This window comes from Amblyraja radiata, chromosome 38, assembly GCF_010909765.2.
Source record: "Amblyraja radiata isolate CabotCenter1 chromosome 38, sAmbRad1.1.pri, whole genome shotgun sequence".
Lineage (NCBI taxonomy): Eukaryota > Metazoa > Chordata > Chondrichthyes > Rajiformes > Rajidae > Amblyraja > Amblyraja radiata.
The window spans coordinates 12508340-12578956 of record NC_045993.1 but is presented as its reverse complement, the minus strand read 5'-3'; the positions used below and the strand labels follow the sequence as shown (position 1 = coordinate 12578956).

Sequence of the window (70617 nt, the reverse complement as noted above, 5' to 3'; positions counted from 1 at the left end):
GGGGTGGGAAAAAGAAAGGAAGAGGCGGAGATAGTGGGCTATGTGGGAGAGTTGGGAAGGGGGAGGGAGGGGGAAGGAGGGAGAAAGCAAGCACTACCTGAAATTAGAGAAGTCAATGTTCATACCGCTGGTGTGTAAACTACCCAAGCGAAATAATGAGGTGCTGTTCCTCCAATTTACAGTGGTCCTCACTCTGGTAATGGAGGAGGCCCAGGACAGAAAGGTCAGATTTAGAATGGGAGGGGGAGTTGAGGTACTGAGCCACCGGGAGATCAGGTTGGTTATTGCGAACCGAGCGGAGGTGTTGGGCGAGCCTACGCTTGGTCTCACCGATGTAGAGCAGCTGACATCTAGAGCAGCGGATGCAATAGATGAGGTTGGAGGAGCTGCAGGTGAACCTCTGCCTCAACTGGAAAGACTGCTTGGGTCCTTGGATGGAGTCGAGGGGGGAGATAAAGCGACAGCTGTAGCATTTCCATTCTTCAGACTGAAGAAGGGTTCTGACCCGAAAAGTCACCTGTCCAAATGTCTTTTAAATGTTGTTATAGTACCTGTCTCAACTACCTCCTCGGCAGCTCTTTCCGTACACACACCACCCTCTGTTTGGAAAAGTTGCTTCTCAGGTTCCTATTAAATGTTTTCCCCTCTCATCTTAAAGTTATGACCTCTGGTTCTTGATTCCGCTTCTCTGGGTAAAAGACTGTGCATTCACTCTAACTATCCCCCTCACGATTTTATACACCTCTATAAAAATACCCCTCAGCCCCTCCACTCCAAATAAAGTCCTAGCCTGCCCAACCTCCTCTTATAGCTCAGGCCTTTAAGTCCTGGCAATATCAACGTAAATCTTCTTGCACTCATGCTTGCTTAATGACATCCCTCCTATAGCTAGCTTGACGACATCCTTACTGTAGCATAAGTTTAAAATCAGTGGGGATAAATAAAATTTAACACAATTTATTGAATTCAAGAAACATGAACATTAAACCACTGGCAAAAAATCTGGATTGGGTACACTCCTGTACTGGAAATGTACTGGAAACTACTTCTGCAAACAGTTTTAAACAGGACATAGACACAAAATGCTGGAGTAACTCAGCGGGTCAGGCAGCATCTCTTGAGAAACGAAATAGGTGACGTTTCAGGTCGAAACCCTTATTCAGACACGGGTCTGACACGACCTAAGGTTCTGACCGGAAACATCACCTGTTCCTTTTCTCCAGAGATGCTGTCTGACCCGCTGATTTACTCCAGCATTTTGTGTCTAACTTCGGTATAAACCAGCATCTGCAGTTCCTTCCTACTAATTTTAAGCAGGAGTGGGAGAAGTGGTTGAGGAACTTTACAGGGCTATAAATGTAAAGTAGGGCTATGGCATCAAGCACAGCTCCTCTTGAAACGAAGTAGAACAGGCAGTGTTGTTTTAATTCTACCTTTGTGAAACGTGCACAGAAAGAGTAGCACTAAGCCAGGGTAATAGAGAGAAGTATATATATAAATGGAAAGAGGAAACAGAGCTGCCTACAGACATAGACACAAAATGCTGGAGTAATTCAGCGGGACAGGCAGCATCTCTGGACAGAAGGAATGGGTGACGTTTCGAGTCGAGACCCTTCTTCAGACTGGTTAGGGATAAGGGAAACGAGAGATATAGATGATGATGTAGAGAGATAAAGAACAATGAATGAAAGATATGCAAAAAAAAGAAATTATGATAAAGGAAACAGGCTGTTTGTGGCATGAAAACGAGAAGCTGGTGCAAATTGGGTGGGGAAGGGATGGAGAGAGAAGGAATGCCAGGGTTACGTGAAGTTAGAGAAATCAATTCTCATACCACTGGGCTGTAAGCTGCTCAAGTGAAATGTGAGATGCTGTTCCTCCGATTTGCATTTAGCCTCACTCTGACAATGGAGGAGATCTAGAACACTAAGGTCTGTGTGGGAATGGGAAGGAGAATTAAAGTGTTTCGCAACCAGGAGATCAGGTAGGTTCGGGCAGACTGAGCGAAGGTGTTCTCCAGGCATATTGTGTACATCTTCTACTGCTGTTCCAGGATTCCTGCTCTTAGTGCCTGACTCTTCTCATCTGTCTTCTTGCAGAGATGATGCATGAATCCAAACTGAATAAGTTCCAGCTGAGGCAGCTTAACAGGAGGCTCCAGGGTCAGTATTTTCACTCTTGCTTCTCACTTGGTATTTAGCAGTAAATGCATTCTCATGTTGTACCTGACCTCTGCGAGTGTTTTTTATGGAACAGCGTGCAGAAAGTTGCACTCTGTTTCTCAGCTACGACCGGCTTACCCTAACCATGTTAATGGAACAAGGTAAATGGAACTTCATTCTTTATTAAACCTATCCTCTCAGACTGAAGAAGGGCCTCGACCCGAAACGTTGCCTTTTTCCTTCGCTCCATAGACTGTAGAAGGGTCTCGACCCGAAACGTTGCCTTTTTCCTTCACTCCATAGACTGAAGAAGGGTCTCGACCCGAAACGTTGCCTTTTTCCTTCGCTCCATAGACTGAAGTAGGGTCTCGACCCGAAACGTTGCCTTTTTCCTTCACCCCATAGACGCTGCCTCACCCGCTGAGTTTCTCCAGCATTTTTGTCTCCCTCTAGAAATATTTGATGCTGACTCAACATGCAAAGTGGTAAAGCTGTTTCATTCTTCGCCATGCCTTCTTCATGCAACGCAGACTAATTTTTATAATTAACAGGCATTTGGCTGTGAGAAATTTTTATGGAAAGAATGACGTAAGGAATATAAACTGATTAGCACATCTTTAAAGGGAGTGCAAGAACAGGCAAGGTGGCTGGAGGTTGTTATGTACGAGAAACTATTGTTCAAAATGTGTAAATGAAGGCAGAGAAAACTAACAAAGTTGTGTGGTGCCTTCAGTTCTGTGCACCACACATTAGGAAGAAGGGCAAGGATTACTGAGAATATAAAGGTTTTCTGAAATGATAACTAGGATAAAAGATAAGTAGACAAACATTGAGAAACCAAGTTGATGCCCCTCAGATTAGATAAAGTTATGAGTACATTCAAGATCTTGAAGGATTTCAGGATAATTAGCAACTATTTCCAAGTAGGCAGAATAATAAACCAGAAGATGTGTATTTAGATAATTGAATGTAGAGCATTAGATGAGAACTACTTCTACACAGGTTATTGGTATAATCTGTTAATTTACAAAATGAAGTGTTCGGCACAAACATTGTGAGCCGAAGAGCCTAGTACCGTGCTGTATGAAATGATATGAGGAGAAAATTGTCAGGCTTTGAGGAAAAACAGATAAACCTGACTAACAAAATAGCTTTCACATAACAGGTAGAGGAATGATGGGCCAAATGGTCTCCTGTGCTGTTTTAATCTGTCCTCTTCTTTGTTGAAAGTCCTGCTAAAGACTGTGTTTATTGTCTTCCTATTTCTGTTTTATTTACAGAGGGTGATTCATTACCTGTGAGTTGCAATCCCAATTCTAGCCTGGTTTTAGACTCCGCTCCACTGCCACCAGCCACCCCTGTCCGAGCCCAGCTACCCACCAAGCCACAACTACGCACTGCAGAAAGCTGCCGTGCTGGTGATGCATACCAGCGGGAAAGATTTCGGCCTCGACCAACAAGTAGGTGATCAGATACATTCAAGACGTATAGGTTTGTAGGCAGACACAAAATGCTGGAGTAACTCAGCGGGACAGGCAGCATCTCTGGAGAGAAGGAATGCGTGATGTTTCGGGTCAAGACCCTTCTGCAGACTAGTCAGAGGAAAGTGAAACGCAGAGAGATATAGAACAAATGAATGAAAGATATGCAAAAAAGTTACAATGATAAAGGAACCAGGTAATTGGCATTAGTAAAATTGTTCCCAGTTTGTAGGATAGTGTAAGTGTACAGGGTTGGTGCGGACTTGGTGGGCCGAAGGGCCTGTTTCCGTGCTATATCTCTGAACTAAAGTCTAAAGTAAAGTCCAAAGACACAAGGCGGATACTATAACAACATTTAAAAGATAGTTGGATAGGTGCATGAATAGGAAAGCTTTAGAGGAATATGGGCCAAACACAGGCAGATGGGACTAGCATAGATGGGGCACCTTGGTCAGCATGGGCAAGTTGAACCGAAGGGCGTGTTTCTGTGCTGTATCTCTATGAGCAAGAATTTAGTAATTTATCTTCAAAAACAATTTTGAACAAGTTTATTCAACTTCATCCTTACCATAGCACCTTCACCATAACCATAGACTCTGCTTCTCACTTTCAGCACTTTTTACAAGATCAGATTCAGATTCAACTTTAATTGTCATTGTCAGTGTACAGTACAGAGACAACGAAATGCAGTTAGCATCTCCCTGGAAGAGCGACATAGATACGAGCAATAAATAAATCTATTTACATGCATACAGTCATAGTGTTTTTCCTGTGGGAGGAGTGTCCGGGGGGGGGGGGGGGGGGGGTGATTGGCAGTCACCGAGGTACAGTGTTGAGTAGTGTGACAGCCGCAGGAAAGAAGCTGTTCCTGGACCTGCTGGTCCGGCAACGGAGAGACCTGTAGCGCCTCCCGGATGGCAGGAGGGTAAACAGTCCGTGGTTGGGGTGAGAGCAGTCCTTGGCGATGCTGAGCGCCCTCCGCAGACATCCTATTTCCATGCATGCTTCCTGAAACAAATAATAATCAAGCTATGCTAAGAATTTCCCACAAATGCTTTTAGAAAATATTGTTATTAACCAAGTCTTCTTCAGGTACAGAAACATTTGAGGAGGCCCAGAATAAAAATGTAAACACATTTTAAAACCTTAAATGATTAATTCTTTCAAAATTACTGATTTAAAATGTATCCATTTGTAAATTGCAACCTTTTCAGGCCTTTGCTGAAATCTTCAACATTTGTCCAAAGCCTGGGCTTCGGACTCACTGCTTTTCCTCAGAGCTGTGACTGTATTGTCCGGATCTTTGCAGTGACAGAATGTGACCTTCCTGGTGATGGCGCTCTTGGCTACATAACAAATCAGCCAAAATCAACCCCTGTTTCACATACTCTTGTGCTCCTGTCCTGAACCCCTAGGCCGATCAAAGTGCCAGAGTAACCCTGCGGGTCAGGCAACATCCCTGGACTTTCGATTTTGGAGACACAGCATGGAAACAGGCCCTTCCGCCCACCATCCACACCGACCAGTGATCACTAGCACTATCCTGCACACTAGGGACAATTTTTTTTCCAAACCAGTTAATGCACAAACCTACATGTCTTTGGAGTGCGGGAAGAAACCGGCGCATCCGGAGAAAACCTATGAGGTGTCAGGGAGAACGTACAAACTCCATACCAACAGCACTCATAGCCAGGATCGAACCTGGGTCTCTGGTGCTATAGGGCGACAACTCTACCGCTGCCCCATGGTGCCGCCCCTGAAGAACATGGATAGATAACGTTTTGGGTCAGGACACTTCGTCAGGCTGTTTGTAGAGGGAGGAAGACAGCTAGAAAAGTAGAGGGGAAGATCATCGCGTTGAGGCTCACGGGTATCGTGGGACCGCAATACGTCTGCGCGCGTACACGCTACATCACGCCGGAGGCGCGCAAAGATTTTGTTTCCCTACAAAATCCCGGAGCGCCGCGCGATACCGCGCACAACTCCATGCCACCGTCCCGCGTGGCCCGCACGATACCCGTGCACCTCAACGCGACGACAAGGTCGCGTAATTAGCGTGCGAAGGACACGTGTGGGACAGGGACTTTACTTACTTACTTTTTATTACAGACTCAAGGTCCAGATAAAAGACAAGTCATTACATAGAATAAATTGCATACAAAAGCACAATAAATTACATATAAGAGCACAATACATGACTATCTATATCACCGCCAATTTTCAAGCTATTTGCAAACTTACTAATTACAACTTACTTGGGGGAGTCCAGAACCAGGGGCCACAGTTTAAGAATAAGAGGTAAGCCATTTAGAACAGAGAAGAGGAAACACTTTTTCACACAGAGAGTTGTGAGTCTGTGGAATTCTCTGCCTCAGAGGTCGGTGGGGGCCAGTTCTCTGGATACTTTCAAGAGAGAGCTAGATAGGGCTCTTAAAGATAGCGGAGTCAGGGGATATGGGGACATTGAATGGCGGTGCTGGCTTGAAGGGCCGAATGGCCTACTCTTGCACCTATTGTCTATTCTACCTTGTCCTGGTGCTTATTCTCTCACTTGTTCACCATGACAATGTATGGTTACACTCCAGGAAACTTGGAGAGAGAAAAGCAGCGGCTGCAAAACATTATGGCGACTGGGAAGGACGGTCCAACGCCAGACACAAAACAAAAACACAAAGAGGAGGAAGAAGAAGAGAAGCCAGAAATTGACCGGTTCGACGAGTGTAAGTACATCTGTTGGCTCGGCTGGTGGAGCTGCTGCCTCACAGCTCCAGACATCCGGGTTCAATCCTGACCTTGGACGTTGTGTGTGTGGAGTTTACATCTTCTCCTTGTGACTGCGTGGGTTTCATCCAGGTGCTCTGGTTGGAAGAAACTGGAGCACCCAGGGGAAGCCCACACACCTAACTGAGACCCGGAACAGAATGCGTGGGAAGGAACTGACCTGATGAAACCCAAGTCCCTGGAACTATGAAGCAGTCGCACTAACTGTTGCACCAACATGCTGCCCAGTATCCACTCTCGCCACCACCCCACACCCCCACCTCTCTTCCCCTCCATTTCACACAATGTGGTGATGGATGTTACATGTGTGTGTGGGAATGAAGGTGGGGAGAATGCTCTGCTGGAGGTTTGGAGTGGGCAGTTGGTGGGGGAAAATGAGTAAGGGTGAGGAAAGTGTACTGTAGCATGGTTAGATAGATGTTGGCCAGTAGGGAGGTGGATGGGTGTACAGTGAGCAGGAGACAAGGCTATAGGGGTAACGACTCTGGAGGGGGAATCTGGTTCGGGTGAGGGGATCGTGCCTTAGGATAGTGAAGGAGATTATAGGTAAGAGGGTGGGTCAGGATTATGCGTTGGCATGGTGTGGGTGGGGATAGTGCATTGAGGTGGTGAAGGTGGGTGAGGGTCAGTGGGCATTGTGTATTGCAATGGCGGGAGTGGTTGGGGCTTGTACATTGGGAGAGGTGCATGGGGCAGTGGGGGTGAGTGGAGATCTTAGGTTTGGGTGGTAGGGTGGGTGTGGATTGTGCATAGGGATGGTGAGGGTGGATGGGCATTGTGTGTGGTGGTGGTGAGGGTGGATGGGCATTGTGTGTTGTGGTGGTGAGGGTAGGTGGGTGGGAAAAGTGCAAGGGTGGTGAGGACAGATGGAGATCGTACATGGGTGGTGAGGGTGGATGGGCTTGTTACTTTGCAGCGTTGAGGGTGGTTGGGGATTGTCCATTGGGGGAGTGAGAGTGGGTGGGCATTGTGCATGGGATGGCAAGGGTGGGAGGAGATCATGGCTTGGGGTAATGCATGTGGATGAAACATTGAAGTGGTGGTTTCTGGGTGGGTGGTGAGGGAGGGGTAATTGAGGGACTGGGGATGTACAATATCTGAAATGGAGGTCAGCTGCTGCCGCCAGGCAAGCGCCTCCACTGTCACACAGCAAAAACAAAGAGGCTGAGACGGAGTTTCTTCCCACAGGACTGTAAACTCTGATCTCACCAGGGGCGTAAATACTGTTGCATCTTCTTTTTTTTTAATGTAAATACTGGTTCTGTGCTGTTCTGCTGTTTTGCACAATCCCGCAAGCATTGCCACTTTCATTTCACTGCACATCTTGTATGTGTATGTGACAAATAAAGTTGACTTGAGAATGTACTGAGGGTTGCCAAGTGTTGTCGGGGATGGGTTGGCCGTTACCATTCTTGTCCTTCTCTTCCCTCCTGCCCAGTGTGCGATGAGATTGAAGAGAGACGGCAGTTCCTGGAGCAAATGGAATCTTTTGGTCGAGGGAAAGAATTCCGCGGAATCATTCACACTGAAATTTCCCAGGTACTGTGGGGTGAACATAGTGGAGCAAGCAGCCATCTCCTAACATTTCCCTCTGCTGTACTTGCAGTCTACTTCATCATAGGTACAACCGTGAGTGAATCTAGTGCTAGGTTTGGTTCCTGGCCAGACCCAGGAGAGAGCGTACAGTCAGATCATGACAGAGCTGGACCTACTCCCATCATGGGACTTACTCCCCAAAATACTCTCCATTTAGAGCGGCACGGTGGCGCAGCGGTAGAGCTGCTGCCTTACAGCGCCAGAGATCCAGCCGATTCTGACTCCAGGTGCTGTCTGTATGGAGTTTGTACGTTCTCTCTGTGACCACGTGGGTTTTCTCCGGGTGCTCTGGTTTCTTCCCACATTTCAAAGACGTACAGGTTTATCGGTTAATTGGCTTCAGTAAAAAAGTTGCAAATTGTCCCTAAAGGGTAGGATAGTGTTAACGTCCGGGATGATCGCTGGTTGACGCCGACTCGGTGGGCCGAAGGGCCTGTTTCTGCGCTGTATGTCTAAAGGCTGTAAAGTCTTTAAAAAGTCCTCTTGACTTTTTAAATGAAAACCTCCTCCTCCTCCTCTGGAAGGCTTGACCTAAGTTCAAGGGGACACAGATGAGTAAAGGGCCTGTCCCACTTTCCCGAGTCCTCTGCCGAGTTGAAAGGACCTTAAAAAAAAAATCAAGATTTTTGTGATCTACGAACTCCTCCCGACTATCTTTTTACTCATGGACTTTTTTGTCATGCTGGAAAAAACGTGCCTTAACTAGGTTGGTGGCATATCTGCAGGACATGGGGCAAGGTCACTACCTGTCTCCTGGCAGGTACATGTAAGAGTGGGTTGCTTGTCTCCAGATCTTGGTGAGTGTGGAATTAAAGTGAAACCGAATTTGAGTGAAGTCACAGAAGATTGACAAGGATGTTGCCAGGACTCGAGGGCCTGAGCTATTGGGAGTGGTTGAGCAGGCTAGGACTCTATTCCTTGGAGTGCAGGAGGATGAGGGGTGATTTATAGTGTACAAAATCATCAAAGGAATAAACGCATAGTCACTTGCCCAGAGTGGGGGAATCGAGAACCAGTATTAAGGTGAATACTTAAAACACTCTTTGTTCCCAGTGGACCCCTCACCCCTTCTCATTCCCAGTCTGAAGAAGGGCCCCGACTTGCAACATCTCCTGTCCATTCCTTCCGCAGATGCTGTCAGACCTGCTGAGTTCCTCTGGCACTTTGCGTTTTGGTCAGGATTGCAGCATCTGCAGTTTCTTGTATCTCATTCTCATTCCCTGCATACCTTCTCTCTCTCTCTCTCACTCACTCCGACCTCTCTCCGTCCACTTCTTCAGCCCCTATTGCCATGAACTATTGAATGACCCAGACAGGAATATCCAGTGGTTCATCGTATTAACAGTGTGCATCAATCAGTGAGGTTTAGTCAAGGGAGAATAATCTTCACGGGCTACTTGGCTCTTGTCGAATAACATGTGTGTCCGTTGTAGAAACTGCGGGAGATGGAGGAGATCGACAGAAGGAGGAGCAGTGAGTTGAAGCAACAAATGGAGATGGACAAGATGAAGAAAGAATATGCATGCTCATAGCTTTACACCAGATATCAAAATAAAAATAATTAAAACTTACCTGAGGAACTCATATAATAGAAACAATCACAGCTCGCTCCACATTTCTCAGCTAGGTCTGGACCCGCTGCAGAAGCTGTCCACTCATATCACATGAGAGTGAGAGAGAGAGAAGTGAGTGCATTGTTCTTTTCCCATCTGGAATCAGTTGTAAAATAGCAAACAAAACGTTAAGTAACGATGAACATTGAGAGGTTGTCTGTGTTTTTTCTCTATTCCAGGTATTAAAGGTACTCTGGTCAGTCAGCAGGCAGCAGAAACCACCCCAGAATCATTCCTGGACCAAGACCAGCGAATGACCTCCATTAACCAACCTCCTGTTCAAGAAAGAACTGCAGATGCTGGAAAAATGGAAGGTGGACAAAAATGCTGGAGAAACTCAGCAGGTGACACATCATCTATGGAGAGCTGTGGAGACCCTTGGGTCTCGACCCAAAACGTCGCCTGTTCCTTCTCTCCATAGATGCTGTCTGACCCGCCGAGTTTCTCCAGCATTTTTGCCCACCTTCCATTAACCTCCAGCTCACTCCATTAAACACTGTCTCATCCTTCCCTCTCTCACTGACCGGTTTAAGGGCTACACTGCTCCACTCCTACAAATCTATCAATTCAAAGTCACTCTCCTCATGAGCTATTTTTAAACCCCAATCCCCTTACAGGAAAGGCCATGTTTCCAAACTCCTTTCTAACTAGTCAACCCATTAATCACGGTGGTGCAGCAGTAGAGCTGCTGCCTCACAACGTTAGAGATCAGGGTTCCATCCTGACCTGTCTGTGCAGAGTTTGCACCGTCTCCCTGTGACCACATGGATTTTCTCCAAGTGCTCCAGTTTCCTCCCACATTCCAAAGACGTGCAAGTTTGTAGGTTAATTGGTTTCAGTAAATTGTCCCTAGTGTGTAGGTATCCAAAGTGAAAGTGGGATAATATAGAATGGGTGTGATCAATGAACCTACTGGGCTGAAGGGCCTGCTTAGTTTAGATTAGAGATACAGCATGGAAATAGGGCCTTTGGCCCACCGAGTCTATGCCAACCAGTGATCAGTGGGAGGAAACCGGAGCATCTGGAGATAACCCAAGTGATCTCAGGGAGAACATGCAAACTCCATATTGACAGCACCTGTAGTCAGGATCAAACCCAGGTCTCTAGCATTGCACCATTGTGCCGTCTCATGCTGTATCTCTCAACTAAACTCTCTATAAACTACTTGTTGCAGCCACTGGTTAACCTTTCATGGACAGTGAAGAAGGACATCTAGATCGTTCAAGTATTGCATTCATTTGCAATCTAGTGCTTATGGCAGCACAGCACGGGAATAGGTCCATCGGCCCACAATGTCTTTGCCGAAGTCTCTTGGCAGGAACGGGGTACTGATTGGGGATGATCAGCCATGATCACATTGAATGGCGGTGCTGGCTCGAAGGGCCGAATGGCCTACTCCTGCACCTATTGTCTATTGAATATGGTGACAAGACCAACATTTTTATCTGCCTGAACGTAATCCATATTCCTTCATTCCCTGCATATCCATAAGCCCGAAGTCGCTGGTACAATCAAGCTAGTTCATAGCTCAGAATTTAGTTGAAGTTCGTAGTGTTCAATAGTCTGATGATAGACACAAAATGCTGGAGTAACTCAGCAGGATAGGCATTAATACCTGAGCCCAAGAAGAGTAATGCCCCTGTCCCACTTAGGAAACCTGAACGGAAACCTCTGGAGACTTTGCGCCCCACCCAAGGTTTCCGTGTGGGTCCCGGAGGTTTTTGTCAGCCTCCCTACCTGCTTCCACTACCTGCAACCTCCGGGAACCGCACGGAAACCTTGGGTGGGGCGCAAAGTCTCCAGAGGTTTCCGTTCAGGTTTCCTAAGTGGGACAGAGGCATTAATTGACATGCCTCAATGACCACCGAGACATGTCACCTTACTCTTCTTGGGCACAGGAATTAATGATGACATTTAAAAGCAGGTTGGAACCTCGGACCTCAGTAATGTGAGGTTGAAAATGTCCACAAAAACTCCATCCGATGGTCCACGTAGGTTATGAGAACACGACCAAGTACACCATTGAGTCCAGAGGCTTTCCGAGGGTTCACTCAGCTGAAGGATCTTTTGATGTTGAACTCGGTGACTGAGATTGCAATATGGGGGCTATGGTATCCACCTATCGCATTGAGTTCTTCCAGGAGTGATGCCTCGCTGTCATTTGAGCTGCCACCGGATTTTGCCTTGTAGGAAGTGATGGCGTGCAAGCCCTGTCACAGCTGGTGAATGCCCATCTTGTCTTCTGGTTTAGAGCGGTCCCTTTTTAGGTTTTTTTCTTGGCCATATTGAGATCATATCTGGACATTATGTTAATCTGCATCGCCAGACTTCAATGCCTGAGATCTGGTCCTCAGAAGATTGTGGGCCACCTGGTTCATCCAAGGCTTCAGGTAGGGGATCATTCGGATGGTTTTCATGGGAACACACTCTTCCACACAATGCACTGACCAATGAAGGCAAGCATACCATATGCTTCCTCACAAGTGTACCTCTCTCCATCTAGAATATAGTCTGCCTTTTGACTTCTTTTACTGGATTGCATGATCTCACACTTTCCCACTTTAAGCTCCATTTGTCAAATGTTCATTCATTCACTCAATCTATCCATATCTTCTTCGAGACCTCATCACAACGTGCTCTCCCACATATTTGAGTGTCTACAGCAAACTTAAATATATTAAGGGCTGTCCCACTGCGGCAACCTAATCTATGCGTTGGACCCAGGTTCGACCCTGACTACGGGTGCTGTCTGTACGGAGTTTGTACGTTCTCCCTGTGACTGCGTGGGTTTTCTCCGGGTACTTCGGTTTCCACCCACATTCCAAAGACTTACAGGATTGTATGTTAATTGGTTTTGTTAAAATTGTAAATTGTCCCTGGATAGTACTGGTGGACAGGGATCGCTGGTCGGCGCAGACTCAGTAGGCCGAAGTGCTATACCTCTAAAATTAAAACTAAAAAAACTAATCATTTAATTTCACTATTAGTTTTCTTAACCTTTTTTTATTTGCAGTGATACATAAAAACGATAGGAGCAGAAGTAGGCCATTCAGCCCTTCGTACCCGTCCCATCATTCAAGTTGGTGCTCCATCTCCGTATTATGTTGCGACTCTCTCTCCCCCCTTGATCCCTCTGTGTCTAAACATCTACTGACAGTATTAGTGATTGACTTTCACTAGCCTCTGCAATAACAAACTCCACGTTCATACCCTCTGAGTAAAATTTAATCTCATCTTTCTAACATCTTAGCCCAAATTCTGAGACCATGGCCAGGGCCGGATTTACGTTTAAACTAGACGAGTTTAAGTTTAGGGCCTCGAGATCTAGGGGCGCCTACTGACCTCACTGCCCCACCGGACCCGTCGAACCTCGCCGCCCCACCGACCATTCGCACACCGGGACCTCCTACTCTTTGCCCGCTGACCCTGTAGTCATAGTCCTCTAGTCGTGGGGGTGGGGGATTGAGAGGGGGGGGGGGCTCACAAGTAAAATAGCTTAGGGCCTCTCTTCATCTAAATCCGCCCCTGAGTGGCACGCTGTGTGTGTGAAGTGTGTGTGTGTGTGAAGTGTGTGTGTGTGTGAGTGTGTGTTTGGGTGTGTGTGTGAGTGTGTGTACAGGGCAGTGAGCAATGGACAGTGTGTTCACTAGTGTGTGCTCAGTGTGTTTATCAGTGAGCAGGGTGGGGAGCAGTGCACTATGCTTACTTGTGAATAAGGCCAGTTGTCGTGTTCACCGGTGAGATGGCGAGTGTTTAGTAGTGAGCAGGGCAGCAAACTGCGTGTGCTCAATTGTGAACGGGGCTGTGAGGGGTGTGTTATGTTCACCAGTGAATGTGGAGTCAGCGAGGGGCAGTGTGTGTGTGTGATTCAGTGAGTGTGCATTTAGTGAGCGGTAGTGTGTGTGGATTCAGTTGGAGACAGGGTGCTGATTTGTGAACAGTGCTGTGATGAGTGTGTGTAGTGTTCACTCGTGAGCTGGGCCGTGCGTGTGATTCAGTGAGGGGATCACTACTTGTGAACGGGGCAAATTAACTGTGGTGGCTGAAGAATGGAGATGAAGCAGGGGGTGACGGAGGGAGTGAAGGTGGTGAGCGGGCTGAGGGAAGGAGAGAGGGAGGGAAAGAGAGAGGGAAGGAAGGAGGGAGAGAGAGAGGAGGGAGGCTTCTCTCCAGAGATGCTGCCTGTCCCGCTGAGTTACTCAAGCTTTTTGTGTCTATTACGTGTGGCTCTCCTCAGAAGAACATGACTCCTTAGTTTAGATGGAGGGAGATAAACGCAGGAAAGTACAGTACAGGCCAGTTTAGCATCCGTCATGAGAACGTTACTGCTAAAGCTGTTATAGCAGAGTACTTTGAAAAATTCAAGGTGACCAGGCAAAGTCAATATAGTGCAGAAACGAGAGATGCAGACGCGGGAATCTTGAACAAAAATCAGAGAGTAGAGTGGAAGAATTGAGTGGTTCAGGCAGCGTCTGTGGAGGAATGGACCGACGGCTTTTCAACTCGGGACCCTTCTTCAGACTTGATTTGGGTCTGAAGAAACGTCATCAATTCAATCCCTCCAATCTATGCTTAGCTGCCTGACGCTAAGTTCCTTCAACTTTGTTTTTTGCTAAAGCCAATATAAATTAAAATCAATTTATTGTCCTTCTTTAACTTTAATGCGGTCGAGTTGATGCCTTCCAGCGCCAGAGACCATCGAGTCCGCACCGACCAGCGACCCTCACACACTTACACTCGGGGGCAATCACAGGTGAACGGACAGACAGCGCCCGGAGTCAGGATCGAACCCGGTTCTCTGGCGCTGTGTCACCGTGACTCTACCGCTGTGCCACGGTGCCGCACTTCTCGCAGTTGTTCTGCTCGTCATGTCTTTGCTGTGAATCACTGCGTGTGAACGGGGCAAATTAACTGTTGTGGCAGAAGGTTGGAGATGAAGCGTGGGGTGGCGGGTGGTGAGCGGGCTGAGAGAGGGAGGGAGGGAGTGGGGGGGTGGAGGTGAGCGGGCTGAGGGGTTGATTGAGGGGGGATTCTCTGTCCCCGGGCTGCAGCTCCTTGTCATCCACTGTGTTCTGCCTAGGCTCCGCTCTCCGCTGCCCTTCAGTCCCGGGGCTGGACAGCCGCTCCCGGGACCCGTTGTCCGGGCCGCCTGCCTCCGCTGTCCCCACGGTCACCTCCCCCTAGAGCCACGGCCTCCTCCTCCTCCTCCTCCGCCTTCCCGTCCCCGGCCGCGGGCTGCTCCCGCTTCAGCTCCCGGCAGGATGAGGGCCGCCAGCACCAGCTCCGAGCCCCGCCAGCCATGTGTCAGATCAGCTGTTACACTTCTGCTACACTGTCTGTCTGCATGTGCGTGTGTCGGGCCTGTCCCACTTGGGCGACATCTTCGGCGACAGCCTGAAAAGAGGTTGTCGCGGCGTGACGCCGGGTGACGCAAGGTCGTGACCCATGCAGATGTATTTTGCGTCATCATGCCTTACTGTGCGTCCAGACGCATCGCGCACGTCACGACGCGTCATCTGAGCGACGCACCACGTGATCGCACGGATATATCGAGCGCCGACTTTCTAAACTTCTTTCAGTTGCAACGGAGACGATCGGAAAATGGCGCTCAAGAGAAGCAGGGCTCATCAGCAGAGCAGGGCACAACGAAAAGCAGCCAGGGACAAGATCCAGGTTCTGCAGGTTAAGGTCAAGGAGGAGGAGGCTGTAGATTGGGATTATGATTATGCTGAGTTTAGTGATGTCTCATTTGAGATCAAGAAGAAGAGGCTAATGGTAACCGAGCCATATGAATTTAGCTGGGAACAAGAGGGGGAACTGGTAGATTGGTATCAGGCCAAACCTGAGCTGTACGACAAATACCACAGGCAGTTTAGGAATACGAAGCGAAGGTTCATGATGCTTGAGGACAAGGCAAAGGAGTTCCCTGGCTGCACTTGTATGTACACACTTACTTTGTTGTTTGTCGGCATTTCAGTCATTATAATTACAATCACAAATTACAATTCGTTCCACACTGATCTTCATTCATTCTATGTTTTCACAGGCGACCAACTGTGCCAATTCTATAAGAGCCAGAGGACAATGTACGGCAGGCTGACGCGCAGTTTGCACAAGTCTGGCTCGGGCCGTAAAAGTATGACTGAGAGGCAGCAGTGGATAGTGGAAAAATGGGGTTTTATAAATGACCATATCGTTCGAGTGGAGCCGAACCAGAGCACCAGGAAGGTGATTAGTATAAAATAATATTTTGACATTGATAATTTGATTGTCATCTTGCTTGCCACGTCCTGAAGGTCTTGAAAATTTGTGATACATAGAAAATAGGTGCAGGAGTAGGCCATTCGGCCCTTCGAGCCTGCACCGCCATTTGATACGATCATGGCTGATCATCCAACTCTGTATCCCATCCCTGCCTTCTCTCCATACCCCCTGATCCCTTTAGCCACAAGGGCCACATCTAACTCCCTCTTAAAATACAATGAACTGGCCTCAACTACCTTCTGTGGCAGAGAATTGTGTAAAAAATGATTTTCTCATCTCGGTCCTAAAAGACTTCCCTCTTATCCTTAAACTGTGACCCCCTAGTTCTGGACTTCCCCAACATTGGGAATAATCGTCCTGCATCTAGCCTGTCCAACCCCTTAAGAATTTTGTAAGTTTCTATAAGATCCCCCCTCAATCTTCTAAATTCTAGCGTGTACAAGCCGAGTCTATCCAGTCTTTCTTCATATGAAAGTCCTGCCATCCCAGGAATCAGTCTGGTGAACCTTCTCTGTACTCCCTCTATGGCAAGAATGTCTTTCCTCAGATTTGGAGACCAAAACTGTACAGTTGCATCTCCCCTTTTCGGCCACCATTCAGATAATAATCTACTTTCCTGTTTTTGCCACCAAAGTGGATAACCTCACATTTATCCACATTATACTGCATCTGCCATGCATTTGCCCACTCACCCAACCTATCCAAGTCACCTTGCAGCCTCCTAGCATCCTCCTCACAGCTAACACTGCCCCCCAGCTTCGTGTCATCCGCAAACTTGGAGATGTTGCATTCAATTCCCTCATCCAGATCATTAATATATATTGTAAATAGCTGGGGTCCCAGCACTGAGCCTTGCGGTACCCCACTAGTCACTGCCTGCCATTCTGAAAAGGACCCGTTTACTCCTACTCTTTGCTTCCTGTCTGCCAGCCAGTTCTCTATCCACATCAATACTGAACCCCCAATACCGTGTGCTTTATGTTTGCATACTAATCTCTTATGTGGGACCTTGTCGAAAGCCTTCTGAAAGTCCAGATATAACACATCCACTGGTTCTCTCTTATCCACTCTACTAGTTACATCCTCGAAAGATTCTATAAGATTCGTCAGACATGATTTACCTTTCATAAATCCATGCTGACTTTGTCCAATGAATTCACCACTTTCCAAATGTGCTGCTATCCCATCTTTAATAACTGACTCCAGAATTTTCCCCACCACCGATGTTAGACTAACTGGTTTTCTCTTCCCACCCTTTTTTAAAAATGGGGTTACATTAGCTACCCTCCAGGCCTCAGGAACTACTCCAGAATCTAAAGAGGTTTGAAAAATTCTCACTAATGCATCCACTATTTCTGCGGCTATTTCCTTAAGGATGCAACTTATCTGGCCCTGGGGATTTATCGGCCTTTAATCCATTCAATTTACCTAACACCACTTCCCGGCTAACCTGGATTTCACTCAGTTCCTCCATCTCATTTAACCCCTGGTCCCTTGCTATTTCCGGCAGATTATTTATGTCTTCCTTAGTGAAGACAGAACCAAAGTAGTTATTCAATTGGTCTGCCATGTCCTTGTTCCCCATGATCAATGTTTTTAATTTTTATTTTTTATAACATATACACATTTATTTTCTTCCATTTTAACAAGGAGAGACCACAGCGTGCCATCTCCAGTGAGGATGAGCTTGATCCTCATGAGCGACCCTCTGGATCCACCACCCCGACCAGCCAGGAGTACAGCACGAGGAAGCAGACCATTGTCATCCCCACTGCAGGCTGCAGCACAACTGCAGCTAGTCAGCGGATGATCAAAGAAGTAAATGCTTTTGGGTGAATTATCAGCAGATTTCTCATTTGATCCATCCCTTTTTCTCCATCGTTTCCAAAACATTACTTACCTGGATCGTACCCTTTTGTTGCAGATCGTGCAACAGGCAAAGGCAACAACAGACACCATGATCACTATGACACAGCCAAAGACATCACATGAGAGGATAGTTGAAACCTTCTCAGCGTTCTTAACACAAGAGATGCTCCTCATTCCTGAAAGTGAATGGGTTAGCTTCTCCATGGAGGCCTTTGCCTTGGCAAGGGCCCACAGATTCCCTCAGCCGGTAAAATCTCTTAATCAAAGTTTGTGGAATTTCTAAAACGTTTGACTTTAATAATGCTTTTGTATGAATTACTCAATATGAATTCAATGGTGTTGCATAGTCTGATGCGACACATGGCATTCATGGGTCACCCATAAATGGGGATGATGGCACCACCACATCAGCATGTTCACCATGTATAATGTGATACCGTTTCTGAATCTGACTCAAGATTAACTGCGACACACAGCCTGTGAAAGGTTGTGATTTATTTTATATCATTTATTTTCCTCCCAATTCATATTAATAGGTTTATGTGTTTTATCCACAAGCATTGATGGGACCACAGCACACGGCGTACCCACCGATGGCAAGCGCACCCAACATCAGGGCACCAGCTCAACGCCACATCGGGCAGCAACGACTTCCACAGACAGTACCCGGCAGCTTCCAAGAAGAGCCTATCAGGGAAGCCCAGCTGGACCCCAGGAATACAGCCATCACCATGACACCAACATTTCCAGCCAGATTAGAGAGTCAGGACTGAAGTGTGAACCCGAGTCTGAATCTCACTGATCATTTGGCTGCTGATAGCCGGGGGCAAAGTTCCCATAAAGAATGAACAGTACAAAAGTACATAAATGTACATTATTACGAATATCTGAAATGATGTTCTTCCTAATGTGGAAAAACAAATCTTTTGAAATTATTTTTTAAGAAATAAATTGTTTATTGCTCTTTATATTTATTGTAAATAAGTTCATTTCCAATGTAATTATTATACTTCAGTGTAAACCTTTTTGTGTTGTGAAAAAAAAGCTGTTTGTTCGACTATCAATTAAATTCTGGACATTTCTACGCAAATTTGATGTGTGATGATCTTCTAATTTCTCAGTATTGTTAATCATGGAATTACTTTCACATATATAAATCAACATTTATTTAGATCAATAAAATACACACAAACATTGAAATGCAAAACTTGTCATATAATGTGGTCAATAAAAGAGACTCGGACACAAGCATTTCACTGCTTTTGATTGGTACAAGGAGACTACAAAACAACATGATAGACCACTCTGGAGGTGCAGGTTTTGCTGTACACTTCATACTGTAGAACACATCATAATACACCTTGAGTGAATTAATGGAGCTAGATTATTTTTAAATCTGGTCACTCGGCGGCTAATCAGACGCAGTCTCCGAGGGGCAGTTGCGACCAATCAGCGACCAGCTTCCCTTACTGAGTTACTGATACAATGTGTTCAAGTTCAAGTTCAAGTGAGTTTATTGTCATGTGTCCCTGATAGGACAATGAAATTCTTGCTTTGCTTCAGCACACAGAGCATAGTAGGCATTTACTACAAAACAGATCAGTGTGTCCATATACCATGATATAAATATATACACACATGAATAAATAAACTGATAAAGTGCAAATAACAGATAATGGGTTATTAATAATCAGAGTTTTGTCTGAGCCAGGTTTAATAACCTGATGGCTGTGGGGAAGTAGCTATTCCTGAACCTGGTTGTTGCAGTCTTCAGGCTCCTGTACCTTCTATCTGAAGGTAGCAGGGAGATGAGTGTGTGGCCAGGGTGGTGTGGGTCTTTGATGATACTGCCAGCCTTTTTGAGACAGCGACTGCGATAAATCCCCTCGATGGAAGGGAGGTCAGAGCCGATGATGGACTGGGCAGTGACTGGGCAATGTGGATGTGATCATCACACCCAGGCTCAAAATGGCCCTGAAATTCACCATATTACAAAACATTTCTCAAGGGGGCTTATAGCGTCCACCCCCCCCCCCCCTCCCCCCCCACCCCCCCCTTCCCAACCTCAGCCTCACGAACCTTAGCGAACCCCTAGTTCCTAAAACCCATGTCCATCACTTACAGGCGAGTTAATACTGAGCGCGACAGTGGTGTACAGTCATGAGCGCAGTAACGGGGTACAGATGAGATGAAAGGGGTACAGGAATCTATACTGAGCCCAGTGCTGGGGTAAAACTAGTTTAAAGGAAGCGCACTGGCGGGGTACAGGTAGGTTTAAATGCTGCTTGGTTTTGATTGAGCATTGCGTGGGTATCAGGGCGCCCCCAGTATCCACTGGCCAGGGGTGCCGGGGTGTCGCTCCCCCGGGTACCGACCGCCACCAGTGGGCGTATCGGGACGGACTGAAAGAGTCTGCAGAAGGGTCTCGATCCGAAACGCCACCCATTCCTTCTCTCCAGAGATGCTGCCTGTCCCCGCTGAGTTACTCCAGCATTTAGTGTCTACCTTCGGTTTAAACCAGCATCTGCAGTTCCTTGATACACATTGCTGACGGCCTGACTCGACCTGCGGGCTGGCCCGATGTGCGAACGGACGAGACTGAGCTGCGGACGGGGGTCTGTTGAACACGGCGATGAGCAGCAGCAGCATCAGGCCGATAGAAGTTGTGCGAGCCCACGATGGCCTCGAACTGCAGCGCGCCCGCCCCGAGGCCGGGGTAGGAGCTGGACCCGGGCGCTCAGCAGGTCGGTGAGCTGAAGAAGTAAGCGACGCGGGGCCGGAGCAGCGGCAGTGCCCGCCTGTAACCCGCTCAACGGCCGGGTGAAGGGGTGAAATCTCCTGTCACTTACTTCCACTCCTGTCTACATGATCATGGGTGAGCAGGTCAGTGAGTGAGTGGCACGCTGTGTATGTGTGTGTGTGTGTATGTGTGTGTGTGTGTATGTATGTGTGTGTGTGTGTGTGTGTGTGTGTGTGTGTGTGTGTGTGTATATATGTATGTGTGTGTGTGTGTGTGTGTGTGTGTGTGTGTATGTGCGTGTCTGTGTATATGTGTGTGTGTGTATGTCTGTGTATGTGTGTGTGTGTGTGTCTGTATATGTGTGTGTGTGTGTGTGTGCGTGCGTGTCTGTGTATGTGTGTGTATGTATGTGTGTGTGTGTGTATGTGTGTTTGTGTGTGTGTGTGTGTATGTCTGTGTATGTGTGTGTATGTATGTGTGTGTGTATGTGTGTGTGTGTGTGTGTGTATGTCTGTGTATGTGTGTGTATGTATGTGTGTGTATGTGTGTTTGTGTGTGCGTGAGTGTGGGTGAGTGTATGTATATGTGTGTGTGTATGTATGTGTGTGTGTGTGTGTATGTGTGTTTGTGCGTGTCTGTGTATGTGTTTCTGTGAGTGTCTGTGTGTTTGTGTGTGTGTGCGTATATATGTGTGTGTGTGTGTGTGTGTGTGTGTGTGTGTGTGTGTGTGTGTGTGTGTGTGCGTGTGTGTGTGTGTATGCGTGCAGGGCAGTAAGCAATGGTCTGAGTGTGTGTGTGTGCAGGGCAGTGAGCAATGGGCAGTGTGTTCACTAGTGTGTGCTCAGTGTGTTTATCAGTGAGCAAGGTGGGGAGCAGTGCACTATGCTCACTTGTGAATAAGGCAGTGAGCAGTTGTGTTCACCGGTGAGATGACAAGAGAATAATGTTTAGTAGTGAGCAGGGCAGACCTGCTGACTACAATGGAGCAGGAGCCCAAGAATGTGCAGACCATTGTCCACGCAGCTTGTGTCCTCCACAACGTGATTGCATCAGTAGTGCAGCAGCAGCAGCCATGGTGGAGAGTGACACAGTGGACAACCAGACAGGAGACAACACACCAGGCTCATGGAGAGCTGGAGGACAGGCTGCACCGATGGTGGCTCTGGAGAGATTGTCAGGAAACACCTGCTAGACAGCCAGGGAGCAGAGAGACCATCTCTGTGCCTACTCCAACTCTGAACTAGGCAGTGTACCCTGGCAGAACAACATGTGAAGATCAGCAGCAAATATCCCACACCACAAACAGAGGACTACCACTACAGGAACTGATCCAAATAAATGAAGATTTATATATGTGTAATTAATACCATGACTAACTATACTGAGATCATCACACATCAAATCTTCATAGAAATGTCACAAATTTAAAAGCTTGTGTCTGTGTTTCCTTTATTGACCACATTATATGACAAGTTTTGCATTTCAATGCAGTTCAATGTTTGTGTGTATTTTATTGATCTAAATAAATGTTGATTCCATAATTAATTCCATGATTAACAGTACTGAGAAATGAGAAGATCAAATTTGCATAGAAATGTCAAGAATTTTATTGATAGTCGATCAAACAGCATCTCACAACACAAAAAGGTTGCACTTAAGTATAATAATCACGTTGGAAATAAACTTATCTACAATAAATATAAAGAGCAATAACTTTTTAAGAAATAAATTGTTTATTTAATGCCAGCATATTGAAAAACAACAATTCATTTAACAAGAAAGATTTAACTTCCACAAAAGTAACATCATACTTAAGCAAATATTTTGAACTATAACACTAGTCAACAAAAGATCTATTTTTTTCCCCCACATTAGAAAGAATAAGAAATTATGTTCTTTCTAATGTACATTTATGTACTTTTGTACTGTTCATTCTTTATGGGAACTTTGCTCCCGGCTATCTTCAGCCAAATGATCAGTGAGATTCAGACTCAAGTTCAAACATGAGTCCTGACTCTCTAATCTGGCTGGAAATGTTGGTGTCATGGTGATGGGTGTATTCCTGGGGTCCAGCTGGGCTTCCCTGATAGGCTATTCTTGGAAGCTGCCTGGTATTGTCCATGGAAGTCGTTGCTGCCTGATGTGGCGTTGAGCTGGTGCCCTGATGTTGGGTGCGCTTGCCATCGGTGGGTACGCCGTGTGCTGTGGTCCCATCAATGCTTGTGGATAAAACACATAAACCTATCAATATGAATTGGGAGGAAAATAAATGATATAAAATAAATCACAACCTTACACAGGCTGTGTGTCCCAGTTAATCTTGAGTCAGATTCAGAAACGGTATCACATTATACATGGTGAACATGCTGATGTGGTGGTGCCATCATCCCCATTTGTGGGTGACCCATGAATGCCATGTGCCGCATCAGACTATGCAACACCATTGAATTCATATTGAGTAATTCATACAAAAGCATTATTAAAGTCAAACGTTTTAGAAATTCCACAAACTTTGATTAAGAGATTTTACCGGCTGAGGGAATCTGTGGGCCCTTGCCAAGGCAAAGGCCTCCATGGAGAAGCTAACCCATTCGCTTTCAGGAATGAGGAGCATCTCTTGTGTTAAGAACGCTGAGAAGGTTTCAACTATCCTCTCGTGTGATGTCTTTGGCTGTGTCATAGTGATCATGGTGTCTGTTGTTGCCTTTGCCTGTTGCACGATCTGCAACAAAAGGGTACGATCCAGGTAAGTAGTGTTTGGGAAACGATGGAGAAAAATGGATGGATTAAATGAGAAATCTGCTGATAATTCACCCAAAAGCATTTACTTCTTTGATCATCTCCCGCTGACTAGCCTGTCTAGACTCTTCTTCCTCAGCCGCAGTTGTGCTGCAGCCTGCAATGGGGATGGCAATGGTCTGCTTCCTCGTGCTGCGTTCCTGGCTGGTCGGGGTGGTGGATCCAGAGGGTCCCTCATGAGGATCAAGCTCATCCTCACTGGAGGTGGCACGCTGTTGTCTCTCCTTGTTAAACTGGAAGAAAATAAATGTGTATCAAAATTTTCAAGACCATCATATAACCATATAACAATTACAGCACGGAAACAGGCCATCTCGGCCCTACAAGTCCGTGCCGAACACTTATTTTCCACTAGTCCCATATACCTGCACTCAGACCATAACCCTCCATTCCTTTCCCATCCATATACCTATCCAATTTATTTTTAAATGATAAAATCGAACCTGCCTCCACCACTTCCATTGGAAGCTCATTCCACACAGCTACCACTCTCTGAGTAAAGAGGTTCCCCCTCATGTTACCCCTAAACTTCTGTCCCTTAATTCTGAAGTAATGTCCTCTTGTTTGAATCTTCCCTACTCTCAATGGGAAAAGCTTATCCACATCAACTCTGTCTATCTCTCTCATTATTTTAAAGACCTCTATCAAGTCTCCCCTTAACCTTCTGCGCTCCAAAGAATAAAGACCTAACTTATTCAACCTTTCTCTGTAACTTAGTTGCTGAAAACCAGGCAACATTCTAGTAAATCTCCTCGGTACTCTCTCTATTTTGTTGACATCCTTCCTATAATTGGGCGACCAAAATTGTACACCATACCCCAGAATTGGTCTCACCAATGCCCTGTACAATTTTAACATTACATCCCAACTTCTATACTCAATGCTCTGATTTATAAAGGCTAGCACACCAAAAGCTTTCTTTACCACCCTATCTACATGAGATTCCACCTTCAGGGAACTATGCACAGTTATTCCTAGATCCCTCTGTTCAACTGCATTCCTCAATTCGCTACCATTTACCATGTACGTCCTATTTTGATTTGTCCTGCCAAGATGTAGCACCTCACACTTATCAGCATTAAACTCCATCTGCCATCTTTCAGCCCATTCTTCCAAATGGCCTAAATCTCTCTGTAGACTTTGGAAATCTACTTCATTATCCACAATACCACCTATCTTAGTATCATCTGCATTATGTACCATCAGGACGTGGCAAGCAAGATGACAATCAAATTATCCAATGTCAAAATATTATTTTATACTAATCACCTTCCTGGTGCTCTGCTTCTTCTCCACTCGAACGATATGGTCATTTATAAAACCCCATTTTTCCACTATCCACTGCTGCCTCTCGGTCACAAATCTACGGCCCGAGCCAGACTTGTGCAAACTGCGCGTCAGCCTGCCGTACCTTGTCCTCTGGCTCTTATAGAATTGGCACAGTTGGTCGCCTGTGAAAACATAGGAATGAATGAAGATCAGTGTGGAACAAATTGTAATTTGTGATTGTAATTATAATGACTGAAATGCCGACAAACAACAAAGTAAGTGTGTACTTACAAGTGCAGCCAGGGAACTCCTTTGCCTTGTCCTCAAGCATCATGAACCTTCGCTTCGTATTCCTAAACTGCCTGTGGTTTTTGTCGTACAGCTCAGGGTTGGCCCGATACCAATCTACCAGTTCCCCCTCTTGTTCCCTGCTGAATTCATATGGCTCGGTTACCATTAGCCTCTTCTTCCTGATCTCAAATGAGACATCACTAAACTCAGCATAATCATAATCCCAATCTACAGCCTCCTCCTCCTTGACCTCAACCTGCAGAACCTGGATCTTGTCCCTGGCTGCTTTTCGTTGTGCCCTGCTCTGCTGATGAGCCCTGCTTCTCTTGAGCGCCATTTTCCGATCGTCTCCGTTGCAACTGAAAGAAGTTTAGAAAGTCGGCGCTCGATATATCCGTGCGATCACGTGGTGAGTCGCTCCGATGACGCGTCGTGACGTGCGCGACGCGTCTGGACGCACAGTGAGGCATGATGACGCAAAATACATCAGCACGGGTCACGACCTTGCGTCACCCGGCGTCACGCCGCGACAACCTCTTTTCAGGCTGTCGCCGAAGATGTCGCCCAAGTGGGACAGGCCCGACACACGCACATGCAGACACACAGTGTTGCAGAAGAGTCACCTATAAAGTGGGGAGACGATGCGCTTTGTCCATCTGCTCACCACTGACATGTACACGGCCGACCGGCCTCCCCCCGCCGCTCTCCCCCGCCACCCTGAGGCTTTGTCCGGGAGCGCTGGGGGAGAGGGTGCGGCGACGTGTGCCGGCTGTGTGCTTGTCTCCCCGAGCAGGGCGCCTGGTCCACACGTTCAGGAACTAGCAGCTGATCTGACACATGGCTGGCGGGGCTCGGAGCTGGTGCTGGCGGCCCTCATCCTGCCGGGAGCTGAAGCGGGAGCAGCCCGCGGCCGGGGACGGGAAGGCGGAGGAGGCGGAGGAGGAGGAGGCCGTGGCTCTGGGGGGAGGTGACCGTGGGGACAGCGGAGGCAGGCGGCCCGGACAACGGGTCCCGGGAGCGGCTGTCCAGCCCCGGGACTGAAGGGCAGCGGAGAGCGGAGCCGAGGCAGAACTCACAGTGGATGACAAGGAGCTGCAGCCCGGGGACAGAGAATCCCCCCTCAATCAACCCCTCAGCCCGCTCACCTCCACCCCCACTCCCTCTCACCCTCCCTCCCTCTCTCAGCCCGCTCACCACCCGCCACCCCACGCTTCATCTCCAAACTTCTGCCACAACAGTTAATTTGCCCCGTTCACACGCAGTGATTCACAGCAGAGACATGACGAGCAGAACAAGTGCGACAAGTGCGGCACCGTGGCGCAGCGGTAGAGTCACGGTGACACAGCGCCAGAGACCCGGGTTCGATCCTGACTCCGGGCGCTGTCTGTCCGTTCACCTGTGATTGCCCCCGAGTGTAAGTGTGTGAGGGTCGCTGGTCGGTGCGGACTCGGTGGTCTCTGGCGCTGGAAGGCATCAACTCGACCGCATTAAAGTTAAAGAAGGACAATAAATTGATTTTAATTTATTTTATTTTTAGCAAAAAACGAAGTTGAAGGAACTTAGCGTCAGGCAGCTAAGCATAGATTGGAGGGATTGAATTGATTTGAGTTGAAAGGCCGTCGGTCCATTCCTCCACAGATGCTGCCTGACCCACTCAGTTCTTCTACTCTGTTTTTTGCTCAAGATTCCAGCGTCTGCAGTCTCTCGTTTACTTATATATTGGCTATTACTTGTATATCTTCACTATATTGGCTTTGCCTGGTCACCTTGAATTTTTCAAAGTGCTCTGCTATAACAGCTTTAGCAGTAACGTTCTCATGACGGATGCTAAACTGGCCTGTACTGTACTTTCCTGTGTTTGTCTCCCTCCATCTAAACTAAGGAGTCATGTTCTTCTGAGGAGAGCCACACGTAATAGACACAAAAAGCTGGAGTAACTCAGCGGGACAGGCAGCATCTCTGGAGAGAAGGAATAGGTGATGTTTCGGGTCGAGACCCTTCTTGAGATTGAGAGTCAGGGGAAAGGGAAACAAGAGGTATCGATGATGATATAGAGAGATAGAGAACATATGAAAGAAAGATATGTAAAAAAGTAACGATGAAACAGGTTAACTGTGGGCCAGGTGGAAACTAGTTACAAAGAGACTCAACACTCGTTCTGTACTCGTTCTCACCCAGCAAACAGCTGACAATGGCCTGTTTCCTTTACCATCGTTACTTTTTTGCATATCTTTCATTTATTTGTTCCGTATCTCTCTACATCACCATCTATATCTCTCGTTTCTCTTCTCAACTCGAAACATCATCTTCATCCATTCCTTTTCTCCAGAGATGCTGCCTGAGCGGCTGAGTTACTCCAGCATTCCAGGGACAATTTACAATTTTACCAAATCCAATTAACCTACAGACCTGTAAGTCTTTGGGATGTGAGTGGAAACCGGAGCACCCCGGGGAAACCCACGCAGGTCACGGGGAGAACGTACAAACTCCGTACAGACAGCACCCGTAGTCAGGATCGAACCCGGGTCTCTGGCGCTGCAAGGCAGCAACTCTAGCGCTGCGCCACTGTGCTTCTCCCTGTGCCACCTCCAATTCCTCCGTCTTATTTACTCCTACCTGACCACTTGATGGTTGTGCCCTCCGTCTCCTCTTCCCCCTCTCACTTCTCATCTAATAAACAGTGAGGCAGGTACATGGATAGGATAGGATTGGATGGATATGGCCCAAACCGTGAGCAGGTGGGACTAGTGCAGCTGGGACTTTAGGAGAGCTCCCCCTCAGTCACATCTGGGGAGTCTTTTAAGTTCCTTGGAACCAGCATCTCCAAGGACCTGAAATGGGGGCCCACCATCGACTCCACAGTCAAAAAGGCCCAACAGAGGATGTACTTCCTGCGGCAGCTGAGGAAACACAACCTGCCACAGGCAATGATGGTCCAATTCTACACGGCCATCGTTGAGTCTGTCCTCACCTTCTCCATCATGGTCTGGTTTGGCACAGCCACCAAGCACGACATCCGGAGCAGGCCCATACGAAGCTTTTCAAAAAGGGGGGTGGCATGACAGGATTACAAAAAACTTAATGTGAAATAATGTGCGCGCTGCGCACATCACGAGCGCGAAGCGTGAAGTCCCTCGATGCAAGGGTCCAGGGCCCCCTGGAAGCTCAGGGGGTTTAGATGCTTTCTGATACATTCTGAGCCTTATTTTGGAGCATTTTTGCACCAAATTTATGACCAATATTTCAGAAAGTAACAGGAATCTGAGAGGTAGCTTTTTCACATAAAGGGTGCTGGGTGTATATAACGAGCTGCCAGAGGAGGTAGTTAAGGCTGGGACTATCCTAATGTTTAAGAGACATTTGGACACATACATGGATAGGACAGGTTTCAATCGATATGGGCCAGACGCGTGTGAGTGGGACCAGTTTAGATGGGACATGTCGGTTGGTGTGGGCAAGTTGGGCTGAAGGGCCAGTTTCCACACTGCATCATTCTATGACTAAAAAGTGAAGAAGAAAAATGCATGTAGATAAGTAGAGCAGATTTGAAAGAGGAGTGAAATGTAGAGGCAGAGATAGGTTTATGGGTGGAAAGGAACATAGGAAAGGGAGGGGGAGAGTGGGCTTGGGCAGATGGGTGAAGGGAAAATAGTTACAAAGTGCTGGAGTAATTCAGTGAGTCAGGCAGCATCTGTGGAGAACATGGATAGGTGACATTTCACAGAGTGCTGGAGTAACTTAGCGAGTCAGGCAGCATCTGTGGAGAACATGGATAGGTGACATGTCACAGAGTGCTGGAGTAACTCAGTGGGTCAGGCAGCATCTCTGGAGAAAAGGTATAGATTATAGTTCGGGTCAAGACCGTTCTTCAGTAATATTCATGATGTGACATGCGCAGACATTCCTGAATGTTACCCAAACCATCGTGAGCTACTTTGTTACGGTGCTTGCCCTCTCCTATAACGTCTCTGCTGCCTTGGGTGATGCAGGACAGGACACAAGCTTTGGGACTTGGTGTGAAGCTGTTGCCGTCTGTCCCAGCCTGGTAAAAACTTGGATGGAGTGGATTTGGAGAGGATGTTTCCACTAGTGGGAGAGTCTAGGACCAGTGGAAGGAGATGAGCAGGAATTTCTTAAGTCAGAGGGTGGTGAACTGTGGAATTCATTGCCACAGACAGCTGTGGAGGTCAAGTCAATGGACATTTTTCAGGAGGAGATTGATAGATTCTTGATTGATACGGGTGTCAGAGGTAATGGGGAGAAGGCAGGAGAATGGGTTTGAGAGGGAAAGATAGAGTCATAGAATGATACAGTGTGGAAACAGGCCCTTCGGCCCAGCATGTCCATCTGCACTAGTCCCACCTGCCCACATTTGATCCATATCCCTCCGAACCTGTCCTATCCATGTACCGGTGTAACTGTTTCTTAAATGTTGCGATAGTCCCTGCCTCAACTACCTCCTCTGGCAGCTTGTTCCATACACCTACCACCCTTTGTGTGAAAAACATACCCCACAGATTCCTATTAAATCTTTTGTCCTTCACCTTAAACTTATGTCCTCTGCTCCTCGATTCACTTACTCTGGGCAAAAGACTCAACCATATCTATTCAAATCATGATTTTATACACCTCTATTAGATCATCCCTCATCCTCCTGTGCTCCATGAAATAGAGTCCCAGCCTACTCAACCTCTCCCTATAGCTCTGGCCCTCTAGTCCTGGCAACATCCTCTTAAATCTTCACTGTACCCTTTCCAGTTTGATGACATCTTTCCTATAACATGGTGCCCTAAACTGAACACAATATTCTGAATGCGGCCTCACATAGAAACATAGAAACATAGAAACATAGAAATTAGGTGCAGGAGTAGGCCATTCGGCCCTTCGAGCCTGCACCGCCATTCAATATGATCATGGCTGATCATCCAACTCAGTATCCCGTACCTGCCTTCTCTCCATACCCTCTGATCCCCTTAGCCACAAGGGCCACATCTAACTCCCTCTTAAATATAGCCAATGAACTGGCCTCGACTACCCTTTGTGGCAGGGAGTTCCAGAGATTCACCACTCTCTGTGTGAAAAAAGTTCTTCTCATCTCGGTTTTAAAGGATTTCCCCCTTATCCTTAAGCTGTGACCCCTTGTCCTGGACTTCCCCAACATCGGGAGCAATCTTCCTGCATCTAGCCTGTCCAACCCCTTAAGAATTTTGTAAGTTTCTATAAGATCCCCTCTCAATCTCCTAAATTCTAGAGAGTATAAACCAAGTCTATCCAGTCTTTCTTCATAAGACAGTCCTGACATCCCAGGAATCAGTCTGGTGAACCTTCTCTGCACTCCCTCTATGGCAATAATGTCCTTCCTCAGATTTGGAGACCAAAACTGTACGCAATACTCCAGGTGTGGTCTCACCAAGACCCTGTACAACTGCAGTAGAACCTCCCTGCTCCTATACTCAAATCCTTTTGCTATGAAAGCTAACATACCATTCGCTTTCTTCACTGCCTGCTGCACCTGCATGCCCACTTTCAATGACTGGTGTACCATGACACCCAGGTCTCGCTCCATCTCCCCTTTTCCTAGTCGGCCACCATTTAGATAATAGTCTGCTTTCCTGTTTTTGCCCCCAAAATGGATAACCTCACATTTATCCACATTATACTGCATCTGCCAAACATTTGCCCACTCACCCAGCCTATCCAAGTCACCTTGCAGTCTCCTAGCATCCTCCTCACAGCTAACACTGCCCCCCAGCTTAGTGTCATCCGCAAACTTGTAGATGTTGCCTTCAATTCCCTCATCCAGATCATTAATATATATTGTAAATAGCTGGGGTCCCAGCACTGAGCCTTGCAGTACCCCACTAGTCACTGCCTGCCATTGTGAAAAGGACCCGTTTACTCCTACTCTTTGCTTCCTGTTTGCCAGCCAGTTCTCTATCCACATCAATACTGAACCCCCAATGCCGTGTGCTTTAAGTTTGTAAACTAATCTCTTATGTGGGACCTTGTCGAAAGCCTTCTGGAAGTCCAGATACACCACATCCACTGGTTCTCCCCTATCCACGCTACTAGTTACATCCTCGAAAAATTCTATAAGATTCGTCAGACATGATTTACCTTTTGTAAATCCATGCTGACTTTGTCCAATGATTTCACCACTTTCCAAATGTACTGCTATCCCATCTTTAATAACTGACTCTAGCAGTTTCCCCACTACCGATGTTAGACTAACTGGTCTGTAATTCCCCGTTTTCTCTCTCCTCCCTTCTTAAAAAGTGGGGTTACGTTTGCTACCCGCCAATCCTCAGGAACTACTCCAGAATCTAAAGAGTTTTGAAAGATTATTACTAATGCATCCACTATTTCTGGAGCTACTTCCTTAAGTACTCTGGGATGCAGCCTATCTGGCCCTGGGGATTTATCGGCCTTTAATCCATTTAATTTACCCAACACCACTTCCCGGCTAACCTGGATTTCACTCAATTCCTCCAACTCCTTTGACCCGCGGTCCCCTGCTATTTCCGGCAGATTATTTATGTCTTCCTTAGTGAAGACGGAACCAAAGTAGTTATTCAATTGGTCCGCCATATCCTTGTTCCCCATGATCAACTCACCTGTTTCTGACTGCAAGGGACCTACATTTGTTTTACCTAATCTCTTTCTTTTCACATATCTATAAAAACTTTTGCAGTCAGTTTTTATGTTCCCTGCCAGTTTTCTTTCATAATCTATTTTTCCTTTCCTAATTAAGCCCTTTGTCCTCCTCTGCTGGTCTCTGAATTTCTCCCAGTCCTCCGGTATGCTGCTTTTTCTGGCTAATTTGTACGCATCATCCTTCGCTTTGATACTATCCCTGATTTCCCTTGTTATCCACGGATGCACTACCTTCCCTGATTTATTCTTTTGCCAAACTGGGATGAACAGTTTTTGTAGTTCATCCATGCAGTCTTTAAATGTCTTCCATTGCATATCCACCGTCAACCCTTTTAGAATTAATTGCCAGTCAATCTTGGCCAATTCACGTCTCATACCCTCAAAGTTACCTTTCTTTAAGTTCAGAACCATTGTTTCTGAATTAACAATGTCACTCTCCATCCTAATGAAGAACTCAACCATATTATGGTCACTCTTGCCCAAGGGGGCACGTACAACAAGACTGCTAACTAACCCTTCCTCATTACTTAATACCCAGTCTAAAATAGCCTGCTCTCTCGTTGGTTCCTCTACATGTTGATTTAGATAACTATCCCGCATACATTCCAAAAAATCCTCTTCCTCAGCACCCCTTCCAATTTGATTCACCCAATCTATATGTAGATTGAAGTCACCCATTATAACGGTTTTGCCTTTGTCGCACGCATTTCTAATTTCCTGTTTGATACCATCTCCAACTTCACTACTACTGTTAGGTGGCCTGTACACAACACCCACCAGCGTTTTCTGCCCCTTAGTGTTTCTCACCAACTTCTTATGCAACTGCAACATGACCTCCCAACTTCTATACTCACCCGACCCGCTGAGTTACTCCAGCAATCTGTGAAACGTCACAGAACAGGGCAAGATTAGCAAGTTTGCTGATGATACAGAAGTGAGTTGTTTTGCAGATAGTGAAGATGGTTGTGAAAGATTGCAGCAGGATCTGGATCAATTAGCCAGGTGGGCAGAGGAATGGTTGATAATAATAATAATAATAATAAATTTTATTTTCGGGCGCCTTTCAAAGTCTCAAGGACACCTTACAGAAATTAACAGAAGAGAAAAAAAACATATAGTCGGAGTAAAAAGAATAATAAGGACATCACCAATACACAAATTAAAGACAGAAATCGCTCCAAAGACAAAAAATCAAAAAATCAATGTGAAGAGAGAGCAGCGGCAGCTAAAGCGCGCCAGCATCCACTCTCCCTTCCGACAGCCATCTTGGACACAGACTAACATGTTTACTTACACACAAAAAAAATCATCCCCCCACAGTGGATACCACTGTGGGGGAAGGCACAATGTCCAGTCCCCATCCCAAGTTCACCCAAAGTCAGGCCTATTGAGGCCACCGCTATTGCCTCTACGGAGGCCCGATGTTCCTGGCCGTTCTGGCCGGGTGGTGTTGCCCCGGCGTCGGGAGAGTCCTCACAGCAGCTGGGCCACCTGGAACGGCCGCTTCCTAGCTGGGGACCGCGGCTTCCGAAGCCGACAAGGCCGTGCCGGGTTGGAGCTCCCAGGCTCCCGATGTTTGAGTCAGCGCCGCCCGCTCCGCTCCGCAGACCCGCAGCCCGGAGGTGTTGATCTCGGCGGTCACAGCTCACCGGAGCTCCAGCGCGTCGATCCAGCGCGGTGACCCAGGCAAGGCATCACCCGCTCCGCTCCGCGATAGCGCTCCAGCGCTGTGCCGCCAACGGAGCTGAGGTGCTGGGCGGTCCCCGCCAGGAAACGGCGCTCCACGCCCGCTGGTAGGCCACGAGGACGGGTCGACGGGGCAGCCCGGAGAAAAAGCTGCCTCACCGACCAGGTAGGGACCTAGAAGTATAATTACCCCCTTCCCCCCACATTAAGAAGTCCATTTCTCCAACAGACGAAGAACAAGACTTACTAAAAACTTCAACAAAAAAAAAGAATTAAACGGACGGCTGCTGGTTAGCAGCCATTCCCCAAGATGGCTCCTCCACGGTTGATGGTTGCATGGTTCCTTGAAGGTCGTGTCGCAGGTATATCAGGTGGTCAAAAAGTATTTTGGCACTTTGGCCTTCATCAGTCAAAGTATTGAGTATAGAAGTTGGGAGGTCATGTTGCAGTTGTATAAGACGTTGGTGAGACTGCATTTAGAATATTGTGTTCAGTTCTGGGCACCATGTTATAGGAAAGATGTCAAACTGAAAAGAGTACAGAGATCCCCATCCTGGATCAGTCCAATCAGGGTTGTGTCATCCGCAAACTTGAGAAGCTTGACAGAGGTGTCTGTGGAGGTGCAGTCATTGGTGTGGTGAGAGTAGAGGAGAGGGTATGCATCTTGTGGTGCTCCTATGCTGAGCGTTTGCGGGTCCGAGATATGCTTTCCCGCCTCACATGCTGCTTCCTGTCTGTCAGAAAGCTGGTGATTCACCGACAGAGGGGTTCAGGCACAGTCAACTCAGAAAGTTTGGAGCGCAGTAGCTCTGGCACAATGGTGTTGAATACAGAGCTAAAATCAATAAAACAAAATCCTCGCATAGGTTCCCTGGCGGTCTAGGTGCTGGAGGATGAAGTGCAGGCCCAGATTGACTGCGTCATCCACAGATCTATTGGCCCAATATGCAAAATACAGATGGTCCAGCAGAGGGATTGTGATATTTTTCAGCTTGGCCTTTCAACGGTCCTCATGACTACAGAGGTCAGTGCGACAAGCATGTAGTCATTAAGACCAGTAATCCTTACCTTTTGGGGTACAGGGACAATAGTGGAGACTTTGAAGCAGGCAGGGACAGTACATCTTTGCAGGGACTGGTTAAAAATGAGTAATTAGGTGTGAAGTGGTGATTGGAGTGAGGTGGGTGTAGAAGGGCCCAGTCTTTGCAGACTGAGGTCAGGCTGTGAGTGGGTGTGAAGTGTTGGTTGGGGTGGGAAAGGGTCCACTCTTTTCATACTGGAGTCTTGCCTTAAGTAGGTGTGAAGTGGTGAATGGGAAGGAGAGGGCGCAGGGTCCATTCTTTGCAGACTGGGGTCTGGCTGTGTTTGTTGGGGAGGGGGTACCAGGGTTACGTTTCTGATTTTCAAACCTGCAGTAAAACTCATTCATGTCGTACGTAAGCTGATGATTGTCCAAAGAGCGGGGGGGCTTTCCTCTTATTGCTGGTGATTTCTTGCATGCCCTTCCAAACTGAAGAAGAGTCATTAGCTGAGAACTTGCTCCTCAACTTCTCAGAGTATCTTTCCTTGGCAGCTCTGATTCCTCTTCTCAGCTCTTTATCGATTAGGCTATCTTTTAACTCTTTAACGATTAGGCTATCGGCTTGACGCATATTTGCTCCCAACCCACCCCCCCCCCCTCCCCCCACCTCCCCACGATCTCGAAATGGAAATGTTACATCTGTATATAATGATCCCATTAAAATGTGTATTTATGTCACAAACTATGGAATTCATATTTTTCAGTATTGTTATCAAGGAAAAGAAATCAGTTCCAATTGTTTATTATTTGATATTGTTTAATATTATTCATATGGAGGAGAAAATATAATAGCTCTAAAACCTACTTTAATTTTGAAATCTCACTAAAGATAATCCCCCTTTCCCTCTCCCCTCCCCCCTCTCACATCCCCCCTCTTTTTGCGGGGGGGGGGCGAAGATGAAGGTGGCGCAGGCCCAGCGGGCAGGGGGGATGAAGGTGGTGTGGACCCAGTGGGGGTGACGTGGGCCCAGCGGGGGTGACGTGGGCCCAGTAGGGGTGACGTGGGCCCAGTAGGGGTGACGTGGGCCCAGCGGGGGTCAGCAGGGGTGGCGTGGACCCAGCGTGGGCCAGCGCGGGTGGCGTGGGCCCAGCGGGGGTGGCGTGGGCCCAGCGTGGGCCCAGTGGGGGTGACGTGGGCCCAGTGTAGGTGGCGTGGGCCCAGCGTGGGTGGCATGAACCCAGCGGGGGTGGCATGAGCCCAGCGGGTGTGGGGGGAAGATGGCTTGGGCTCTGGCGGCGGGGGGAGGCGAGGGGAGCGGGCTCCGCTGCAGCGGCGACTGGTGTTGGGGTTACAGCCGTTGGGTTCAGATTCAGCCACTCCCACCCGGCGACGAGAGAACAGGGAACTGGCCGTTTCCAAAGTGGAAATATTGATTTTTTTCCCCCCGAATTTTTGTTTTTTTTGTTTGTGATTTTTTTCTTATGGGGGGAAAAAGGGGGGTGCGGTCGCACCCAACGCACCCCCCCTCGGACGGCCATGCGGAGGCGGCAGCGAATCGACCGATCAGCTGAGATAGTTGTTGGTTGCAACCTTCCCTCCATTGATGAACTGTACACTGCAAGGGCCAGGAAGCGAGCGGGCAAGATCATCTCTGACCCCTCTCACCCCGGCCACAAACTCTTTGAATCACTTCCCTCTGGAAGGCGACTCCGGACTGTCAAAGCTGCCACATCCAGGCATATAAACAGCTTTTTTTCCACGAGCTGTAGCTCAACTCAATAACCAAAAGTTTAGCCTCCTTTTGTTCTGGAATTTTATTCACATGTTTAAACTATAATGTTTTATTATTAATGCTTAATATTTTATATGTCATTCTTAATTGTTACTGTATGTGGTGTTGTTACTTGCGAGTGGAGCACCAAGGCAAATTCCTTGTATGTGTACATACGGACTCATTCATAAACTTATTCATTCATTCTTTGACATGACATTCTTCAAACATGACGTCATTTACATGTTTTTCCTCTACTTGCTAAATTTTTGTAAGGTGTCCTTGAGACTCTTGAAAGGCGCCCATAAATAAATTTATTATTATTATTATTCTTTCATGTTGTCCGGTGTGGGTAAGTTAGGCCGGAGGTCCTGTTTCCACGCTGTATCACTCAATGACTCTACCCTCCCCTCTCCGCTGTGTTCTTCAGGCCTATCAGGACATGGCGAGGAGCAGGGTGAGATCCCGGCTCGGATCCGCTTCCTTGTTCAGTCTCTCCATTCGTTGTGTAACCTGATTCCCGGAGCCTGTGATTCCCCTTGTGTTTGAACTATGATCTCGAGTTTCAACCTGCTTAACTGGGGGTGGGAGATTGCAACCTTCACGTGGTCCGCCCTGTTTCGACGAATGCAATCAACCCGGCGTGCACAATCAAATAAGATCAAAACAGAACAAGTTGTCCTACAACTTTAGGCTGTGCACGCCCTACGCAAGAAGAAGAACCTGCCTAACTGCAACAGCCTGGGTGTAAATGTCAAAGATTCACAAAATCGTGAACGATTTCTTCTTCAGCTCAGTCCTACAAGAACAACCTCATTGCTGTGACCCCATCCCTGGCTGCAGCTCCAGGCAGTGTCCCCCTCAGCACCTTCTCTGTCAACTCGCCCTAACTCCTGCCTTTCAATATGATCATTCCCCATCTTTCTGAGCTGCAGATAGACACCAGATGCTGGATTAACTCCGCGGGTGGGGCAGCATCTCTGGAGAGAAGGAATGGGTGATGCTTCAGGTGGAGACCTTTCTTCAGACTGGTTCGGGATATGGGAAACGAGAGAAATAGGCGGTGGTGTGGAGAGTTAAAGAACAATTAATAAAAGATATGCAAAAAAATAACCATGATAAAGGAAACAGGCCATTGTTAGCTGTTTGTAGGGTGGAAATGAGAAGTTAGAGCAGTTGGTGGGGGAGGGATAGAGGGTATAGCCCCTGTCCCACTTACGTGTTCTTGGCACACTAATTACGCAACCTTGTGGTCTCGTTGAGGTGCGACGGTCCAGCGAAGATCGCGTGCGACTTCATGCGTACGCAAAGCCGTCTGGAGCGCGTGACGTCATATGAAGATGGACACAAAGCTGGAGTAACTCAGCGGGACCGGCAGCATCTCTGGAGAGAAGCAATGGATGGCGTTTCGGGTCGAGACACTTCTTTCAGACTGAAGAAGAGTCTCGACCCGAAACATCACCCATTGCTTCTCTCCAGAGATGCTGCCTGTCCCGCTGAGTTACTCCAGCATTGTGTGTCTATCTTCAATTTTCTTGGCCCTGCTCTGGGAGGGGAAGTGGGGGTGGATCCGGACTGCAACGGCCGTGAGCCCCAGGCCGAGTTCGGCGATCGTTTGCTTGCTTCTGCTGCTGTTGAAGGCGAGACGTTGCGTCGCGCCAGGGTCTTGGTCCTGTCCCACTTTGGCCGTCAGTTCCACGACAGGCCGTTGGCGCGCGAAGATTTCGTTCGCTACAAAATTTCAGAGCACTGCGCGATGTCGCGCACAACTACATACCCCTCCGCGCTTCTCAGTGGGACCGGCCCCGCGCGGCCATACGATGCCCGTGCACCTCAACACGACCACGAAGTCGCGTAATTTGCGTGCCAAGGACACGTAAGTGGGACAGGGCCTTATGAATGCCAGTGCTACCTGAAGTGAGAGAAATCAATATTCATACCACTGGGCTGTAAGCTGCCCAAGCGAAATATGAGCTGCTGTTTCTCCTGAACTGAGCTGCAGTTGGGGGTGTTTGCTGTTCCCACTCACAGAATAACTAACCTCCCTTCATGAGATATATTCCACAATATTCACACTGTCTCAAAAGTAAGTGTATCCTTTCTTTTCATTCTCAAGTTCTCCTTCTCTCTCCTCTCCTTCCCCTTCCCCTCCTCACTGCCCACTCTTGTTCCCTTCGTACTGTGGCCACACCTTCTATAGTCAGCGCCAGAGAACCGGGTTCGATCCCGACTTTGCCTGTACGGAGTTTGTCACGCTCTCCCTGTGAACCGCGTGGGTTTTCTCCGAGATCTTCGGCTTCCTCCCACACTTCAAAGACATACAGGTTTGTAGGTTAATTGGCTTGCTAGAAATGTAAAATTGCCCCTAATGTGTGTGGGGTAGTGTCAATGTGCGGGGATCGCTGGTCGGTGTGGACTCAGTGGGCCGGAGGGCCTGTTTCCACGCTGTATCTCTACCCTAAACTAAACTCACACATTTGTCTCCCTCACTCTCCTTCCACCTCCATTGTTTGTCTCCCAACGTCACCCCCCCCTGTTCTTCTTGCACCGTCCCTCTCCGTTCGTCTCCTTCAATGCCAATTTTGCTCTCCCTTCTCTCCCCTCCCCTTTCCCGCTCTCCCTATCAATCCATCCTTTACCATGGGATTTCCACACTCGTTGGTACACCACACACCACACTCCTCACATTGTTGCACTGACCACACACTTGTGACCACATTGTGTAAATATTCCTGCAACTGGTTTTTAGTTTCGTTCAGTTTAGGCAGAAACAGGCCCTTCGGCCCAACGAGTCCGCACCGGCCAGCGATCCTTGCACACTTACACTGTCCTACACACACTACGGACAACTTTACACTTATACCAGGCCAATGAACCTACAAACCTATATGCCTTTGTAGTGTGGGAGGAAACCGAAGATCTCGGAGAAAACCCACGGAGGTCACTGTATGTACAAACTCCATACAGACCGTAGTCAGGGTTGAACCTGGGTCTCTGGCGCTGTAGGCAGCAACTCTACCGCTGCGCTACCACACTAATGCTTTACAATAAATCGCTGGAGAGATACACACAAAAGTAGGTGAATGAAGCTAGCATGAGAACAAGGACGTTTTGATGCAAGTTCAAGAACTCATTGATTCAGCTGTGTAAACTGAAGCAGCCAAATTATAGTTTTGAGTTGTGACTGTCATTAATAATATTATTACCATTAGTACAATAATATTAATTTCTGACAAAGGTGCTTACAGAAGGAGGCTGCAGCCGAGTGTGTATCGGAGACATTGTATTATTGGGAGTTAGAGTGACAGTATTAAAGTGACGGAGTGTACAATGTACATCAAGGTGTAGAGTGTGGAGCTGAGAGTGAACCTTCAGTATTCAAGTCTGTCTAACCCAAACAGTCCAGCCATGGTCACTACTGACACTACTGTGGTTAGACACAAAATGCTGGAGTAACTCAGGCAGCATCTCTGGGGAGAAGGAATGGGTGACGTTTTGGGTAACAAAACAGAGATGCTGCCTGTCCCGCTGAGTTTACTTTAGTTTAGAGATACAGCGTGGAAACCTTTGGCCCACCGATCCGCACCAACCCGCAATCCCACACACTAACACTATCCCACACACACTAGGGACAATTTTACATTTATACCAAGCCGATTAGCCTACAAACCTGTATGTCTTTGGAGTGTGGGAGGAAACTGGAGATCTCGAAGAAAACCCACGCAGGTCACGGGGGGAATGTACAAACTCTGTACAGGATCGAACCCCTGTCTACGGCGCTACGCCACCGTGACATTACTCCAGCATGTTGTGTCTATTTTCAGTGTGAACCAGCATGTGCAGTTCCTTCCTCCACACACATCAGTCGCGACTGTAGTAGCGATTTGCAGCATATTGCCATTTGCACTAATGTTTCAATAAAAACGAAATTCGGACACAAACTCCCATTGCAAAGATTCTTTTCCATACAAGTTTCTCTCTTCATGAAGATACTTTGGAAAGCACGCACGGTCCACACCCTCAGTCCCACCTGACCGGCGTTCCCAAGAGATGGTTTTGTGGAGAAAAAAGACGCGGGAGACTTCACAGATCGAGTGGAAAACATTCACCATTCCCTCAGTTACAGAAAGAGCAGCAGAACATGTTCAAAATGCAGCGTTTAAAAACCCAATGGCACACACCGACATGTCCATAGAGTAAAGAAGGGGGAATTATTCCACATCTCCCGAATATGACAATCAATAGAGAACATTCCCACATTCCTGGCATCAACAGGGAAGGCTGCATTTGACAGGCAACATTCCCACATACCCGAAATACACCAATCTGCATGAAACGTTCCTTTATCCTCCCAGTGCCAGAGATTCGGGTTCAATCCCGACCTCGGGTGCTGCCAGTGTGGAGTTTGCACGTTCTCGTGGGTGTCCTTTGGTGCTCCGGTTTCCTCCGACGTACGAAAAACTGCTAGCAGCGCCGTACATTGCCCCTGATGTGTGGACGAGTGGTAGAATCCAGGGGAGTTGATGGGAATGCCAGTGGAATAGAAAATGGGATGAATGCAGGATTAGTGTTGATGACGGTTGAGGGTCAGCGTGAATCTGGTGGGCCGAACGGCCAGTTGCCACGACTATGACCCCTATCCCCGGAATATTGCTCCCGCCATCCTGGAATGCTGTTATCCACAGGGAATATTCATACAATCCTGGAGTGTACATGAACAGGGGAAATGTTGGCACATCAGCCGGCAGAGATGGTGACGTTTGGGATGTGGCAATGGTTACTGGTGATATTCATATTATGCGTGGGGTCGTGGCTGTGACAATGTGCCCACTGGCCACTCTGGTCCAGGGCAGTGTCAAACGGCCACACGGGTTTGTCTACTCTGGCAAGCCGACCAGTCCTTTCCATACAAAGTGGCGACACCAGAATGGATCGACTGGGCTTATATTCACTGGAATTTAGAAGGATGAGAGGGTTTCTTATGGAAACATATAAAATTCTTAAGGGTTTGGACAGGCTAGATGCAGGAAAAATGTTCACCATGTTGGGCGGGTCCAGAACCAGGGGTCACAGTTTAAGAATAAGGGGTAGGCCAATTTGGACTGAGATGAGGAAAAACCTTTTCACCCGGAGAGTTGTGAGGCTGTGGAATTCTCTGCCACAGAAGGCAGTGGAGGCCGATTCACTGGATATATTCATGAAAGCGTTGGATATAGCTCTTAGGGCTACCGGAATCAAGGGATATGGGGAGGATGCAGGAACAGGGTATTGATTCTGGATGATCAGCCATGATCATAGCGAATGGCGGTTCTGGCTGGAAGGGCCGAATGGCCTACGCCTGCACCTATTCTCTATGTTTCTAGGACTGTGTCCTTTCTTACTGCGCTGTGTAGGTGTAACTGAGATGTCCAGTGATCAGTTTATATCTGGGACGTGACTCCATCCTGAACCGATTGCAATATTCCAGGGGCGAGGTGAGTTTGCATTGATCCCATTCATTCCCATGACCCGGGTATATTTGAGTTGTCCGTGGATTTCTATCTGCGGAATGTGAAAGAGATGTTGGTGCTAGTCTCCGCACTGCACAGTGCGGCAGGGCTCCCCAATCTTGAGAGATTGATAGGGAACTCACACCCGGAAAACAGGTATGGGCAGTTCCCACACCGGGTGTAACGGGATGGAGATGGGATGGCGGGACTGTCATATGAGGAAAGATTGAAAAGACTAGGCTTGTATTCACTGGAGTTTAGAAGATTGAGGGGGGATCTTGTAGAAACATATTACATTATAAAAGGACTGGCCAAGCTAGATGCAGGAAAAATGTTCCCAATGTTGGGCGAATCCAGAACCAGGGGCCACAGTCTTAGAATAAAGGGGAGGCCATTTAAGACTGAGGTGAGAAAAACCTTTTTCACCCAGAGAGTTGTGAATTTGTGGAATTCCCTGCCACAGTGGGCAGTGGAGGCCAAATCACTGGATGGATTTAAGAGAGAGTTAGATAGAGCTCTAGCGGCTAGTGGAGTCAAGGGATATGGGGAAAAGGCAGGTTATTGATAGGGGACGATCAGCCATCACAATGAATGGCGGTGCTGGCTCGAAGGGCTGAATGGCCTCCTCCTGCACCTATTTTCTATGTTTCTATGAGATTCACACCCAGAGTACAGGGATGGGGAGTTCCCACACCGGGAGTCCAGTGAAGCAGTTCGCACACCCGGAGTAACGGGATGGAGTTTCACACCCGGAGAACAGGGATTGACGGAAAATCCCCACTCCCGGAGTAGAGGGATTGAGCTCCCTCGCTGGGAGTACAGGGATGGAGTTCCCACACCCGGAGTACCGGAATGGACCTGGGAAAGTTGTCAGACTACAGAAGCCCATCAGTAACACTGCCGACATCCACGGAATGCTGATCCTCACTCTCCTGGCAAGGGAGATCGATGGGGGAGAGTGGCCAGGCACACTGTGGGTACACTGGCACATCCTCAGAACACAGTAAGACCAGAGAGGATAGTCATCAACAGCGGCAGCACTGAGGATCTGCTGGAGGTTGCGTTTCACTGGCCCTGCTGTAAGGCCACTGACTTTGTTGGTGATGCACAGACCTTCCGCTCAGTGAGCTAGCTGCGGGTGACGCGGGTTCCTGAGAGAGGGTCGTCTCTCATGGCCTGTTCTGGGGCACCGCAGGGGCGAGGAGCCCGTGGGAGCGGGGACCATGCTCCACGCCGGGCCCCAACACCCCTAGAGACAGCTGGACAGTGGAGGCAAGAGCAGGATCCAACAAAACAACAAATGCCTGTACAACAGGGATTCCCAGAAAGTGTTTATCTGACAGGAATCAAGCGTCTGATCATAGGAGACATAAATAAGATCACCACTCCAACTATATACAACCTACTTTGGTCTACATCGACGAGGGAGAGGGCACCCAGTGCTTCTCCCCGATAAGTCCTATTCATCGTCAAACAGTTTCTCTCCGTTCTCCTCGCTCTGCTTCTCCTCCTCCTCCTCCTCCTCCTCCTCAGCGTCCGTGTACAGCTCCTTGGGGCTGTAGTTCAGCATGGTCTTGGTCAGGTCCACCTCGATCGGAAACACGTCCGCGTCCTTCAGCACTGCGTAGCACTCGTCGTAGTACTTGGACATGGCGGAGACAAACCGCTGGAGGTGGAACACGATGTCCTGGACTGGGAACAAACGGCAAGAGAGCGAGAGGCGTCAGGCCCAGGCAAGAGTGGCTTATTGTCACATGTCCCAGATAGAACAATGACATTCTTACTCACAGCACAACTGAATATGTGAACATACTACACTGTGAACATTATAATAAATGAGAACAAAAGTTCAGTGTGTGTGTGTGTGTATGTATATATATAAATATACATGCACATACATATCTCTCTCTCTCTCTATATATATATATACACACACACATACACACACACGGATAGATATAGACAGAGGCGAGTCCAGACACACACAGATGGCCACACACACACACACATATACTCACACATATATATACACACACAGAGATAGACACACACATATATATATATATACACACACACATATACACACACACATATATATATATACACACACACACACACATATATACACACACACATATATACACACACACATATATATATATGCACACACACATATGCACACACACACACACATATATATACACACACACATATCTATATACACACACACACATATATATATACACACACACACATATATATATGCACACACACACATATACACACACACACATATACACACACATACATACACAGACACATATACACACATACATACACGCACACACATATAAAACACAATAAAAGTGCAAAAAGTCAAATCCAATGCCCGCAAATCTATGTAGTTCAGAGGTTATTTGGACACAGTGGTCCATGGTGGGCCCCATTCATCCCCAATGCCACTCCGCTGTCCACAGGGCTCCCGTCTTTGCTAATGTTGCTACAGATGACCAATTCTACTGTTTAAGTCCTGGCTCCCCAGATGCTGCCTGACCTGTAGTGGCAGATTTCCAGCAGCAGGTGGCCTCAGTAACCTACCGCTCCAGCTTTGTCCCCCTCTCTCTCTCCACACGCACGAGGTGTCATTAACAAACCTCCAGCACCTTGTCCTGGTCAACACCAGTGTTTGACACCCACCTTCTCTTGGATTCCACCTTGTTATCTTGATCCTCTCTCAACCCCAATCTCTTCACCACCACCCTCACCCCCAAACCAAGTGCTAGAGAACGGGGATCGCAATGGGCGTGGACATGGCACCGTCACGCCTAGCATAGTGCCAGCGTGCATGACACACCACTGTCACGCCTGTCATGGTACACCTGATACAGCACTGTTACACCTGGCCACAAGATCCTGACCACAAGTCTCCTTGATCTGGGTATAAAACTGCCGAAACAAACTGACGGTCAGTCTGAAGGAGGGTCTCGACCCGAATCGCCACCCCATTCCTTCTCTCCAGAGACGTTGCCTGTCCCGCTGAGTATTTTGTGTCTACCTTTGGTGTAAACCAGCATCTGCAGTGTTCAACACTAAGTTAAAACTAACCATGTTTCTGGTCCAAAAGTTCGATTTTCTCCAGAACGTCCTTCCTCATCTTGGCAAACCGGGCTCTGGCCTCTTGCCGACACCGCAGGATCAGGCGGTATTCGTAGTTGCCGGTGCCGACTCGGTACAGGGGTTCCTGCAGGGCCTGGGGTGGGGCAGAGAGGAAAGGGGTCAGCTCAGTACACCGGGCAGTCAGACACAACACACAGCCCCACCAAAGCTGAGAGCGTATCAGGCCCAAGTACATCCCTCCAGCAAGGGCGGCAATCGCTTTCAAAACATGGGGGGGGGGGGGGGGGGGAAGAGAGAGGGCAGAGAGGAACGATCGGACGTTATAACGCGTCGCGGACCCATTCTAACCGCCGACGACGACAACCCGCCCCCTCAACATTGCACCCTTCTTCACGGCTGCCCTGTGATGTGTCGACTGACAATTCGAGGCACCTACCCGGCAACAACACTGAGAGCAGCTCCGGGCCACCCCGCTCCCCGACTTGAATTGACTCGACGCCTAACAGACACACGCTCCGTCCTGCGCTGAGCTTGATCCGGGCCGTAGTTTGGAGGCCCCTGACGTACGCATGATACGGTAATTACAGTCAGCACTGGCTTAATTGGGAAGAGTGTAATGCTAGCTTCCTTCAGTGGAGGGTGGGTGGGAGCACTTAGGGGCCGGACAGCAAGCCTAAGTTCCGTTTCGACATACAAGAAAACATGGGGGGGATTGGCCCCCAACTCTCAAAACATGGGGAGGGGACACGCCCCCACCCCCCTGGATTTCCGCCCACGCGTCCCGGTACATGTCAGAATCACGGCAGTACAAGCCTTGGCCAACAGGAGGCAGAATGTAGTCAGGCTAGAAAGGTTACAGAGAAGATTTACAAAGATTTTGCCAGAACACGTGGGCCAGAGCTACAGGGAGAAGTTGAGCAGTCTGGGACTCTATTTCTCACAGTGCAGGAAGATAAGGGGTGATCTTATAGATGTGTAAGATCATGAGAGAAATACATAGGTAAATCTGTTGGAATTCTTTGAGGAAGTAAATAGCAGGATAGACAAAGGAGTCAGTGGATGTGGTTTACTCTGGAGTTTAGAAGGATGAGAGGATATCTTATTGAAACATATAAGATTATTAAGGGTTTGGACACGCTAGAGGCAGGAAACATGTTCCCGATGTTGGGGGAGTCCAGAACCAGGGGCCCCAGTTTAAGAATAAGGGGTAAGCACCCCATTTAGAACAGAGACGAGGAAACACTTTTCTCACAGAGAGTTGTGAGTCAGTGGAATTCTCTGCCTCAGAGGCTGGTTTTCTGGATACTTTCAAGAGAGAGCTAGATAGGGCTCTTAAAGATGGCAGTCAGGGGATATGGGGAGAAGACAGGAACGGGGTACTGATTGGGGATAATCAGCCATGATCACATTGAATGGCGGTGCTGGCTCGAAGGGTCGAATGGCCTACTCCTGCACCTATTGTTTATTGTTTACCTAGATTTTCAGAAGGTCTTGATAAGATGCTGCACGTGAGGCTGCTGAGGAAAATGAGAGCCCAAGGTATCAGAGGACAGATACTAGCACAGATAGCAGGTTGGCTGGATGGCAAATGGCAAAGAGTGGCAATAAAGGGGGCTTTTTCAGGTTGCCTGCCAGTGACTAGCGGAGTTCTGCAGGGGCAATGCTGAGACCGCTACGTTTCACATTGTATGTTAATGATTTGGATAAGGGAATTAAAGGATTTGTGGCCAAGTTTGCAGATGATATGAAGAAAGGTGGATGGGCAGGTAGTGTAGAGAAAGTAGGGAGTCTGCAGATGGCCTTGGACAGGTTGGGAGAGTGGGCTGAAAAGTGGCGGATAATAATAAACTGACACCCATCCCGAGCTGACGAGAGCTCAGTGTAGAAGTTGTCGATGATGGTCTGCCTTTGACTCATTCCCACTCCGAACCCTAACCAGCTTCCCTCAGCCCCAGCTGCTAAGAGTGACAGACCTGATAGCCATAGCCCCCCCACCCCCTTCTCACCCACATCCCCCCATTCACGCCCCCCTCACCCATGCCCACCTCATCCACGTCCCCACCCCCAACCCCCCCTCACCCACGCCCCCACACCCACCCCCAATCACCCACACCCCTCACCCACACCCTTCCTCACCACCCCCTCACCTATGCCCCGCCTCCCCCCCACACACCCCACCACCATCACTCACAATGCAGCTGTACTCTTCATCATCCATCTCCTTCACCTTCAGGCAGTAAGACTGGATGAAAGGAGGGAGAGAGAGAGAGAGAGAGTGTTAGGGAGCACGGCAGCTCACCACAAGCATTTTTCACAACTTATCCCAGGCACTTCCAAGCAGGCTGAACATCTGAACAACATTAACATTTCACTTGTGCTTTCAGCAAAGGACAACCCTTGAACTGCAGAGAGAATGTCACGGTCGACCTGATTTATATCCATGGTTGTCCTTGTGGGCTCCATACATCGGCAAGACCAAGCGCAGACTGGGCGATCGTCTCGCTGAACACCTACGCTCAGTCCGTCTTGGCCTGTGTGAACTCCGTGTTGCCAAACATTTTAACTCCCATTCCCATTCACATATTCACCTTTAAGTCCTGGGCCTCCTCCACTGTCAGAGTGAGACTACAGGCATATTTTACTTGGGCATCTTACAACCCAGCGGTATGAATGTTGATTTCTCTAATGTCAAGTTACACTTGCATCCCTTCTCTCCCCACTCTAGTTATCCTACTAAGTTCCACTGTTTGCATCCCTGAGTCTCTTCGTTATTAGCTCTTCCCCAACCAACAACGGGCCATTATGGCATCCACCCTTTCTTGGTCGTCATGAAACAGGAAAGAGTGCAGTAAAGATTTATGAGGATGTCACGGTGGCGCAGCGGTAGAGTTGCTGCCTCACAGCGAATGCAGCGCCGGAGACCCAGGTTCGATCCCGACTACGGGTGCTGTCTGTACGGAGTATGTACGCTCTCCACGTGATCTGCGTGGATTTTCTCCAAGATCTTCGGATTCCTCCCACACTCCAAAGGCGTACAGATTTGTGGGTTAATTAGTTTGGTAAATGTAAAAATTGTCCCTAGCGGGTGTAGGATAGTGTTAATGTGCGGGGATCGCTGGTCGGCACGGTCCCGGTGGGCCGAAGGGCCTGTTTCCGCGCTGTATCTCTAAACTAAACTAAACTAAATGTTGCCATGACTCGTGGGACTGAGCTGTAGGGCGAGGTTGGGCAGGATGGGACTTATTTCCTAGGAGCTCAGGAAGATGAGGGGCGATATTATAGAGATGGATAAAATTAAGAGGGGACTAGTATGGAAGACAGCATAGACTCTTTTACCCAGAGCGGGAGAATCAAGAATTAGAGAGGATAGGTTTAAGGTGAGAGTGGTGAAATTTAATAGGAAGCAGAGGGGCAGCCTTTTATAGATAGCTGTTGCAGAGATAGGAAATGTTTACAGGGAGATAGACACAAAAAGCTGGAGTAACTCAGCGGGACAGGCAGCATCTCTGGAGAGAAGGAATGGGTGACGTTTCGGGTCGAGACCCTTCTTCAGACTGAAAGGCACAGGAAAGGGAAATGAGAGAAATAGACGATGATGTAGAGTGATAAAGAAAAATGAATGAAAGATATAGAAACAAGTATCTATAATAAAAGAAACAGGCCATTGTTAGCTGTTTGTTGGGTGAAAACGAGAAGCTGGTGCAACTTGGGTGGGGGAGGGATGGAGAGAAAGGGAGAAATGCCAGGGTTACTTGAAGTTAGAGAATTCAATATTCATACCCCTGGGCTGAAAGCTGCCCACACGGAATATGAGATGCTGTTCCTCCTATTTGCGCTTAACCTAGGACAGAAATGTCAATGTGGAAATGGGAAGTAGAATTAAAGTGTTTAGCAACCGGGAGATCAGGTAGGTCCAGGCGGACTGAGCAAAGGTGTTCAGTGAAGCAATCATCCAGTTTGGAGCACCCGGAGAAAACCCATGCAGTCCCAGGGAAAACGTGCAAACTCCACACAGAGAGCACCCGTAGTCAGGATCAAACCCGTGTCTCTAGCACTGTGAGGTGGCAACTGCATCATAGCGCCTCTGTGCCGCCCTTAAAGGCCAATTAGTCTATAAACCCACATCTCAAAGAGGAAACCGGAGCACCTGGGAGAAATCCATGGGGAGAACATGCAAACTCCACACAGACAGCACCCGAGGTCAGGATTGAACTCCGGTTTCTGGCGCTGTGAGGCAGCGCCACTGTGAAGAGAAGGGAATCGGGAACAGTTGGAGTCAGGACTGAGGAGTGGTGTCCATCCAAACCTTCAGAGAGTACATACCAAATATTCAAACTTGACATCGAGGTACTTCTTGATGGTGAGTTTGGTGTCAGGAATGGCCTTGTTCAGATACGTGTTCAAATCACTCAGCATCTGCAAAACCACACAACAGCCGTTACTCAGTTTCTGCAGCTTCCTTTGTTTTTACATTTAGTTTTAATTTTAGTGTCAGTTTAGTTGAGTTGAGTTTAGTGGTACAGTGTGACAACACGCCCTGCTGTCACTGAGTCCACCTCGACCAACAGACTCCCGCACAATTGCTCTATCCTACACACTAGGGACAATTTTACAGAATCCAATTAAACCTACAAACCCGCATGTCTTGTCGGAACTTGGGGGGGGGGGGGGACCAGAGCGCTTGGGGAAAACCCATGCCGTCACAGGGAGAACGTGCAAACTCCGTGCAAACAGCACCCGAGGGCAGGATTGAACCCTGTCGCTGTAAGGCGACAACCAAAGATCCTATACGGAGCAAGATAGACCACTAGTGCTAAATGCAATGGGCTGACGTGCAGTACGCAACGGAGCGGAACGTGGGTCTTTCTTTCATCCATTTCAGTAACCCGACCCGACTCGCAGTGTGATCAACGTTGCGGGGGAACAGTTTGTGTTAATAAATTTAAATTCTGAAAATGAGGAGAAGATTTTTACCAAATGAGGAGTAGATTTTTACGAGGATGTTTCTGTAACCGGCTTCCGTCTCCGCACTAGTATCTTTGCTCCGCTACGGGATCTTTGGTGCGGAGACGGAAGCCGGTTACGGAAATGGGGCCGAAAATTACCCATGAATCTGCCCATGACCGTACTACGTCTTTTTCGTCGAGTGGTCTATCTTGCTCGCTATAGGATCTTTGGCGACAACTGTGCCGCTGTGCCACACTGAGGCGCCAGGCGGAAAAAGGCTCTGCCCGAGCCGGCTGCCTGCCCCTTTTCCGGGGTTACGTCCGCACCCGGGTGGCACTAGAAAGGGACTACGCGCTATCCACGGGCGCCCTGGGGGATTTTCCGGGGACCGCTGGGCACCGAGGGGGTTTGAATAGGTTCACGAGATTGATCCCTGGGATGGCGGGACTGTCATATGAGGAAAGATTGAAAAGACTAGGCTTGTATTCACTGGAGTTTAGAAGGATGAGGGGATATCTTATAGAAACATATAAAATTATAAAAGGACTGGACAAGCTAGATGCAGGAAAAATGTTCCCAATGTTGGGCGAGTCCAGAACCAGGGGCCACAGTCTTAGAATAAAGGGGAGGTCATTTAAGACTGAGGTGAGAAAAAACTTTTTCACCCAGAGAGTTGTGAATTTATGAAATTCCCTGCCACAGAGGGCAGTGGAGGCCCAGTCACTGGATGGATTTAAGAGAGAGTTAGATACAGGTCGAGGGGCTAGTGGAGTCAAGGGATATGGGGAGAAGGCAGGCACGGGTTATTGATAGGGGACGATCAGCCATGATCACAATGAATGGCGGTGCTGGCCCAAAGGGCCGAATGGCCTCCTCCTGCACCTATTTTCTATGTTTCTATGAATGCATCCTGGACAAGGATTGTAACAAAGTTGTATAGTAGTTTACTTCATACAGTTAGATGTGGCCCTTGTGGCTAAAGGGATCAGGGGGTATGGAGAGAAGGCAGGTACAGGATACTGAGTTGGATGATCAGCCATGATCAAATTGAATGGCGGTGCAGGCTCGAAGGGCCGAATGGCCTACTCCTGCACCTAATTTCTATGTTTCTATGTTTCATATATTTGTTTTGTCTTGTACTATGGTGGTGGGTCCTGTTTTGTTTTATTGTGTAGTAAATACTATTTTAATATTTGAATAAATATTTTTGATTGAAAAAAAAAACTGTGCCACACTGTGGTTTGAGTGTTCGAGTTACCGACCCAGGCCATGATGCGACCAGTCAGTATGTGTAGGAAGGAACTGCAGATGCTGGTTTAAACCGAAGGTAGACACAAAATGCTGGAGTAACTCAGCGGGACAGTCAGCATCTCTAGAGGGAAGGAATGGGTGATGTTTCGGGTCGAGACCCTGCCTTCGGTAGTTTCTGCCCCTCGCACATACCAGTCACCATGCTCCCCACTGTGAATGAGCAGGAGTCAGCCTATGTGCCACTTGTAGCCTGCTCCGCCATGCCAGAGGAGGTTGCAGCTGGTAATCTGCCTCCACCTGACTCCCAAACCACTAGTTCATACACATTTCAGCCAAACTGGATCTAAACCCCCGTAATCACTGTGCTCCTTCACTGAGCGGAGATGGAACAGCAACTGGATTAGTACGGGTGTCGGAGGTTATGGGGAGAACGCAGGAGGGGAGAATGGTGTTAAGAGGGAGATAGATCAGCCATGATTGAATGGCGGGGTAGACCTGATGGGCCGAATGGCCTAATTCTGCTCCTATCATTTGTGAACGGGCTGTCATTGGCTGCCGCGGCCGAGACTCACGGGTTTCACTGTTTTCAGGAGGCGGATGCCAAACTTCTCGATGTTCCGGTGAGCTTCGGCAAACTTGACGAACGCCTCGCAGGCGGCTGCCTGTGGCTCCCTCACCCCGATCACCGAGAACACGTCGCCAAACGCTGAAACAAACCAAAACACTGCTTTTACCCAGAGCTGGGGAATCGAGAAGAAGAGAACATAGATTTAATGTGAGGGGGGTTGGGGGGAAAGATTGAATAGGAACCCGAGGGGCCGCTTTTTCTGAACATAAGGTGGAGGATTGTATGGAACAAGCTGCCAGAGGAGGTACTTGAGGCAGGAACTATCAGGATTAAGAAACATTTAGACAGGTACATGGATAGGATAGGTTAAGAGGGATATGGGCCAAATGCAGGCAGGTGGGACTAGTGTAGATGGTGCATGTTGGTCGGTGTGGGCAAGTTGGGCCGGAGGGCTGTATGACTCTATGACTGCTCAGTGCCAGAAGCAGCAGCAAACCCTTGGCACGGGCTCCCGTTGGGGAACTGAAGCCAAACCAGTGTCGCCTGTGTCCCCGTGCCGGCTCGGTGCAGCAATTACCGGATTAGTCGGGCACGGCACGGTTGGCGTAGCAGTGGAGTTGCTGCCTTACAGCACCAGAGACCCGGGTTCGATCCCGACTACGGACACTGTTTGTACCCGTGACCTGCGTGGGTTTTCTCCGGGTGCTCCAGTTTCCTCCCACACTCCAAAGACCTGCAGGTTTTTACATGAATTGGGTTTGGTAAGAATTATAATTGTCCCTAGTGTGTAGGATAGTGCTAGTGTACGGGGATCGCTGGACAGCATGGACTCGGTGGGCCGAAGGGCCTGTTTCTGCGCTGTATCTCTAAACTAAACTAAGATAGTCCTAAACCCTTGTCCCTGCCCAAATCCAATTTATCCTCAGTCATAGCTGCACAGCATGGAAACAGGCCCTTCAGCCCATCTAGTCCATGCCATCTCTGAGCTAAATATTTAGGTTTCATCCACTGCCCTAGAGAGCATGACCCGACCAAAACAACTCACTGTATAAATCATTCCTTCTGTCTCTCCTGCATTTACTTTCAATTAATGGCATCAGGTTAGAGCGGTAGACTTCCTGCCTTTACTGGAGGTGGAATGGCTGAGACTAGGTCTCCGCCACTTGGGGACAGCACAGTGGGGCAGCGGTAGAGTTGCTGTCTTGCAGCGCTAGAGTCCCAGGTTCGATCCACACTACGGGTGCTGTCTGCGTGGAGTTTGTAGGTTCCTCAGACAGTCCTCAGGAACGTAAGTTAGGGACTGAGGATGGTGGATCATAGCTTTAGAGATACAGTGGGAACAGGTCCTTCAGCCCACCGAGTCCGTGCCGACCAGCGTTCACCCAGTGCACTATCCTACACTCTGGGGACAATTTATAATTTATAGAAGTCAATTAACCTACAAACCTGCACATCTTGGGAGTGCGGTAGGAAACCGTAGCACCCGGAGAAACCACATGCGATCACGGGGAGAATGTACAAACTCCGTACAGACAGTGCTCGTAGTCAGGATAGAACCTATGGCCCTGGCGCTTTAAGTCAGCACCTCTACGGCTGCGCCCATGTACACAGTTAAGGGATATGGAGAGATGGCAGGAACGGGGTACTGATTGTGGATGATCAGCTATGATCATATTGAATGGCGGTGCTGGCTCGAAGGGCCGAATGGCCTACTCCTGCACCTATTGTCTATGACACGGGGAGGTACTGTACTTGATTGAATCCCCTCGTAACTTAGACATAGAAACATAGAAATTAGGTGCAGGAGTAGGCCATTCGGCCCTTCGAGCCTGCACCGCCATTCAATATGATCATGGCTGATCATTCAACTCAGTATCCCGTACCTGCCTTCTCTCCATACCCTCTGATCCCCTTAGCCACAAGGGCCACATCTAACTCCCTCTTAAATATAGCCAATGAACTGGCCTCAACTACCCTCTGTGGCAGAGAGTTCCAGAGATTCACCACCACTTAACTTCCTCTATTAAATCTCTCTTTAACCGACCGTTGCCTCAGGTTTTCGTCTCCAGGCTGGGAATCTTTCTCGGCCACATTCAGCTAGTCTACCCACACCATTCCATACTACCCTGATGAGGGGGCATTAGCTACACGGAGAGGTTGGACAGACTTGGTTTGTTTTCTCTGCAACGCTGGAGTTGATGGGGAGACCTGATAGGTATATTGAATAATGAGAGGTGTAGATATGGTAGAACTTTTCCCCAGGGTGGAAATGTCAAAAACTAGACGGCATCGCTTCATGTTCATTAGTTCTAGGAGCAGAATTAGACCTTTCAGCCCATCAAGTCCGCTCCGCCATTCAATCCTGGCTGATCTGTCTTTCCCGCTCAACCCCATTCTCCTGCCTTGTCCCCATAACCCCTGACACCTGTATTTACCGATTTATCTGATGGGGTTTGGGAACTGCTCTGCCCAGGACAAGAAGGCTCTGCAGAGAGTAGTGCGTTCAGCCGAACGCACTATGGGAACTACACTCGCCCCCCTGCAGGAACTATACATCAGAAGGTGCAAATCCAGGGCCAACAAGATCATGGGGGACCCCTTCCACCCCTGCAACGGACTGTTCCAGCTGCTACGGTCAGGCAAACGCCTCCGTTGCCATGCTGTGAAAACAGAGAGGATGAGAAGGAGTTTCTTCCCAGAGACCATTAGGACTGTAAACTCCTATCTCACCAGGGACTAACTTACTGAACCAATTTACTGTTGTGTGGTGTCTTTTTAAATTGCTGTTTCTTCTTTTTTTTCTCCCACAAATATGTAATTCCATTCTGTTTTATAGTCTTTTTGCACAATCCACAAGCATGGCCACTTTTCATTTCACTGCACATCTCGTATGCGTATGTTGCGAATAAACTTGATTTGACAAAGTCTTTTTACCAAGGGTGGTGGGTGCCTGGATTGGTGGTGGTGGAGGCAGATATACAATAGTTGTATTAAAAGATGGACACATGGGAATACAGGTAATGGAGGGATATGGATCATGTGTGGGCAGAGGAGATTAGTTTACCTTGGTGTCATGGTATCAGCACAGACATTGTGGGCCGAAGGGCCTATTCCTGTGCTGCGCTCTGCATGTCCTGTGACAGGCACGGCACAAGCCTCTCCCATTATAGCCCTGAAGTGTATCATCTCACTGGGGCAGTGCGTTGGGTGGGTGGCAGTACGCCAGGGAGGGTAAACAGAATGGAGGTACATGGAGCAGACTGGCAGGGTAAATGCCCGCTGATCAACCGGAGCCCCGAGGAAGGTACCCATAGAGGTCTGCCAGTCTGTGGGCAGCACAGCTGTAGAGTGGACCAAGCGACGGATAAACACACAACGAGCGGCAGGGTTACCTCTGTGTGTCTGTGACAGTTCGAAGAATGCTCTCAGCAGCCTCTTTGTGTGTTCCATCATCCCTGCCGTGCGTGGGAAATGGGAAACATTTTAGCACGTTGAACAGAGAGCTTGAAGTCTTTCCTTCCTGAGCTCTGGAACAATCAGCTCTTAAAACCGCTCCTTCTTCCTCCCCACTGATTGATTGATACTATATCGCACGTGACATCACAGTGAAAGTCTTTGTTTTTGCCCATCGTAAACAATTATTAAGAAAGCACATCAGCGCCTCTACTTCCTGAGAAGATTACGGAGAGTCGGTTTGTCAAGGAGGACTCTCTCTAACTTCTACAGGTGCTCAGTAGAGTGCATGCTGACCGGTTGCATCGTGGCTTGGTTCGGCAACTTGAGCGCCCAGGAGCGGAAAAGACTACAAAAAATAGTAAACACTGCCCAGTCCATCATCGGCTCTGACCTCCCTGCCGTCGAGGGGATCTATTACAGTCGCTGCCTCAAAAGGCTGGCAGTATCATCAAGGACCCACACCATCCTGGCCACACACTCATCTCCTTTGCTACTTTCAGGTAGAAGGTACAGAAGCCTGAAGACTGCAACGACCAGGTTCAGGAATAGCTACTTCCCCACAACCATCAGGCTATCAAACTCGGCTCGGACAAAACTCTGACCTTTAATAGCCCATTATCTGTTTATTTGCACTTTATCAGTTTATTTATTTATGTGTGTATATATTTATACAATGGTACATGGACACACTGATCTGTTCTGTAGTCAATGCCTACTATGTTCTGTTGTGCTGAAGCAAAGCAAGAATTTCACTGTCCTATCAGGGACACATGACAATAAACTCTCTTGAATAATGAATCTTGAGTCACCATGGATAGGGCGCGGACTAAGATAGAAAGTGTTCAGTGTTGTCCCCAATGGCCCATCTTTGTTCTCTCAGCGACTCAGCCAGGCTTTGGCACAGGGGTAAAGATCCAAGCAAAGCTCTGGCGAAGTCAGTTGTCCATGCCTTGCTCTCGCCAGCAGCCCCCACACTCAAGTTCAAGTTCAAGTGAGTTTATTGTCATGTGTCCCTGTATAGGACAATGAAATTCTTGCTTTGCGTAAGCACACAGAAAATAGTAGGCATTTACTACAAAACAGATAAATGTGTCCATATACCATGATATAAATATATACACACATGAATAAATAAACTGGTAGTGCAAATAACAGAAAGTGGTTGCTAATAATCAGAGTTTTGTCCGAGCCAGGTTTCATAGCCTGATGGCTGAGGGGAAGTAGCTATTCCTGAACCTGGTTGTTGCAGTCTTCAGGCTCCTGTACCTTCTACCTGAAGGTAGCAGGGAGATGAGTGTGTGGCCAGGATGGTGTGGGTCTTTGATGATACTGCCAGCCTTTTTGAGGCAGCGACTGCGATAAATCCCCTCGATGGAAGGAAGGTCAGAGCCGATGATGGACTGGGCAGTGTTTACTACTTTTTGGAGTCTTTTCCTCTCCAGGGCGCTCAAATTGCCGAACCAAGCCACGATGCAACCGGTCAGCATGCTCTCGACTGTGCACCTGTAGAAGTTAGAGAGAGTCTTCCTTGACAATCCGACTCTCCGTAATCTTCTTAGGAAGTAGAGGCGCTGATGAGCTTTTTTGATAATTGCGTTAGTGTTCTCGGACCAGGAAAGATCTCCCCCACACCCTCCCTACCAGCACCCACTATCTCCTTCACCCACCGGGCCCCACTCCCCCACCCAGTGTGCCCCCACTCTCTCCCCATGCCACGCCATCTCTCTCCCCTTCACCACACCCGGCTCTCACACCACACCCCCTCCTCCCCCACCACCACGAGTACCCCAACACTCCCACCCGTGGCACCCACAGACCTTGGCACCACACAGCCAGCACTCGTACACCTCACATGCGCACCCGGCACCCACATTCCCAGCACCCACATCCCCGGCACCCAGGGCAAACCTGCACCCACATTCCCGGCACCCATGCTTACACATTGCCCACGTCCACAACCCACACTCAGCTGTCTTCTAACTGACGCTAAAAAAACATGGTTTATACGTTAACCTTCCAGCAGCACAACCCCACCGTCCCCTGACGCACCCTCACCCCCTCTCAGCCTCCTCCCCACCACTGATCCTTGCTGTCTGCCTTCCCCCACCCTCCCCTCCGGCCCCCGATACCTTTGTACAGCTCCGCCGTCCTCTCCAGCTCCTCCAGTTTCTTCACCAGTCCGTCTGGAAGAAAGGGCATTCAGGAGACGTCAGGTTGAACTTTCCCACTTAAACTGGAATAGCCCACGCCCTCAAGCCCTTCCAGGGCCCTCAACCCCTTCCAGGGCCCTCAACCCCATCCAGGGCCCTCAACCCCATCCAGGGCCCTCAAGCCCTTCCAGCTCTGCATGAAACCCACAGTCACTCTCCCATTAACCTTGAATAATCCTCCACTCCCCAATTAACCCTGAATCGAGTCCCGGTGTCACTCCCTTAGTCTCATCAATCAAACATAATAAATTCTGTTAAGAGTCATAGGATCATATTTGATAGGAGAAGAATTAGGCCATTCGGCCCATCAAGTCTACTCCGCCATTCAACCATGGCTGACCTGCCTTTCCCTCTTAACCCCATTCTCCTGCCTTCTTCCCATAACCTCTAACACCCGTACTAAATACTACGCTCCAAGGAATGGGGTCTCAGCCTGTTCAACCTCTCCCTATTGCTCAGACCCTCGAGTCCTGGCAACATCCTTGTAAATCTTCTCTACAACCTTTTCCAACTTGTTCTCACTCCCCGACTAAATCCCAGTTTCGCTCCCTCATCTCTGTAGGGCTGTGGGTTTTATGCTAGAAGGTTGGATGAGGCAGCGGAGCTCTGTGTCAATGGGCACAGACATGGCCTGAATGTACTCCTTCTGTGCTGCGAGTCTCGATTAACCCTCAACAACCACCTCAGTCTACCCTCTCCTTGGGCTCACTCCCAGAAATCAGTGAACCTTTGGATAGAGGCAGTTTTGCTACAACAAGTTGGATATCAAGTGTGGGGAATTAGGGAACACTATTTCTATTATGCGGGCCAAATTGGTTATAATGCGATTTTGATCGGAAACCAGAGGACAACTTAAAAGTTACTCTGGAAATTGACAAGCAGAAAAAAAGCTGTCCTAGATTTAAACAGTATAGGGGGGAAAACAACTGTTTCCGTGCAACCTGTCTGTTGTACCCAGACACCATTGCCTCTTAATGTCAGTTTCACCGTGAAAGGCCATGGGAATTGACAAGCGATTACTTCTATTGACGCTCGTGCAATGATGCTCTATTAAACAATGTAACATACAGCCCTTAGTATTTTTAGCTTGTAGTAACAAAAATCAACTTATTGCCATTGAAAGGACCTTTATTTTTTTATATTCTGTGGGAACAATAACTTTGTTATCGCCAGTATGAAACACTCCACCCTCTAATCCTTCCCCCCATTTTCACAATGGGCTTTATAACATGATTTTTCTATAATAGGAGTTTTTTAGGGGGGAATGCAACTGTTGTGTTACTGCAGAACCACCTGTATTAAGGGACACAGGGTGGATACAGGAAACTGGCACAAGGGTAAAGGATCATCATGGTCTTTTTGAATGGAGAAGCAGGCATGAGAAGGGCCGAATGGCCTACTCCTATCTCTAATGTGCCCCTGTCACATTGTGACCCAGATTCCATCATTGGCACAAAATGCTGGAGCGACACGGTGGCACAGCGGTAGAGTTGCTGCCTTACAGCGCCAGAGACCTGGGTTCGATCCCGACTTCGGGTGCTGTTTGAACCATCTGAACCTTCTGAATTTTGTAGTCGGCAGGGCAGTACTCTGCATATCGCCAACTTGGACAATTTTACATTTTTATCAAGCCAATCAACCTACAAACCTGTACGTCTTTGGAGTGTGGGAGGAATCTGAAGATCTCGAAGAAAACCCACGCAGATCACGGGGAGAACATACAAACTCCATACAGACAGCACCCGTAGTCGGGATCGAACCCGGGTCTCTGGCATTGCATTTTGCTGTAAGGCAGCAACTCTACCGCTGCACCACCGTGACTGCCCATGTTGGTATGGAGTTTATATGTTCTCCCCGTGAACTAGGTAGGTTTTCTCTGGGTGCTCTGGATTTCCCCCCACACTTCAAAGATGGACAGGTTTGTAGGTTAATTGGCTTGGTAAAATTGTAAATCGTCTCCAGTGTGTGTAGGATAGGGTTAGTGTGCGGGGTTCGCTGGTCGGCACGGAATCGGTGGGCTGGAGGGCCAGTTTCCGTGCTGCATCTCTAAACTAAACTCAGCGGGTCAGGCAGCATCTCAGGCAGTTTCGGTCCCAGAATGTCGCCTATTCCTTCTCTCCAGAGATGCTACCTGACCCGCTGTGTTACTCCAGTGTTTTATGTCTATCTTTTGTATAACCCAGCATCTGCAGTTGCTTCCTACACCACTGGCTGTTTCCCTGAGCACCCCCCCACCCCCCCACGCTCTGCCTCACTCACCGTTACACAGAATGGCCCGGCTCAGACCCAGAGCATCCGCCGTTCCCGAACTCATGTTCTCCACCAGTCGATGTTTAACCTTCTTCAGAACTGCAAAACACAAAGCAGCCCGTCAGCGTCGAACATATCACACCACCTCCCTGACTTCGTCGAGTAGAACTGAGTTGTCCTATGAGGGATCGGCCGACTGCCGGCAGCAACCGGCCACCATTAACTGGACCGAGGAGACACAGGAGACTGCAGATGCTGGCATCTTGAGCAGAAGAAGAACAAAGTGCTGGAGGAAGTCAGCGGGTCAGGCAGCATCTCTGGAGAACATGGATAGACGATGTTTCAGGATGTGAATGGAATGGGCAGATGATGTAAACCTTTCCACCGACTCCATCTACACTGCACGCTGCTTTGGCAAGGCCACCAGCATAATCTATGACAAGTCTCACTCCGTCTTCTCCCCTCTCCCGTCAGGAAAGAGGTACAGAAATGTGAAAACACACACCTCCAGATTCAGGGACAGTTTCATCCCAGCTGTTATCAGGCAACTGAACCATCCTAGTATCACCAACTAGAGAGCGGTCCTGACTTCTCATTTACCTCATTGGAGACTGAAGAAGGGTTTCGGCCCGAAACGTTGCCTATTTCCTTCGCTCCATAGATGCTGCTGCACCCGCTGAGTTTCTCCAGCACTTTTGTCTGCCTCATTGGAGACCATTGGACAATCTTTGATCGGACTGTACTGACTTTATCCTTGCATTCATATTCATATTATTCCCTTTGTCATGTATCTGTACGCTGTGGATGGCTGCATTGTAATGAGGAATTGTCTTTCTGCCGGCTGGTTAGCACGCGACAGAGGCTTTTCACTGTACCGAGGTACACGTAACAATAAACTAAACTCTAACTCTTAAAACGGTTCTGCCGCAGCTTGCCAGAAACAGGCAGCGACTCCGCCAGGGTAAAAATGCTCAGCAGCCGAGTGAACACCAGGGATCTCAAACACCGAGGACGGATGGAGAAGGAAGCTGTCAAATTCCAACTTGGAGCGAGCAATGGCGAGGGAAAGCAACACTGGACTACAGAAAGTGGAATCATGGGTAAAAAAGTCAGAAACATGTAAAATATGAATCATCTGTAACGATAAATTATTCCCCCACAATTATGCGATGGCAGAGTTTAAATAGCTCTATTTCTGAGCCAGATAGAACAGACGGTGTTGAAGGTATAGAGCGGAGAACACAAAGTGCTGGAGTAACTCAGCGGGTCAAATAGCATCTGTGGAGGAGATGGATAGGTGACGTCTTAGGTCCGGATACACACTACACAGTAAAAATATTATTACGCAAACAGATGAAGCCCAAACCTTCTGCCAAGGAGAACCACTTGTCCGCAAATACGACAAGTGGTTCAAAACCAGAGCCCCACAACCAGGGGGGGCTCTAAACCACAGCATGCCACCGTCATCATACGTGGTGCAGCTCCCTACGTGAGGTTAAGGGTAGGGTGAACACAGCAGGAAGGGTATGGGTGGCAGACGATGCCAGGGCGAAGGGTGGACAGGGAATACATAGACGTTTACATTGGCATTCTGAACAGATATCACCACTTACCGATGTCTAAGGTTTTGCCTTGCTTCGGATCAGCCTGGAGTTTATTGTAATGAATCGTAACTTCTCCCTTGCGGACATTAATAGAATAGATGAAAAATTTAAATAGATGACATTTACTAAAATGCTATTGGAATGCACAGTGGAGAACGGCAAGGAATTGTGGACACAGCCCAGACCATCCCACGAACCAACCTCTCTTCCATTGACGTGTAGGAAAGAACTGCACATGCTGGTTTCAATCAAAGGTAGACACAAAATACTGGAGTAACTCCGCGGGTCAGGCAGACGTTTCGGGTCGAGACCCTTCTTCAGACTGATGACAGGGAAATGGGCAGTCCTGCAAACGGACGTCTTTGGAGTGCAGGAGGAAACTGGAGCACCCGGAAAATACCCACACGGTCACATGCATTGTCTGTACGGAGTTCGTACGTTCTCCTCGTGACCTGCGTGGGTTTTCTCCGAGATTTTCGGTTTCCTCCCACACGCCAAAGACGTACAGGTTTGTAGGTTAACTGGCTTGGTAAATGTAAAGATTGTCCGGCCCCTGCCGGTCCCCCCAACACCAGAGAGCGGAGAGGGGGGAGGCGGTGACGCCGGACGCGAGGAGAGGGGACGGTGGGAGAAGAGAGGGTATGGCCCACCGAGTCCACGCCGACCAGCGATCCCTGCACACTAGCACTATCCTACACACACTAGGGACAATTCACAATTATACCAAGCCAATTAGCCTACAAGTCTGTACATCTTTGGAGTGCGGGAGGAAACCGGAGCACCTGGAGAAAACCCACGCGGTCAGGGGGAGAACGTACAAACTCCATACAGATAGCACCGGTAGTCAGGATCGAGCCTGGGTCTCTAGCGCTGTAAGGCAGCAGCTCTACCGCTGCGCCACCCTGCCACCCTAAATTCAAGTGATTGTATTCAATCCGGATCCGCTTCCATCCACTCAGCCTCAGCCACCCCCTCGAACTCGCCTCACCCACCCAGTTCAGTACAGCCTCCTCTCTGCCACACCAGCGGGCTTTACTGACCTCCCTCCCAAGCCACCTCTCGATCCCCCAGCATGTCGGGCAACCCACTCCCATTGCCAACACCACTGCGATCCACACTCCCCACCCCCCCTCCCCCCCCCCCCCTCACCTTCACAGTCTGAATCATCTTGGCCACCTCCACTTTGGTCTTCCCCTTCACCGATTTCCCCGTCACTCCGACGATCTCGTCGCCCGCGGCCAGCGTCCCGTCCAGAGCGGCCGGAGTGTTGTCGAAAACCTGCCCGCAGAAACGCAGGTCAGCGGCCGCTCAGCATGGTCAGCTGGAGCAGCGCCGGAGTACAGGCGGAGTGGAGCCGGATTACAGGCGTAGCGGAGCTGGAGTACAGGTGGAGCGGAGCTGGAGTACAGGTGGAGCGGAGCTGGAGTACAGGCGGAGCTGGAGCACAGGCGGAGTGAAGCCGGAGTACAGGCGGAGCGGGGCCGGAGTACAGGCGGATCGGAGCCGGAGTAAAGCGGAGCGGAGCAGGAGGGCTGGCGGAGTGGAGGGACAGCAAGCATGGATCTGAGCTGGAGTGGATCAGGAGCGGGAGTGGATCAGGAGCAAGTGTGAATCAGGAGCTGGAGTGGATCAGGAGCGGGAGTGGATCAGGAGCAAGTGTGAATCAGGAACTGGAGTGGATCAGGAGCTGGAGTGGATCAAGAGCCGGAGTGGATCAGGAGCTGGAGTGGATCAGGAGCAAGTGTGAATTAGGAGCTGGAGTGGATCAGGAGCCGGAGTGGATCAGGAGCCGGAGTGGATCAGGAGCAAGTGTGAATCCGGAGCTGGAGTGAATCGGAGGCAAAGGTTCAGGTGGATCGGGAGCTGGAGTGGATCAAGAGTGAGAGTGGATCAGACCTGGAGTGGATCAGGAACAAGTGGATCAAGTGCTAGGGTGGATGAGAGCAGTAGTGGATCAGTGGATCAGTGGAATGTGTTAAAAATGGTTTGGGTAACATGGAATACTATGTTAGTGCTCTTTCGGTGTGGCCACTCTTTGCATACCTTAGATATATCACATTAGGTATAGAAGAATGAGAGGGGATCTTATTGAAACATATAATATTATTAACGGTTTGGACACGCTAGAGGCAGGAAACATGTTCTCGATGTTGGGGGAGTACAGAACCAGGTGCCGCAGTTTACGAATAAGGAGTAAGCCATTTAGAACGGAGACGAGGAAACACTTTTTCTCACAGAGAGTGGTGAGTGTGGAATTCTCTGCCTCAGAGGGCTGTGAAGGCCTGTTCTCTGGATAATTTCAAGAGAGAGCTAGATAGGGTTCTTAAAGATAGCGGAGTCAGGGGATATGGGGAGAAGGCAGGAACAGGGTACTGATTGGGGATGATCACATTGAATGGCGGTGATGGCTCGAAGGGCCGAGTGACCTACTCCTGCACCTATTGTCTATTGTTTATCACTGTGCCGTGTCACATGTGACAATAAAGTATCTTTCATTTACAAATCCCAACGGGAAAGTGGCTAACTGAGGAAACCAAGTGGCGAACGTGAGCTGATGAGGCCAGCGTAGAGAGGGGAGTGAGTGTGACCCAGCTGTGAGAGACGGCTGATTGTGCAGCAGGAGATGTTGCCTGTGGTTCCTCACCTGCACGATGTACAGACAGGGACAGTACTGCGCACCTCCTCCGATGCTGATTCCAATTAAATTCTGGGAATCCTTTTTCAGTGTCACTGTCCCAGGCACGGTCGGAATGCCCCTGAGCAAAAGACAAAGTTAAAACTTGACATATGTTTGCTTTACTTTTGAAATACTTAAGGGCCTGTCCCACTTACGCGACTTTTTCGGCGATTGCCGGCACCCGCCATATGTTGTTGCAGGCGCGGCGAAAATGTTCAATATGTTGAAAATCCAGCGTCCACCAGAAAGACGCTCCGACTCTTTGGGCGACTGAGGAGACCACTCACGACCATACAGGCGACATGTCGCGGTGTGAAGCCTGTATGGTCGTGAGTGGTGGCCCAAAGAGTCGTACCTTGTTCTGGTCGCCGCTGGATTTTCAACATGTCCCATAAAGCATCAATTCACGGGCCTTTAGACTTTTGACTTTAGAGAGGCAGAGCATAAACAGGCCCTTCGGCCCATCGAGTCCTCCACGCCAACCAGCGGTCACCCATACACTCGCACTATCCAACACACTTGGGACAATTTATAATCTTTTACCAAAGCCAATTAACCTACAAGCATGCACGCCTTTGGAGTGTGGGAGGAAACCAGAGCCCCTGAAGGAAACCCACATGGTCACAGAGAGAACGTGCAAACTCCGTACAGATAGCACCAGTCGTCAGGATCGCCCCGGATCATTGGCGCTGTAAGGCAGCAACTCTACGTTGCACCACAACTGTGAAATAATGCCCCTGGAATTAGTGGGTGACACCACACCCCCACCCCTTACCTACTCGAATCAATGGGTGATTTCCCTCCCCCCCCTCACCCTCATCCACTCCAATCAATGGGTGACTTCACTGGTTCAATGATGCTTTTATTGTCACATGTGCAAATTGCAAACAGTGAAATTCCTTTCTTACAAACAGTCCCGTATTGCCATACCTATACTCCTCCGCATTCCTCACTGTGATGGAAGGCGGAAAACATTTAAATCTCTCCCATCTTTGTCTTCTAGTGGTCGGGGGCCTCGAGCCTACCGTTGACGGGACCATCTTACTCCCGTAACCTGTGGCGGGCCTCCTCCTTGGGGCGATCTAGCTCCTGCATCGGGGCGGGGGGGGGGGGGGGGGGGAATCTCAGCTCCCCCGCGCCGGGCGATCTACCCCGGGTCGGGGCTAGTCGAACGTCATGCGGTTTTGGAGCTTCCAAAACTTTTGACGCCGGTCTCAACCCGAGACTGCGAGCTCCCTGATGTTAAAGTCCGCAGGCCGCAGTTGGAGCGTCGATCCCAGGCAAGGAATCAGCTCCGATGGTAAGTCCACGGCCCCCGCGGTGGGGCTCAAAGTCAGTCCAGAGCATGGCCGCCAGCTCCAGGATGTTAGGCCGCAGAGCGACCGGAGATACGATCCGGAAAACAATCGCAAGGTAAGAGATTGAAAAAAAGTTTCCCCCTCCCCCCCCGCCCACCCACCCACCCACAACATAAAACAAATCAGAGAACATTAACACATACTTTAAAAACACACTAAAAATAACAAAAAAGGACACACAGACTGTAGGCGAGGCTGTCATCAAAGCGCCACCTGGTGGAATTGCACAGCAACCACCAGCAAACATTTAGAAAAGTCCCTGGTTCACTTTAAGTGATGATTACTCACAATTTATCTTCTTCAATTTCAAAATCCATGTCACCGTACATGATAACTTCCTCTCAACCTCCTGCTGGTTCCAGTCACTGCAGAGGACATATTGGGCAGTTTTATTATTGATACTTTTTGCCATACTTGCTCACAGGCAATAACTGCATTCATATAGCACCCAAAAGACAGTAAATTATCCCAAAGTGTTTCTTAAGAACATTATCCACCAATAGCTGATACTGAGCTAATTAATGAGTGAAAAACACAAAGTATCTGGAGTAATGGAGCGGCTGGGTTTGTACACTCTGGAGTTTAGAAGGATGAGAGGGTATCTTATTGAAATATATTCAATTATTAAGGGTTTGGACACGCTTGAGGCAGGAAACATGTTCCTGATGTTGGGGGAGCCCAGAACCAGGGGCCACAGTTTAAGAATAAGGGGAAAGCAATTTAGAACGGAGATGAGGAAACACTTTTTCTCATAGAGAGTTGTGAGTCTGTGGAATTCTCTGCCTCGGTGGAGGCCGGTTCTATGGATAATTTCAAGAGAGAGCTAGATAGGGCTCTTAAAGATAGCGGACTCAGGGGATATGGGGAGAAGGCAGGAACAGGGTACTGATTGGGGATGATCAGCCATGATCCGGTGCTGGCTCAAAGGGCCGAATGGCCTACTCCTGCACCTATTGTCTATTGTCTAATTCAACCGGTCCGGTAGCAACGCTGGGGAACAGGGATAGGTGACTTTTCGGTTTGGGACCCTTCTGATAGTCTGAAGAACGGTCCTGACCTTAAACAGTCACATATCCATTTTCTCCAGAGATGCTGCCTGACATGCTGAGTTACTCCAGCATTTTTGTGTTTTCTTTTGGTAAACCAGCATCTGCCGTTCCTTGTGTCAACTTAATGGAGTACCTCAGCCAGTGACCAAAATCTCATTCAACATAAAAGATTACAGCACAGGAACAGGCCCTTTGACAATGATGTCCAAGTTAAACTATTCTCTTCCGCCTGCATGGAATCCATATCCCTCCATTCCCTGCATATCAATGTGCCTATCTAAAAAACCGCTTAAATGCCACTATCATAAGGTGATAGTAGAATTAGGCCGTTCGGCCCATCAGCCATTCTATCATGGCTGATCTACCTCTCCCTCCTAACCCCATTCTCCTGCCCTCCCCATAACGTGATACCCGTACTAATCAAGAATCTATCTATCTCTGCCTTAAAAATATCCACTGACTTGGCCTCCACAGCCTTCTGTGGCAAAGAATTCCACAGATTCACCACGCTCTGACTAAAGAAATTCCTCCTCACCTCCTTCCCAAAGGAACGTCCTGCCATCCTGTCGCTCCTGCCACTACCACGGCAGGGCGTTCCATACATCCACCACCCTCTGTGAAAAAAAACACGCCCCGCACATCTCCAGTAAACTTTGCCCCTATCATCTTAAAGCGATAGATCCTGGTCTTTAAGAAACTTGTCGAGGAGAAGTGTCAGGGAGGTTTTGAATAGAAATTCAAAGATCAGGGCCTGGGAGGCTGAGGGTGGGTCTGCCTTTGTTTGAGTGATTAAACTGCGTAGAACACAAGGTGTTGCAGTAACTCAGCGGCATCTCTGGTGGACATGGATTAAAACTGAGAATGTACTGGTTTGGAGACTAGCAATCAGAGAGATGCAGCACTGGAGGAGATCACAGTGCTGGGCAAAGGCGACAGCATGAAAGGACCGGGGAAAATAAATGATGGGCCTGGATTTAGAGATCCAGACGCAAATAGCCAGTGAGGAGCAGGATAACAGTGAAATGTTGGGATACTCAACAGCAAGTGCTTACGAAAGACTGGGCGGCAGCATGGCGCAGCAATAGACAATGGACAATAGGTGCAGGAGGAGGCCATTCGGCCCTTCGTGCCAGCACTGCCATTCAATGTGATCATGGCTGATCATCCCCAATCAGTACCCCTTTCCTGCCTTCTCCCCATATCCCCTGACTCCGCTATCTTTAAGAGCCCTATCTTTAAGAGGTCTTCACGGGATCACACCAAGGGCAGGGGTCAGATTCTGCGGCGTGGAGACACTGGCTAATGTTTGGTGGAGGATGCTTCTGCTGATCAACACTGCAAGTGAAGTCAACACCGCAGGGGAGATGGGAGGGGATAATAGGCATCATTAGTGTTAGTGTGGAAACCACCAGCATGTTCACACGCTGACAGAATGCAGATGAAGAGGCCACAAATGGATCAGTTCCACTCAACAGCCTCAGCTGATGCCAGAATCATAGTGTAGAAACAAAGAACTGCAGATGCTGTATAATACACACTAGGACACAATGTGCTGGATGGAGTAACTCAGCAAGTCAGACAGCATCTCTAGAAAACATGGATAGCTGACATTTCGGGTCGAGATCTTTCTTCAGTCTGAAGAAGGGTCTCGACCCAAAATGTCGCCTGTCCATGTACTCCAGAGATGCTGAGTTACTCCAGCATTTGGTGTCTTTTTCACTGTCATAACACAGCAAAAGGTCCTTCCGCCCACCAAATCCATGCTGACCAGCGAGCACACAGCTCTGTGTAATCCTCCACACGGAGACATGCCTTTACTCACAGAAGCAAGAACGCTGCAAAATGTATTGCAAGTCGGGATTCAAAAAATAGTGACTGGAAACAAAACTAGACACAGAGAGGCATGTAGTCACACAGCATGGAAATCAGCCCCCTGAGTCCATGCTGGCCATCGAGTATGCATTTATATTCATCCGGTACTAATCCCATTTTATTCTCCACATACTGCCATTGCCTTTCCTCAGATGCTGCCATCACCTTCATACTAGTGACCAATTTACAGTGACCAATTTCACAGGTATTGGCATGTGGAAAGGGAAGTCAAAGTCATAGCAAGAATATACAAACTCCACGCAGGCAACTCCCGAGGTTAGGATCGAACCTCTGGCTCTCTGGACTTGTGAGGCAGCACCTCTGCCAGATACCTCACTGTGGGAGGACAGGACGTTAACAAAAGGGAGTACAAGACTACAAATGCTGGAATATTCAGCAAAACACTACAAGACAAACTGCTGAAGGAACTGCTGAAGCGGGTCAGGCAGCCTCTTTGGAGGGAAATGGACAGGCAATGTTTTGGGTTGGTGCCCTTCCTAAAGATGCTTGGTTTTTATTTACAGGCACAAATACAAGATACTAATTCAATCCTAATACTTATTAGAATAATAAACCCACTCAATTGCAATAGACACAAAATGCTGGAGTAACTCAGCGGGTCAGGCAGCATCTCTGGAGAACAAGAATAGGTGACATTTCAGGTCAGAACCCTTCTTCAGTCTGAAATGTACATCCCAAAATGTCACCTATTTCTTTTCTTCAGAGGTGCTGCCTGTCACTGAGTTACTCCAGCATTTTAATGTCTACCTTCAATATAAACAATCATCTGCAGATACTTCCTACGCACTCAAATGCAATCATTGTTGGCCTTTTCTTGATATTCCATTCACTGTATCTTACTCTCTCTCCCCAACAATCCTAACCTCCTCCTATATTCCAAGACATTTATCTTCCAATCTTGCCCCTTTCATATCCAAAGCACATCTCTAAGGGCACACATCCCAACCCTTTTTATTCACACAATTTTTCCCTTTGGAAGCCAACTTTATTTACAAAGATCTCAATCCCTATCTATACTGATCCCAAACCAGACCAGAAGCCTAAACTACTTAACTGACAATTTGTCCATTCAAAGAATCTGATAACTCTGGTGCCAAACATTCTGCCACAATCCATCATCTCTGTGTCCAGTAACAGACCATGGATTTAAAAAAAAAACTGTATCCCAGCCCTTTGATCCCAAACCACTGGAACAAACTGTGGATGCCAACTCCTGGACTCCAGACTCCAGACTTTGGACCCAAACGCCTGGATCCCAGCCCTTGTATTCCATTCTATGGACCCCAACACTGGATCCCAACCCTGGAGCTCAGATCCTGGGTGTCATCTCATGGATCCCATCCCAGTGGATCTCAACTCCAATGGATCTCAACTACCATTGGATACCAACCCTTGAATCTCAACGGCTGGATATTAAACCCTGGATCCCAACCACTGGATCCCAGGCATTGGACATCAACTCTCATGGATCACAACCACAACCACTATTCCCATCTCCTGGATCCCAGGCATTGGACATCAACTATCATGGATGCCGACCCTTGAATCCCAACCATTGGGTCTGAACTACTGGAATTCCAGCCCTCTGGTCCTCAACTCCCATGGATCGCAACCCCTATTCCCATCTCCTGGATCCCAACCAGTGGATGTCAACTACTGGATCCCAACCAGTGGATCGTATCCACACGATCCCAGTCCCTGGATCCCAGCCCTTGTATCTTGACCACTGGATCCTAACACCCGGATCTCAGACCCTGGATGCCAACCCCTGGATGGCAACCCCTGGATCCCAACCCCTGGATCTCAACCCCTGGATGGCAACCCCTGGATCCCAACCAGTGGATCGGATCCACACGATCCCAGTCCATGGATCCCAGCCCCTGGATCCCAGCCCTTGTATCTTGACCACTGGATCCTAACCGCCCGGAACTTAGACCCTGGATCTTAGACCCTGGATCTCAGACCCTGGATCCCAACCCCTGGATGCCAGCCCCCAGTGGCCATCCCCCCCCGGCCACTCGGCCCTCGGGCCCGCTTTATTTTCACCTTCTTTCCCAGATGTAGTTCCAATGTTGTTTTAGATGACGTCACCTACGTGGCAAATTGTCCGTTCACGTCCTCTTCCGGCCCGGCGCCCCGGAAGCGGTCGGGCTCGAGGGTCAGCGATTCGCCGCCTGCCAGCATGCGACGGCACTGACTGTTCTGAGAGGGTGGCCGCCATCTTTAGTACTGGCAGAGGCTGCGGTCACCGCTCCACGCGCAGCCGCCAGGGACACACGTGTGAAGAAGCGAGGGGAACACAGTTTAGATACAAGTTTGGGATTTACAGGGACTAGAAACCAAAGACCATAGAGTAATCTTTGCTAGAAACTGCAGCTAAACTCAGCGCACTGGGGAACTCAGCAAGCAGCAACTGGGGAGGGGACAGACAACTTTTGGAAACTTTCTTCACACCCATTTGAAGTTTCTCAGTTGAGACCTCATTTCGACTACACAGTTGCAGCATGGGACCCATACACAGATAAAAACATTTCATCCATCGAACGTGTCCATAGCTCGATTTGTTACTAACACCTATGAGAGAGAAGCGAGTGTCACCAAACTCCTGAATTCTCTGGGGTGGAACCCTCTCCAAGACAGACGTGAAGCTCACCGTTTGACCTGTTTTTTTAAATGTTAAATGGTCAGCTCGACATAGACTACAAGACCTACACCAAACCCAAACCAATTAGGAGCAGACGAGGGCATTC

General features: G+C 48.5%; 4 protein-coding genes across 6 annotated transcripts in view; 2 read left to right on the top strand and 2 right to left on the bottom strand.

The window, feature by feature from the left end:
• c38h22orf23 (chromosome 38 C22orf23 homolog) overlaps nucleotides 1–9591 on the top strand; it is a 14858-nt gene extending 5267 nt beyond the window's left edge. The window contains exons 3-7 of the mRNA XM_033013148.1: nucleotides 2100–2162; nucleotides 3443–3622; nucleotides 6229–6363; nucleotides 7863–7963; nucleotides 9454–9591. Coding sequence (XP_032869039.1) covers nucleotides 2100–2162; nucleotides 3443–3622; nucleotides 6229–6363; nucleotides 7863–7963; nucleotides 9454–9552 — 578 coding nt within the window. The 3' untranslated portion in view covers nucleotides 9553–9591. The remainder of the gene's footprint in view (nucleotides 1–2099; nucleotides 2163–3442; nucleotides 3623–6228; nucleotides 6364–7862; nucleotides 7964–9453) is intronic.
• A 5432-nt stretch (nucleotides 9592–15023) lies between these two features.
• Nucleotides 15024–18856, top strand: LOC116966955. Of its 2 annotated transcripts, none has more exons than XM_033013343.1 (5): nucleotides 15024–15571; nucleotides 15680–15861; nucleotides 17548–17715; nucleotides 17822–18013; nucleotides 18325–18856. In XM_033013343.1, exons 1-5 carry the CDS (start codon nucleotides 15235–15237, stop codon nucleotides 18328–18330), a joined length of 885 nt encoding a protein of 294 aa, XP_032869234.1. In that variant the 5' UTR covers nucleotides 15024–15234; the 3' UTR covers nucleotides 18331–18856. The 2 variants fall into 2 exon arrangements, with proteins under 2 accessions (XP_032869234.1, XP_032869233.1); XM_033013342.1 differs by having other exon boundaries at nucleotides 17539–17715.
• A 3233-nt stretch (nucleotides 18857–22089) lies between these two features.
• Nucleotides 22090–25405, bottom strand: LOC116966897. The gene is made up of 5 exons (XM_033013266.1): nucleotides 24866–25405; nucleotides 24575–24756; nucleotides 23335–23538; nucleotides 23037–23228; nucleotides 22090–22725 (listed from the first exon to the last, which is right to left on the bottom strand). Exons 1-5 carry the CDS (start codon nucleotides 25200–25202, stop codon nucleotides 22720–22722), a joined length of 921 nt encoding a protein of 306 aa, XP_032869157.1. The 5' UTR covers nucleotides 25203–25405; the 3' UTR covers nucleotides 22090–22719.
• Nucleotides 25406–40088: 14683 nt separating this feature from the next.
• pick1 (protein interacting with PRKCA 1) lies at nucleotides 40089–70019 on the bottom strand. Of its 2 annotated transcripts, none has more exons than XM_033013456.1 (13): nucleotides 69914–70019; nucleotides 65214–65290; nucleotides 63535–63646; nucleotides 62040–62168; nucleotides 60900–60966; nucleotides 59296–59385; nucleotides 56956–57009; nucleotides 54763–54825; nucleotides 51375–51508; nucleotides 48928–49020; nucleotides 46796–46846; nucleotides 44593–44737; nucleotides 40089–43179 (listed from the first exon to the last, which is right to left on the bottom strand). In XM_033013456.1, exons 2-13 carry the CDS (start codon nucleotides 65252–65254, stop codon nucleotides 42947–42949), a joined length of 1212 nt encoding a protein of 403 aa, XP_032869347.1. In that variant the 5' UTR covers nucleotides 65255–65290; nucleotides 69914–70019; the 3' UTR covers nucleotides 40089–42946. The 2 variants fall into 2 exon arrangements, with proteins under 2 accessions (XP_032869347.1, XP_032869348.1); XM_033013457.1 differs by having other exon boundaries at nucleotides 42806–43179; nucleotides 69963–69987.
• Between the last annotated feature and the right edge of the window lie 598 nt (nucleotides 70020–70617).

Coding starts and splice junctions, on each gene's coding strand:
- LOC116966955 (XM_033013342.1), top strand. CDS start 15,235: ATGGCGCTCAAGAGAAGCAGGGCTCATCAGCAGAGCAGGGCACAACGA. Junction 15,572..15,679: donor GGAGTTCCCTGGCTGCACTT/GTATGTACACAC, acceptor ATGTTTTCACAG/GCGACCAACTGTGCCAATTC. Junction 15,862..17,538: donor CGAACCAGAGCACCAGGAAG/GTGATTAGTATA, acceptor ATTTTCTTCCAT/TTTAACAAGGAGAGACCACA.
- LOC116966897 (XM_033013266.1), bottom strand. CDS start 25,202: ATGGCGCTCAAGAGAAGCAGGGCTCATCAGCAGAGCAGGGCACAACGA. Junction 24,757..24,865: donor GGAGTTCCCTGGCTGCACTT/GTAAGTACACAC, acceptor ATGTTTTCACAG/GCGACCAACTGTGCCAATTC. Junction 23,229..23,334: donor AGCGGGAGATGATCAAAGAA/GTAAATGCTTTT, acceptor CTTTTGTTGCAG/ATCGTGCAACAGGCAAAGGC.
- pick1 (XM_033013456.1), bottom strand. CDS start 65,254: ATGTACGGTGACATGGATTTTGAAATTGAAGAAGATAAATT. Junction 59,386..60,899: donor AGGCAAAACCTTAGACATCG/GTAAGTGGTGAT, acceptor TGTGTTTTGCAG/TTCTGAAGAAGGTTAAACAT. Junction 44,738..46,795: donor ATGAAGAGTACAGCTGCATT/GTGAGTGATGGT, acceptor GCCCCACCCCAG/GCCCTGCAGGAACCCCTGTA.